This window comes from Alnus glutinosa, chromosome 9 (assembly GCF_958979055.1).
Source record: "Alnus glutinosa chromosome 9, dhAlnGlut1.1, whole genome shotgun sequence".
Taxonomy (NCBI): domain Eukaryota; kingdom Viridiplantae; phylum Streptophyta; class Magnoliopsida; order Fagales; family Betulaceae; genus Alnus; species Alnus glutinosa.
Genome location: NC_084894.1, coordinates 1,395,316 through 1,467,404, shown reverse-complemented (window position 1 = coordinate 1,467,404; position 72,089 = coordinate 1,395,316). Strand labels below are relative to the sequence as shown.

The window sequence follows — 72,089 nt, the reverse complement described above, 5'->3', positions numbered from 1 at the left end:
TATAAAATGAATATGAATTGAAATGAAGTAATCATTTTATAAGCAACATTAGAATCCCCACGTTGAGAGTAAGTGGATCCTTCATTTATAATATTTTCAAGCATTGAACAAGTAGCACTAAATAGCCTTACTAAGCTACAATAGATTGATAATGAGAACTCCAACAAGTTTCACCAGCTCGTTTTAAAGTGCCAATTTGGTTAGCTCATTTGCCAGTTTCAAATTCATCAATAGCTAACAAATGTGCAGTTTCTGCTGCTTAAGTAGCTTGTAGTTCATCATGACGCTTGCATGAAGCACCAACAACATTGATAGTGAAATTCAAATTTGAGAAGAACTCATGAACAGAAACTACCTCTCTAGATACAACAACTAATGCTAATTGTAATCGATAAGCGAAACAATGAACATAGTATGCAGATGGACAATCATTAAGAAATAATGCTTGTAATCTTTTCCATTCGCCACGCATATTACTAGCACCATCATACCCTTGTCCACGAATATTTTGAATATCAAGACGGTGTTGAGAAAGAACAGCAGATATTTCATTCTTTAAAGTCAATGCCGATGTATCTTTAACATGGACAATATTAAAGAAACGTTCTTACATAAAATAATCTTTGTCAACAAATCTTAAAACAATAGTCATTTGTTATTTCTTAGACTCATCTCGTGCTTCATCAACAATAATGCAAAATTTTGAATCACGAATTGCATTTCGTACCCTATTTGCCAAGACATGTAATATATCTTTTTGGATATGATGTGAAGTATATTTAGCATTTTGTGGAGCATTTTCTAAGACAACCTTAGCAACTTTCTCATTGTACATGGATATAAGTTCTATCAACTTAAGAAAATTGCCACTATTTTTTGAATTTGGACCCCCATCATGACCTCTAAGAGCACATCCTTGGGATGTTAAATATTAAATACAATCGATTGAAATCTTCAATCGAAATCGATTATTCAATTTTTGTTCCGAAGTTTGCTTATCAATCACATTTTCAATATGCTGAGATTGATTCATCAAAGTATCACAACACTTAACAACATTATTATAAGGTGAACATGGATCCTTTCCCATATGGACCAAAAAAAACACAATTTATACCATCATTAACCTTTTTCCAATTACGAAATCCTTCAATAGTAAATGCATTAGCTCCGGGTCGTCCCGTTGGCTTTTTATCGAAAAGATAGCAGGGTAAACAATAAACAGCATCTTTTGTAAGAGAGCAATCTAACCAATTAAATATCTTATACCAAGATGATTGAAATCTCCGACGATTTTTTCCAGTTCCCGAAAATGGAAGTCCAGAACTTTTAGAAGGAATGAATCTATATGGACCGTCTTTAAGATAAACATGTCTAATTTCATCCTGTTGATTAACTGGATATTCCATATTTGACGACGCAACCCTGGATCATGTTCTATAGTAGAACTGTCAACTGACTCAATTTGAGATTTAATTCTTCGCATCTTAGAAGGGCGTTGCTCAGGAGCTGAAGGTTGAGGATTAGATGTGGAAGAAGACATTTTAGAATTGGAATCTGCATCTTTTTTCTTAAAAAAATGCATCAATTCTTTTTGGCTTGCCCATGGTGTAATCTAAGATTTTTCGAAAACCTGAAAATTTATTCATCTATTAGTTTTAAGTGTTTCTAATTGCACTAAAAAAACTCATGACTTATGACACATATTCCAATGATATTATAATTAAATAATTACAATATTATGATCACTATTAATCTAACAAATCTTTAAGAATATCTTAATAAAAGGACCAATCAATAACAAATAACAAATAACATACGTACCTGAAAGTGTAAAAAATTTACTGAAACTTATTGACACTAGCAAAATCCCAAAGTATGCAGAAAACCTTCTAAAAGATGCCAATATTGTTCTTATCTGAATAAGAAAACAATTATAATAAAAAATAATAGTCAATAAATCTCATAAATGTTAAATAAATAATCAAAAATATTATTAGCATAATTTTTTTTTTTTTTTAAAATTCATGAATACACTACAAATTGACAATATTAAAATTATTCAAATAGTCTACTAGACTACTAGTCATGATTATTTAAATAAAATAAAATAAAAAATTTATATTTTTAATGGATTCATTTGTTTTTATTTTACAATCAAATAAGTTACCCTACACAAAAAATGGATCTCTTACATCAAATAACTTTTACTTGACCATTCTAGACTAGTAGACTCTCTCATCAGAGTCACATAGTACACTATACACATTGCACAAAGGTGAAAGGCCATTACTTTATACACGTGATTGTACTAAACACACTACACAAAGGTGAAAGGCCATTACTTTATACTGAATACACTTAGACCAGTACTTTTTCTTTTCTTTTCTTTTCTTTTTTTGAGAATTTGAAAAAAGACCATTCTATTAACTCTATCATATGGTCCAACCACTAAAAGATGAACCACGGGAAGATAGCAGCAGAGTCCCAGAGCCAGAGATCACACCATATTCATAAAAAAAAAAAAATAAAAAAAAAAAATAAAGAAAGAAAGAAAGAAGAAGAAGATAATAGACGGCTCACAACCGACAATCACTAGGGTTTGCGAACACCACCACCATCAACGATTCAATAGACAAAGAAGAAGAGCGGAAGAAGCCGAAGAGCAAACTTCTTGAAGCTGTTGTTGCTACCGCTTGGTAAGCATGGACTTAAAATTAAAGGTTTGTTTTATTGTTTCATTGTTTGCTTTAGAGTTTAGATCGGTGTAACCGCTGTACAAGGGGAGAAGAATACTATACATTTATACAGCTGTACCCTTTAGGCTGTTGCTAGGTAAAAAAGTGTGGTTGGGTCGTAACTTGTGTTGAATTTGTGAATTGTAAGATATTAGCCTAGATTTGAAGCCAAGTTAAATTTTTTTTAGAGGGCTTAGCTAGGTGATTAGGCTTAAAATACTCAAATATTTTTTTTTAAAAAAAAAATAAGATGGAGGGGCGGGCTCCCCTGCCCACCCCCCCTTAAATCTGCCCCTGGTAACTAGAACACAAAATGGCAATTTCTCCCTTTTCTTCCAAGTTTTTTTTTTGGAGTTTTGGCTTTCTTTGCTCTTGTATTTGCTATTGTTTAGTCTGCTTCGGTTGAGTTTTCGATCACTCATGTTTTTGGTAAATGTTTCTTCTCTCACACACACATATGCACATGTCATGGGATTTGGCATAGAAAGTGTTATTGCTCTCACAGATGTACGTGTTCCTAAGTGCAAGATAATGTAAAACGTACATCATTATTGAATATTTGAAATCTTGTTTATTTTTTACAAGAAATGTATAGTATTCTTGATTGTTCATACAGATTAATTAATTTTGTTGTTTTATATATAGGATGTTTAATTTGTGTTTGTAAACAATTTTCTAAATTTCCCTTTGCCATGTACAATGCTGATCAAATTTGGTAATTCTCATATATTTTCAGAAAGAGGAAAAAATTGAAAATAACCTGGACTAAATGCAATGATCCGTTAATGGTTTGTAATATACCCATATTAGAAAAATATGTCTTCATAAAAATGGTTGAAATCGCTAAAAGAATGACGTGAAATATTTACTCATTCATTGCATTGTCATTCTTTATCAGTCTTGCTTGTAAGTGTGAGTACATTGGATCGTGTATTTATTTCTTTTGCTATGAAATATTTCCATGGGCTTTTGCTAGCTATTTTGAAGAGTTTTTATGGAGATTTGTACAGTAAATCTCGGGAAAATTAAAACACATTCTTAAGTGCGGATAAAAGCTAAGAATAAAGCTAATCTTCACACTCATTTATCACACCGGTCATGTCAAGATTCTTCAAAGTTGAAAGAGCATTTTTCTCTAGCGCTTAATTGGGTCAGGAATCAAGATTCATCAATTATGATAGCAAGCAATGAGTCTCCAATATCTTTAACAATAGTATTGACAGTTCAACTATTGCAATACTTGCTATTTCTTTTTGAATGTCTAGTGTGGTCATTCAATGATTTTAAGAAGCATTTTCTAAGACTACCTTGTCAATTTTTATTATTATTATGTTTTGTAAGAATTTGTAACAATCTTGTTATTGATATGAAAATGTAGATGGGATTATGGAATGATTAAGATTGAAACATGATTGAATGAAGAACGATTGAATTAATGAAACTGAAAAGTAAACAAATTCAAGGATGTCTTAGCCTTCAAGGTTCAAGAACCAAACAAAATAAAGCCTAATGTTCTTACATGCTTTGGGCCTTTTATACATGCCCAGTTATACAAGTCTAATGACCAAAAGCCCACTGTTCAATGACCGAAAGCCCAAATAAAACTTAGCCTCCAAGATTATAAAACACAAGACTTATAATACAAAACGCAAGACTCCAAAACGCAAGGCTCCAAAACGCACTCCTTAAAACATAAAACGCAAACGCCTCCAGCTGTGTCGCATATCCTTCATCTAACAGTCTTCTACTACCACGTATTTAGCTCCTAACTCAATGTTATATTAGCCTACTGTTCTTACATGCATTGGACCTTTTATACATGCCTAGTTATACAGGTCTAATGACCAAAAGCCCACTGTTCAATGACCAAAAGCCCAAATGAAACTTAGCCTCCGATATTATAAAACATAGGACTTACAATACAAAACGCAAGACTCCAAAACACACTCCTTAAAATATAAAATGCAAATGCCTCCAGCTGTGTCGCATATCCTTCATCTAATAGCCTCCTGCTGTCACGTATCCAGCCTCTAATTCACTATTACATTATCCACCTCTTCAAAAGCACCTTGCGGGCAAGGTGCTAGCTAAAAAAAAAAAAGAAAAAAAAAATTGTAAGCCTCAAAACAAAAACGCATAGAACTAACGACGTAAATACATTTCTGTTCTTCCCTAAAAAAAGTTGCCTCTAGCTTTTTGCAAGACTTTTTCAACTGCATTCTCCCACTGTCATGTAGCAGTCTATCTCTATACATTGCAGTTTCTAGGTGCTTTTCTTCCTCCTCCTTGTTCACGTCCATTCTGCAGCTTCTACAAGAAGCTAGGATCTGGTGAACTAGAGCAAGGAAGGGAGGGCAAGGACCGAGAGGGAAATTCTGGAAATGTTGGACCACCTGTTCTTGCCCACTTCTTCGCCAACATCAACGCACCTCGGTGGCTCTGTTTCCTGACCGAGTTCTGCCCCGACAGTGACCGTGACATGCACCGCCAACGCCAGCCATCCAAGTGCTACAAGAGGAACGCACCTCTAAACATAGCTTTTGTGGATTTTCCGCATCAGCTTGTGGCTCTTCCTCTTCAAGGTCCGTGTCCTCTTCATTGGCCATTTGTTTCCAATGCCATTTGTGATTCAGGACCACAAAGTCCACCCCATTCTCATTCGAGTGCTAAGATAATAAGGAACTCACCGTGGAAATCGAGGCCTCCAATTTGTTCTCACTAGGTACTACACAGACGCTACATGAATGTGGTTCTTCCCATCCTAAATTCTCATCCTTTCACAGAATTTCCTTCCTTAAGTGAGCGTGTCTAAGCTCCAATTTCGAGTCTAGTCTTTCATCAAACAAGTTTGCTACATTTTGATAAAGCCCATAACACTCCTGAAATTGCTTCACTGCGAGAGATACTAAAATTCGTGCTGGAGGAATTTCGTCGAACAATTGGTAGGTATCTTCAACCAGGTCTGTTCTTTGAATTATTGTGTGTGTTGCTTCTTTGTCTTCCTTCTCTTCTCCCTTCCCGAATGCACCTCCCTTGTACTGCTTCCTTCTTGATACTCATTGTTGGTCAGTTAATGGCAGTTTCTTCGTCTTCCTTCTATTCTCCTTTCTCGAATGCATCTCTCTTACCGCTTCCTTCATGATATCTATTGTTGGGTTGGTTATTGACAGCCAATAACTCTTGAAACTACTTCATCATTTCTAATTAATTTTGTTCCATGACCGATTGCAAAACTGCTTGCAATTAAGTTCTAGTCATCAGTCTAGCCTGCAAGTGCGCCAAGCCTTCCTTCAATTCACGCAATTGCTATGATTTATCTGCCATTGTAGTTGACCTAAAATTTCAGAGGATCTAAGGCTCTGATATCACTTGTAACAGTTAATTAGGGGTTGGATATGTGGCAGCAAGAGGCTATCAAATGAAGGATATGCGATACAGCTGGAGGCATTTGCGTTTTATGTTTTAAGGAGTGCATTTTGGAGTCTTGCGTTTTGTATTATAAGTCATACGTTTCATAATCTTGGAGGCTAAGTTTCATTTGGGCTTTTGGTCATTAGACATGTATGACTGAACATGTATAAAAGGCTTAAAGCATGTGAGAACAGTAGGCTAATGTAACAGTGAATTATGGGTTGGGATACGTGGCAGCATGAGGCTATCAGATGAAGGATATGAGACACATATGGAGGCATTTGTGTTTTATGTTTTAAGGAGTGCATTTTGGAGTCTTGCGTTTTGTATTGTAAGTTCTGCATTTTATAATCTTGGAGGTTAAGTTTCATTTGGGCTTTTGGTCATTCAACAATGGGTTTTTGGTCATTAGACTTGTATAATTGGGCATGTAGAAAAAGCCTAAAGCATGTAAGAACAGTAGAATTAGGGGCTAGATGCATGGCCCTAGAAGGCTATCAGATGAATGATATGAGACACAACTGGAGGCGTTTGCGTTTTATGTTTTAAGGAGTGCGTTTTGGAGTCTTGGATTTTGTATTGGAAGTCCTGCGTTTTATAATCTTGGAGGCTAAGTTTCATTTGGACTTTTGGTCATTGAACAATGGGCTTGGTGTCATTAGAATTGTATAACTGGGCATGCATAAAAGGCCCAAAGCTTGTAAGAACAGTAGGCTAATGTAACAGTGAATTAGAGGTTGGATACATGGTAGTAGGAGGCTATCAGATGAAGGATATGCGACACAATTGGAGGCTAGGCATTTGAGTCTTATGCTTTAAAGAGTGCATTTTGGAGTCTTGCGTTTTGTATTATAAGTCCTGCGTTTTATAATTTTAGAGACTAAGTTTCACTTGGGCTTTTGGTCATTAGACCTGTATAACTAGGCATGTATAAAAGGCTCAATGCATGTAAGAACAGTAGGCTAATATAACAATGAATTAGGAGCTGAATAAGTGGTAACAAGAGGCTATCAGATGAAGGATATGCGACACAACTGGAGGCGTTTGCGTTTTATGTTATAAGGAGTGCGTTTTGGAGTCTTGCATTTTGTATTGTAATCTTGCATTTTATAATCTTGGAGGCGGTCATTGAACATTGAGCTTTTGTTCATTCGACCTGTATAACTAGGCATGTATAAAAGGCTCAAAGCATGTAAGAACAGTGGCTATGTAACATTGAATTAAGGGTTGGATATGTGGCAGCAGGAAGCTATCAGATGAAAGATATGCAACACAGCTGGTGGCTTTTGCATTTTATATTTTAAGAAGTACGTTTTGGAGTCTTGCGTTTTGTATTGTAAGTCTTGCGTTTTATAATCTTGGAGGCTAAGTTTCATTTGGGCTTTTAGTCATAGATCAATGAGCTTTTGGTAATTAGACATGTATAATTGGGTATGTATAAAAGGCCCAAAACATGTAAGAATAGTATACTAATGTAACAGTGAATTAGGGGCTGGATACGTGGCACCAGGAGGCTATGAGATGAAGGATATGCGATATAGTCAGAGGCGTTTACGCTTTATGTTTTAAGGAGTGCGTTTTGGAGTCTTGCATTTTGTATTATAAGTCATGCGTTTTATAATCTTGAATGTTAAGTTTCATTTGGACTTTTGGTCATTGAACAGTAAGTTTTTTGTCATTAGACCTGTATAATTGGGCATCTATAAAAGGCCCAAAGCATGTAAGAACAATAGACTTTGTTTTGTTTGGTTCTTGAACCTTGGAGGCCAAGACATCCTCGAATTTGTCTACTTTTCAGTTTCATTAATTCTATTGTTCTTCATTCATTCTTGTTTCAATCTTAATCATTCCATAATCCCATCTACAGGCTTTTGGTGCTTTGGAGAAGGGAGAGACGACCAAAGCAAAATGAGAAAAGTATATTATAGAATAAAATATTGAGGGATGGGTTACCTCTAATATATCATAAAAGAGTCGCTATTTTTCCCTTCCCAGTCCTATTATACTTTGATAAAGTTTTGGATGACTAAATCTATTAGATAAATAAATCTTTCTTTTAAATAAATTAATGGTCCTCGGCAAAGTCGGCACATGGCCTGGTTTATGGCAAGATATCCATGATGGATTCTTTTCGCAATTGGAACAAGGATAACATGCCTTGATGAACAAGACCACAAAGCTTAAGCAAATGATCTTAAAAACAAAAACACACACAAAACACAAAAAAAAAAAAAAAAAAAAAAAAAAAAAAAAAAAAAACACCATGGAAAGATGGTGATAAAACTTTTATTCGATGAGCGTATATATGGAATATATATATTAGTCAATAAACTCACATCAAAAGAGTGAGTGGTTGGTTTTGAAAGAAAATATAATGAATAGTGGAATTAAAAAAAATTAAAGAAAATAGATTTTACGTAGCTCGGTTTATGATCGCATATCCTTCATCTGATAGACTCATGCTGCCACGTATCCAGCCCCTAATTCACTATTACAGAATTGCAAGAAATTCAATAAATTTTCCTTGAACATTAAAGTGCATAGATTAATCATGACCACGCAATGCTAAAAAAAGGCAAATGCAATCAATTGATACATTCAAACGAGTTCTACATTTTATTTTCTGCTAATCTAATTGTATTTAAAAAAAAATGTTAGGATGCTTTATTTATGATTTAACAAAGGTTGACATTTTCGCTTTATTATTTGCACTATTGCGAACCCTTGCAATTCTCTGTAACTTCTCTCTCTTTTTATAATATATATATATATATAAATCATTTAGTAACAAACGAGTCTCCTCCTACTTCATTAAAAACCAACAAAACTTGGTTTACATTCTCAACCTTCTCTAACTGTTCCGAACTCACAACCCACTGAAATGCTTGATCAACTTGGTGATATCTTGGGAACACTTCTTTGAACCCTACTGCAGTGGCCAGTATCAAGTAGGTGTTGTTCCAACATGTAGGGACAACTAGAATCAGTTTCTTAGATGGCAAATGCAAACGTTTAGCTATTTCACTAAACTCTTTCAACCTTCCCTCTGAAGCAACCACATACTTTATTCCTTGCCTAACAGAATCAACAATGTCTCCAATTTCAACAAGCCCTGCTTGCACCAACAAATTTATCACATGCGCACAACATCGCATATGGAATAACCGACCCCCAACATCTAGCTCATTCCTCAACTCAAAATCATCTTTAATGATTCTAATGGCAGAATCATTTGCTCTTGCATTATCAACTGTTATTGTTAATACCTTATCCTCAATACCCCATTCTATGAAACACTTCCTAAGGGCATCAGCAATAACAACACCACTATGAGGAGGAGGTACATTAAAAAAGTTCAAAATTCTCTTTTGGAGGAACCAATCTGAATCTACATAATGGCAAGTAACAACCATATATGACACCCTCTGTTAAGATGTCCACATATCAGTTGTTATGTTTACCTTCTCAACCCCACCAAGCATTGCTTTAATCTTCTTATTCTTACTAAGGTATATAACTATGCAATCACCTTTCAAAGTTGCACGACTGATCTTTTTCCAATGGGGTGTGCATGTCTTCATAAACTTGTTAAAAAGTTCATGTTCCATCATGTTAAAGGGGTACTCGTGGAATAGCACCATGTGGGCAGCAAGTTCCCTAACCCTCTTCTCACTAAAAGAAAAATTTGTCAAACTAGCCCCCCCACCTAGCCCACCATAATCATGGGTCAGAACCTTTTGCTTCTTACTATTGGACTCCACATACTTCACACAAGCTACCAAATGCCTACCAAGTGTTGAGGTAGAACTAGATTTGGAAACAGCAAACAACCTTTTACACAAATTATACTGGGATTTTTTTACACCTAAAACTTCAACTTGAGAGAAGTCATCCCAAACTTTAGAAGTCTTTTGCCTCAGTTTCTTCTCAAATACACTAGTACCAGTACTAACATCACCAGGAGTAGGAACACTACCCACAGTGTGAGAATCAGTAGGACCAATAGTGCTTACAGTTGGGGGATCGAAATGAGGAGTATCTAAAGTTACTGGTTGGTCTGGTGCATTTCCACTGCCAGCAACTCCAAGGGTAATGGAATGCGTAGTTGTATCATTACCTAAGTCTACTTCATTGACTAATACAACTTCATTGACTTCCATAGGTCAACTTCTGTCCTCCATGTGCTGTTTTAAGTTGTAAACAACTATTAAACTTTTATTTTTATAACAAAACTAGGGCTGTTAACTACAGATTATGTCAGATTTGAGATTAGGGATTTAGGGTTTTAGAGTTTTAGGGATTATGGATTTATGATTTTAGAGTTTTAGGGATTAGGGATTTATGGTTTTAGAGTTTTAGGGATTAAGATTCAGAGATTAGGGATTTAGGGTTTCAGAGTTTTAGGGATTAAGTTTTAGAGATTTGTCTCTTATGCTTGTGATTTAGGGTACATTGTTTAAGATTATGAAATATGAGAGTAACAAAGAGTTCTATGGTTTAAGTATTTAGTGTTTTAAGGTTATAGGGTTTTAGAGTCTTTTAGGGATTTAGGGTTTTAGAGTTTCAGGGATTATAGATTTAGAGTTTTAGGGATAAGGGATTTAGGATTTTAACTTTTAAAGAGAAATGTTTTAGAGTCTTTTAGTGATTTAGGGTTTTAGAGTCTCAAACTATCAAACAACATGGCAGAATGGCAAGATATATACTCAAACAACATGCAGAATATATAAAGCAAAGCAAAGCATAATTTTTAAAGAAACTCAATTACTCAAACAACAAAACATATTATGTACTCAAACAAAGCAACGCATAATATATTATAGCATCTTAGCATAGATTACAAATTTCTAACAAAGCAAAGCATATATTTTTAAACAACATAGTTACTCAAACAAAGCATCGCATAATATATTATAGCATCCTAACATAGATTACAAATTTCTAACAAAGCAAAGCATATATTTTTAAACAACATAGTTACTCAAACAAAGCCTAGCATAATAGATTACAGACTTCTAACACGACTACAAGACACAACAATAATGTCAATAAACAAGCCAAAGCAAACAAAATTAAAACACTTTGTGCATATTATTTTTTGTTAACTAAAAAATTAACATGGCAAATTATGGATTACTCAAAGAACATGGTAGATTATGGATTACTCAGTTACCCAAACAAACCCTAAACCCTAATATATCACATATTTTTGAAAGACCTTTGAGTCGATATTGTTCTAATTGGTTTCACCGCTTCAGGTTTGAATCTGCAGTCAAGGAGGTTGATTTGGTGTCTCGGACTCTCTGTCACCACCTAGATTTGGACAAAAACCCATACATTAGATCTAAGTAAAACTGAAAAAATTAAAATAAAATAAAATAAAATAAACTTGTTCACTTCTTGAGATTTGAGAGTTGAGACCGAAGTTAGATACCTTTAGGGTATGTAGTATGCTCGTAGACTGTAGTTGTAGTCGGCTTTGGCAATCCAAACCCTTCACTCCTTCAGAGTTTAGAATATTTTCTCTCTCAACTCTAATGCGCCAAACCGTGAGCAATAGCGTGTAAGATCTATCATATGAGAAGATTAGAAAAAGAAAAAACATAAAAAATAAAATAAAATAAATCACTCAAACGCAAGTACTTGAGTAGCCCATCCAACAGATCATCTAGGTTTATGGATTCTGGCTGTGAGATGTGAGGCATAGTCGCCTTTGGATGGATCGGGATGGGATGGGATGACAGGTCGATCATTGCCTCCTTGTACCCTTTACTGGTTTGAAGTCGACAAGAGTGAAGAACAAGAAGGAAATGGAAGACGGGAACCGCATTTGTGCCATTGGATTATCTCCTTCATCGTTCATCAACGGCGGATGGAGAGAGTTGATGAACGGGTCGTTGAGAAAATTGAATGAGAGCATAATGAGCATTCAATTTTCTTCTGATCTCCCATTAATGCTTGCCAATTCAATCGAGTGACGGTAGGGTTTTTTCTTCATTTTCTACCGTTCGATTGTGGAATTGGTAAAACTAATTCTTTTGAACTGCTTAGATCTATCATTGGTGATGACGGTTGAAGAAAACATTTAATGGGTTGTCAGCAAAATGGTTTTCCGGAAGGACCGAAACCATGCGTAGGTTAAAAAATAAAAATAATCCCCTGCATTCGTGACAGTTCGGTATGGCTGAAACCAGTGGCATCTCTGCATCTTGACCGTTGATTAGGACTACCATTTTTATTAAACTTAAATCTGCTCATTTAAGTGTTGAGCTCATGTGGAAATGCAAACACCGGATTAATTCTACCTCAGTGGTGCGTTCTAGCAATCATCCATCTTTCAATCCAACGGCTAGAATTTCTTCCACTTTTAATCGGACGGCTAGGGGCGTTGCATTTTGAATTTTTGGGAAATGGTGCTGGCCGAATGGATTCCCCCCACACCCCCCAAATTTTTTTTCGGCTTCTACACTCTTCCTCAATTCCTCCTCTCTCTTTTTTCGTTTTTCTTTTTTCTTTTTTCTCTTCATTGAAAAAAAAAAAAAAAAAACCATATTCATTGTTTTCTACCAAATTCCCAATTTTAGCTTCTTTTTTTTTTTTTAAATAATACGGAAAAAAAAAATTTAAATAAAACAAGGATGATAAACTCAAAAAGGTGATGAAGATGATATATGAACTGAGTAAATAAGTGATTCTGTAATACTAAGTTAATTACATTATAAATTATAATGTTAAATAACTTAAATCCCAACATATTTGATTATTTATGAGTTATGAGTTATGATAATATTAAATTTGGGAATTGTGATTTTAAATAATCACATTGCTGATTATAATTTATAATACTATTATCCTAACAACGTAATTTGATAAATTTATCATTACATAAATCACATTGATACGTATATAGGTTATGTAACGTATCTAATGATAATATGTATATTGAACGGATCATATGCTTATAATTTTATAGTTGTATTCATATGAATATGACAATGATCAAATTAAATGCTATGATCTATATATGATATATCATATAATTAATAAATTATTATATCCAAATTATTGATTCGAATTTTCAAAAATTCGAGCCCCTAGATACGACCCTATTCCAAATTAAATTCCTCATAGCTCCTCTAGATCTGTCATGAATTTATTTTATGCTCAGAAAAAAAAAGTCAAGTTTAATGTATGATAAAATTGATAATATTTATTTATATATATATATATATATATATATATATATAAACTACCAATTGCACATTATATATATATATAAACTACCAATTGCACATTACTCTAAGAAATAGATAGAAATTATATTTGTTGTATATAGATTAATCTGAAGAAAGATCGATATTGCCTAATTCACTGGTATTTATTAAAATCTCAAATGGATCGGAAGATCAAAGATAATACATTTTTTCCCACTTAACCCACTAATAAATCGCATTATTTTTTTTTTTTTTTTTTTATAGATGCATTAAGAATTTCTTGACATAATCTTTTCTCTGATCAGACCAATATAAGCCCAACACAGTTTCAGCTTTAAAATCTTGTCATCAATGAGCGGCCCAATTAAGAGCCCACAAAGTCACCGATTGCGGCCCTACAAAAATCGCTGCCTTTGGTCTTCGGTTGTTGATCAATGATCTCATTGTCCCATCCTCGGAGATCGAGATCACGGAAAAGCCTACATCACGTACTGCACGTGAAGAAGCCTCCCAACTTTTCTTTGGATTTTGCAACTTTAAGCGCATTTAAATATAGGGAAAAATTATACTACTAGTTTTTATAATTGGCCTAAAAAAATAATAATGTATTAAAAAATTTAAATTTTAAATTTAAAAAAAAAAAATGAAAAATGGAGTTTGTGATTTTCGCCTACCACAAAGACTTTACAATTATTTTTTATATTACAGCGAGTGATTTGTAATTTAAATCAACCACAAAAACCAATAGTATAATTTTCCCAAAACCTAATTTCAATTCCTACTTTGTTTAAAAAAAAAACAAAAAACTAATAACTTCAATTCCGCCTTTTGTATATATTATATATGGTACTGCTATTATTAGAAGACAAACATTTCTTAGAATTTTTTTACAAACTAGATTATAAAAACGACATTCTTTTTTTAACTATTAAAAAAGCATGTGAAAAATATTTTCTATTAAAAAAACACGTGTTTTATCATATGTTAAAGGATACACGTTACTTTTAGAGGTTGTTTTGTAAGAAATTTATGTCCTTAATAGACCGTTATGTGACTAACATACAACAGATATAAATTTTTTACAAACTGATTTGTAAAAAACTCCTACAAACAAGCTTCTAAAAGTGATATATGTATTTTAAGCTATTAAAAAAGCACGAGAAGCATATACCATTAAAAAAAAAATGTGTTTCTCACATGTTAAGGACAAACGTCACTTTTAGTCTTTTAGGGGCTGTTTTGTAGGAAATTTGAATCTCCATACAGCTTGATGATATGACAGTAAAAATCAATAATTAGATCAACACTTGTAAAAAAAAAAAAAAAAATCACATTTGTATGGCAGTCATATATGAGTAATGTTATATATCACACTACTATCTCACTATATCGACGTGATATTTTCAATTCACCATTAAATTAGTATTTATTAAAAAAAAAATTGACATGAACATAACATAGTAAGATAATAATTGTTCATATTGATCCTCTGTATCAATTTTTTTGGTCAACCGAATACATCTCATAAAGTTTACCATTAAATTAAGTATTTGAGTCCATATTTTCATTTATATCAAATGTTACGCCAATCAAATATTACATATTAGATAATTCAAAAAACTTTTAGACTTTTACATAAAATAAAAAGATTTGGTTTACCTCTAAAGAAAAATCACTGAAAATTTCCTATAACAATAATAATAATAATAAATTTGAAAGGTGATTTTCAAACTTTAAGACTTTTAAAAATATGATAAATATTAAAAAATTATTTTTTAATATAGTAAAAAAACAATGACTGACTCCCATTATTGTGATATTTGAGAAAGAGTAATATAATAAGCTCATAAAATTCAAATAATTCAATAGCTTCATCTAAATTTTATAAGTTTTCTTTCTATTGATAGTAGTGATAATATCATAAATAATGAAGAAATTAGTATAATATAATAAGCTCATAAAATTCAAATAATTCAATAGCTTAAAGTAAATTACTCTTATATATATAAAAATATATATATAATGTGTGTATATGTGTTTCTCACACGTTCTCTCGACACCGCCCTTTCATTTTCCCTCTCCGCGAGCCCTAGGGTTCCCATCCCTCTCTCTCTCTCTCTCTCTGTAGATTCGTTTTTCTCGTAGAGTTTTCTCTCTGTTATTGTATCGGATTTCCGCGCACTTCCTCGCGGTTTCTTTCTGTTTGCGAGCTCTTTCTCATCGTGCGTGGTTCTGTGGGATCTTGGAGTTCGCAGAGCTGCAATGGAGTTTGGTGGCGGTCGTAAAAGAGGCAGGCCGGAAGCTTCTCTGAATGGCAATGGCGGCCACAAGAAATCCAAGCCAGGTTCGCCTTCACATTTCTCCCATACGTATATACAAACACACACAGACATTCTGTGTGCTGAAAGTTAGGGTTTTGATTGTTTCTGCTATTGATATTATTTTGCTTTGTTGTATTAGCGAAATATGTATGGTAAAGTTTGAAACTTCAGCTCCGTTGGTTGCTGAGGGAAAGAAAAAAAAAAGTATTAATAATGCGATTAATAGAGTTTTTACCACTTGAAACGGAAGAAAAACGAAAAAAAAAAAGAGAGAGGAAGAAGCTTGCTCAGAACTTGAACTGCTTCTATAGTTTCCTGCTTTCTGAAGCAATCAATTTTGGATTTTTCAGTAGTTTGTTTATAGTTATGAGGGTTCTTTAACGATTGTGGGTCTTTGTTGTTATATCATGTGTTTATGGCGTTAAAAGTAAAGTTGCATTGAATTTCTATTAGGAAGAATAACATGAATAGTGGTTGCAAAGGGTTTTATCATGGCGGGTTGTGTTTGTGAAGTCTGTTGATAATGATTTATGTCTCGTGTTTTAGGTTGTATAGGTAATTGCTGTTTGCTCTTTAGCTGTCAACTGGACGGTGTGTTCGCACATCTTATTGTTGCACATTGCTTCAAGTTGCTCTGTTTATGATGTTGATATTTTGTGCATTTATTAATAGCATTCAGTAATCTATTGATATTTTGTGCATTTATTAATCACATCTAGTAATATATGTATTATGAGTCGTGGTGTATACTTCTTTACTGGTTGTTCCTCAAAAACACTGTTTTTTAAGAGTTCTGTATTTCTGCATCTGACCTGCAGTTGGATAATTATCTGTTTATTATTCATATTCTGACGAACCAATCTCCAAAAGATTGATTGGATATTATGCTTACCATTGTTATGATGGCATCTTTTTTTATCCATGGGCAGATTTTTAACTTGCTCGGACTAGTTATTTTCTCTGAAAATTGTCTTTCAGAGGTTTGGTTTTGTTGTGCGAGCTAGAGACTATGAACTTTAAATTTGTTTCACTGGGGAAAATGTCAAAAAGAGAAGGAAAAGAAATGCTAACTCTTAAATTCTCTACAATTTAGTTCCTGGGAAAATGGAAATCCAACTTTGCTTAGTCAAGCTACTTTGCAAGATTTAGTTGTTAATTATTCTCCTGTTTTCTTGGCAATCAAAAGCTTGTAAAATATAAGGTTTGGTAACACGGAGGTCTTCCTAAATTGGATTTCTCTTCCACTCTGAATTTTTCAATGGGATTGGTAATTTGGTACTATATCTATTATTATCAGATAAAGTGCAATTTGTTTTCTTGTAAAGCAGCATCTTGTCCATATTCATAAAAAAGTGGTAACATGGTATCATATATTCTTTAAAATTCGAAAATTTAATAACTCACTGAAATTTTAACTGAGGGAAATGAATTAATGTTCTGCAACAGAAATGGAGTCCTTTCCAACTGGTATAGGAAGCAAATCGAAGCCATGCACAAAGTTTTTCAGGTTCTAATCTTAACCTATCTAAAATAAATAGTGTAAATGCAATTTCATATACTGCTAATTTGTATAGGTTATAAGAAACATCTTTTACACAATTTTTGCAAGTAAAATTGGTATTATTTGGACTAATAATTGGGCGGTTAAAGTTTTGATACAGGTTGTACTCTATGTTCTAATCATGTTAAAGAAAGACTTATGAACAGAAACAGTCGATTCACAAGCTTACAGTTCGATTTACTACTCGCTGAATTATATGTCCATCGAAAGCCTGGATGCATAACTCATCCAAAATATGTTGTTATATATAATTGTTTATACAACCTTTGCGAGCAAAGGCTATGTAATGTGGACCAGTGAATTGGAAACTAAAGCCATGGTGCAGGTTATCATATTTATTCAGATTATCGAAGAACAATAACTGAACTGATTTTTGTGATGCACTAATGGACATCTGATTTGCCATATTTCGGGTTGAATATACGACTCAAGAATTTATGTTGGTACACTAAACTTGTCTTGGGGGGGTAGATTTTTTTTTCCCCTAGACATATCTTTGTCTTGTACTGCTGTTCTAAGATCCAACCTGCATTTACAAAATGGTAAGGAGTCCAATAATGTCGCTTTGGTGACTCAAGTATTAGTGTTTTGGGTGGATGCTAATGCTATTACTTTAAGGGATGGTGTACCGATATTTACAATTGAAGTGGTCATAGCTGTAATGTTGCTCTAGTGACTTGATAAAAATAGTATGGCTCATGTAATAGCAGCTGTTTATATAATAAACAATTTACTGAAATGAGGCCATGCTCGATAGACAATTGTTTAATTTACATGATTTTTTAAGGCAGACCCATTTTATCCTCTCACCCCTTCCACCCAAAAAATAAGTCCATGCTTGATAGATAATTTTTTCGCGCAATTCTGTTGATTGAATTTTCTGATTTTATTAAGACTCTTTTTTTCCAAAAATTTGAATTTTTTGTAACAAAATATTCCCATTTCTTGTATATATGCTATATATGCATATATGTGTGCTTGTATATACATGTATCCACGTATAGATTTTGCAGAAGTCTACTACTTGTACTTATTTCTTAAGCAGGCTATTCTTAAAATGAGTCTATGTAAATTTTTATTGTTATACTTCTCTGCTGGGCTCAAATAAGTTCCCGTTATAATGTATATTCGGTAATACGCCAACCGCTTGGGCCTACACATGATATTTATTACATGTATTTGTAAAGCATGATTATTTATGTCTGCTTGGTGATTGACTGTAGGACTAGTCTTCAATAATATCTGAATTTTATTTGAACATTGACTGACCAAGTGATAGAGAGAGAGTGAGAGTGGGAAGAGAAAGCTAGTGGGAAGCCTTTTTTTGTTGAATTTTAACCTTTTTCTGTCAAATTGTTGAATAGATTAGGAAATTGCATTCATGTTTGAAATAACCCCTAGATGCTCTGTTAATATTAAAGTATGTGCATTATAAAATAAACAAATTGTTGGATGACATGCTTATGCTAATGGATTTGTTGTTTTCATCCCTAATTGGATTTAGAGTTGACTTATCTGAAGAATGCTGGGTTAGCTTGGGTTAGCTGCCTTTTTGGTGTTGACTTAGGTTCCATATGCTCGGTGTTTGCTTCCTGCACACAATATTATTGCATACATGATGCATGCATATTGAGATGCCAATTGCTATAAAAGATTATACTATTTCTAAATTTTATAAAATCAAATAGATAACTTTTACTATTCATTCTGTGTTAAGAGCCTATTTGTAATAATTTACTGTTATGTTGAAAAATTTTCCTTGTGAGTAATGAAATAAAACAAATACAATTGCACAATGTGCTGAACTTGTTATTAAGATTTTAATGGCATATTATCCCTCTCTTTTTATGTAAATGACACTGGAGTTATATATATCAACAACGAACGCATGGGCCTGGTGGGGAATGTAACAAGGCAGACACCTGCCTGCTTCCCTGTCCAGCGGAAAGACTGTTCAATGATTGCCATTCATTGATATCTAAAGTTGGGCTGTAGAAGATTGCCTTTAAACACGAGTCTATTCTGCATGCTTTTTTATTTGTTCATGTGCCAGATATCAGAGCTTTCGTATACAACTTAACTTAGCCTTAATCTAAATTAAATTGGGGTTGGCTCTGTTGATTGCTTTTTAACTAATTTTAGCTTTCTGATCAAAGTAGCCTTGTAGTGGCAGCACCTCTCATTGTCTATATATGTCATGCGTTTTTACACGTATAGTTTTCTTGCCTTTGCAGCACTTCTGGGTGTCCATTTGGTGAGGGATGTCATTTCTTGCACTACGTCCCTGGTGGTGTCAAAGTTGTGTCACAGATGATGAATCTTGGTGGCAACCAAGCTCATCCACAGCCTCCTAGAAATCCAGCTGGTCCACCATCGTTTCCAGACGGTTCATCTCCTCCAGCTGTCAAGACCCGTTTGTGCAACAAGTATAACACAGCTGAAGGCTGCAAGTTTGGTGATAAATGCCATTTTGCCCATGGTGAGTGGGAGCTTGGCAAGTCAACTGCCTCATCCTATGAAGATCCTCGTTCAATGGGACCAATGTCAGGCAGGATGGGTGGTCGGGTTGAGCCTCACCCACCAAGTAATCCTGCTGTGGCTAGCTTTGGAGCCTTTGCCACTACCAAGCTCAGTGTTGATGCTTCGCTTACTGGGGCCATCATTGGGAAGAATGGTGTGAATTCAAAGCAGATCTGTCGGGTGACAGGAGCCAAGCTTTCCATAAGAGAGCATGAGTCAGATCCCTCCAAGAGGAACATTGAGCTTGAGGGCACCATTGATCAGATCAATCAAGCCACCGCCATGGTGCAAGAGCTTATCGTAAACGTTCGCTCAACCTCTGGACCTCCCACGAGGAACCCTTCAATGACAGGCTCAGCTCCGGCAAGCAGCAACTTCAAGACTAAGCTTTGTGACAATTTTACTAAAGGTTCCTGCACCTTTGGGGAAAGGTGCCACTTTGCACATGGAGCTGAGCAATTGCGCAAGCCAGGGATATGATGCACGCCATCTTGCCATCTTAGACAACCTCTCTCATCTTGTTCTTTTCTGATCCTTATTAGGACCATCTCTTGTTATAGATTTTGGTTTTTGTTTTAAGATTGCACTTTTTTTTTTGTTTTTCTAGGTTATGATGTTTTTGTACTTCATTATGTTTGGCTTTTTTGCTTCTCACTTGGCCAAGCTGGATGGAATCATGGTTTGAATTTTTATTTTCTATTGACAACATCAAAATGTATAAGAGCCTTAAGCTCCAATTGCACCTGCATATGTTGTTCCCGTTGTTTTTTAAACCAAAGTAAGATGTCCTTGGATTAGAATATAACCACCTGTGACCAAAGCTGAAGGGCAATTACTTCAAGTGGGTTTGGCTCCGATGTTAGTTTAGTCCAACCGAGCGTTGTACAATTTAGAAAATATGGATGTCAACCATGTCACGTTTCTACTTAGATAATAACGTTTATAGGGACTTGGCACAAACCAAGCTTTTTGTGCCCTTTAATGAAAAGATGACATATCAGCATAGAGCATCAAACATAATAAATAAATAAACACTTTTTTTTTTTTTTTTTTTAAAGTAATTGTGAAAAACTCCCAAATTTTTTCCAGCCCTGTTTGCTTCGTTAGAACCCAAATTTTCAACTGAAATAAGCTATCCGGCCATAGCAAGAAAATCCCCCAAAATTATCATGAATTTGCTACACAACTCAAAACTTCTAACACCGTAATATCTTGAGAAAACCCACAAAATTTTGGACCCAAAATTACCAAAATCGGCTAAACAAGAAATAGCTTGAGAATTCTCCCATTATTAAAAATAGCTTAATAAACAAGAAGAAATAGTTTATTATGTTTGGTGCTCTACACCGATGTGCCATCGTCTTATTGGAGGGCATGAAGGACTTGGTTTGTACCAAATCCCTATAAAGGTTATTCTCCTTCTAAACAACATAAAGCCATTAACTGAAAAGCCACCTGAGTACTTTGATAAGTAATTTCATCCCAAATACAATTAGGGAAGGAAAATCTATGGTAATGTCCCATATACTTTTGTTAGATCTTAATTTTAAAGCCACCTACAAGCATTGAATTCGAGTAATTCTAAATGCTAAATAAGTATCCATCAAGTGTCCATCAAAAAAGGAAATAATTGTTAAAATTACCATTTGATCAAAATCACTATTTGATCAATCACATGACTAATAGTGATTTTAAAAGTCACTTTATTTTTTGATGCATACTTGATAGACACTTATATGACATTTAGAATTACTCATTAAATTTCTTAGAAACTCTTTCAATCTTTATCTTGACTGCTCGTGCCAGAGTTTTCAGCTGCCCCTCTAACTTTCTTTTTCTCCTCTTCCTTCCTATACTTGATCCCACAAGCATTGCAAAGGCTCTGAAAGGAAGAAGTAAAACTTAAATCAAGTTTGATCACCATAATTGAAACAAAAATAGAAGAGAAGATAATTCAATTCACTGTTTAAGTTTTTTTTGGATTAAGTGACAATTTAACATGCTATCAGAACAAAAATATTGAGTTCGAACATTATCTTTCTATGTAATTAAGAACATACCTTGGGGCCAAGGGGACCTTTGCGCCACATGGGGGTGTTATTAGTGCCGCAATTATAGTTGGTACACCTCTTACTGGGGTCATTGTAATTTGCTTCGCGTTGATGCCGTGAGGTTCTCTTACTTGAAGACGAGCCGCCATTGCCATTGCCACGGTCACCTCTCCTAGAAGAGGGGTTGAGCAGTGTGTACTCGTTCATTTGCGGCATCGGAGGCATATTGTAGTTGTAGGACTTGGTGTAGAGAGGACTTCCCGCCATAGAAGCACCAGCCTGCAGCTCTAGTCCTTTTGAATTCATGTAATGGCTTCTCATCTCTGGTGTCCATGGATTATGGGTAGTGTTGACTCTTCCACAAACCATTGCAAAGTGATTTATGGCCTAGTTAAGTGCAAAACAAAATGCCCAGTTTAATTACCATAAGAAAAAGTTAGGATTTGGATGATTTAGAATATGAGAGTTAAGTAAATATTTTAAGGCTGATTTCAAATTCTGACATTAAGGAACACGACCCTAATTAATAAGACCCAAAAAAAAAAAAAAAAAAAAACCTAGCGGCGTAGCAATTGCACAACTATTCAACTATAGAATTGTCAATTTTTTACACGACTAGCAAACTCAATACAAAATTAGCTGATTATGGTTGAGGGATTTGACCAGTTTAATTAAATGGGTTGGGTTAAGGTTGATCTATATAATCTTATAATCATACTTCAACACGACCTAAACCTAATAAACAATATTTAGGACTGATAATTTTTTACACGAACTGCAAACCCAACATGAATTTAATGGATTATGATTGAAGGGACAAAACTAACATGTTTGACCCATTTAATTAAAGGGACAAATTACGGTTGACCTATATAGTCTTCTATTCATGCCTCGACAAAACTTGAATCCGACACGTGAACAAGAATTGTCACCCTTAATTCAAGATTATTTGAGAAGTAATTCAAACCAATTAGGATAAGATTGGGAAGTAAAACCACAAAAGTGGAAAATTAACAGCTTTAATATATGGCTAAAAAAAATTAAAAGTAATTCAAGATTTTTTCTAAGTTTTTGTGTTTTTTCTTTTTTCTCCTTTCTTTGATGATGAGTGACACTCGTGTATTGGAATATTTGACATTATGTAGTTCTAATTTGTACTATGTACTTTAGATTTCTTTTGGCGATGTTTTGAACCCTATATATATATATATATATATATATATATATATATATATATATATATATATCATTTCCTCATAAAAGAAGAAGAGGAAATAATCTCTCGTGGATAAAGCTTGATTTGAGTCTTTTGACTATTTTATTTTATTTCATTTTTTTGGATAAGTAAGAATTTATTGAAGAAAATCAACAAGAATAAAAAGAACCCCTCAAAAATAAGATGGCCCAAAAGTCATAAAGGCCTATACAAGCAAGCCCCTACAAAGTAGCAAATATGGGCAAGTGAAACCAAAAGATTACATAAAAAAAAAAAAAGCCAAGGCCTAACTAAAAAGTGATTAAAGAAAGAATTTTGGACAAAAAGAGTTGACTTTGGATCTAACCTAAAAGATAATCATCAAGTACATTATTCGGTTTTAATTTTGATTAAAAAAAATAAAAAAAAAAGGTGAAAAGAGGGAATATGGATAACTATTAGAAAAGTACTAGTGTACTTTACGTACAACTAGCTTACACATTGACGTGGCAGTGTAACATGCCACTGTCATATCAACCCAAAAATATATATATATATATATATATATGAATAATGTTAGGGATCTTTTTATTCTTTTTTTTTTTTCTCATTAAATTTATATGGCTTTTAAAATCATCATTGAATCAAATGTAATAGTAATTCATCTCAAATCCAATAGTAATTTTAAAAGTAACGTCAATTTTAGGAGTACATATATAAAAGGATGGTCTCTAACATTACTATATATATTAGAGTTGGCAATTTTTTACACGACCCGCAAATTCGACAAGAATACGACACGAAATTATAAGGTTTGAGTTTAGGCTAATTGGGTTTAAGTCATAAACGGGGTGACCCTTTTATAACACGTTTATAAATGGGTCAATCAGTTTATGACCTGTCAACCCGTTTACGACACGTTTATGAACCTTATAAACATGTCGTGTTCGAATTTCATGTCTCAACCCGTTTAACTAATTGTGTCAGGTTCAGGTTAGCCTAAATAGGTTGGCGAGTCAACCTAAACTTGACACGATAACCCGTTTTGTCAACCCTACTATATATATATATATATATATATATATATGCACAAATGAAGCATTACATTGGTCGTTACTGAGGAGTGGTAAGATGGCCATCCCCAACCACTTCCATGGGAAGCCAACTATCCCTTGGGGGTAGGGAGTCATCGGTCACCCCAATCAAACCTCCAGGGGTGGTTGCGATGATGCGACCACCCCTGATAAGCAAGATCTCGTGGTTGCAACCACCTCGATCTCCAACATGGTTGCAACTACCAAATCCACCCTTGATGAGTGAGATTTGGGGGTCGCAACCACCCCGATCTTCAACATAGTGGTAACGACTATCAGATTCGATGGTTACGATCAACTCCGTGTGGTAGTTGGAGGTGGCACTGACCAAGAGAAGGTTTGTGCAAAGTTTTTTAACTGACCTGACACTGCCATATATATCGCATTGATGCGTTAGCATGTAAAGCCAATATGTAAGGCTAGTAGTACGTGTAGCATTACTCTAATTAATTATTATAGCAATAATGATAATAGCGAATGTAAGGTTGTTTCCAGATCTATTTTTCGTTGTTTCCTTGATCATTCAAAGCAACTCACTAATGTGTGATTGCCAAAATCGAAAGGTTAGTCAATATTCTCTAATAATATTAATTTCCTTACAGCGACGACAATGATAATAATCATTTTCATACCATAGTTTCGTATTCGAGGGGAGTGAAAAATTAACATAAATGATATAAAATATTTTAGAAAAAGAGAGTTGTTTCAAATTCATCTTTTTTACAAATTCGTCATTGAATTTGTTCCCACAGATTCAATGGTGGATTTGCACATTGATCTCTTGTACAAAGATGAACAAGAGATGGGCAAAAGATGGAAACCAAACATTTTTAAAAAAGAACAAACATATTTACAAATGTTTTTAAGCTAGAAATATGGATTAACACCACAATTTGGGTGATGATGATGCTGATGATTATAGAATGAAGAATATTGATGATTTTGTTGATCATGATAATTGAGGCAGTGAAGATGAAAATCTTAACAAAATTTAAGGCTTTTTCATAGAAATCAAATGAATGAGATCGTTTGATCCTATTGGGATATAAGTGATAGATAGCATATATTAAAGGCTATCTAATTGAGTGAGACGATCATATTGCTAAACATTAATTCTCAACTAAATTGCAAATATAATAATTTCTCTACTAATATTTCTTGACGGCGGGTTTGGTTAATTATAAACATGAAAAATAAATTTTTAGATGAAAAATATGTTCATGCATGTACGTATAGTTTTGAAAATTCCTTTTCACATGGAAAAACCATTTATCATGACATAACAAAACAAAGAACAATTAATCTTAGCAAATCCATGATCATCGCATAAACACTAAAAAGCAACCAACACATGCATGCGCGGCAAGCAAGTTCTATATATATAACTTAATTTGAAATAACAAACAGCTTATACAAGAAATAAATTAAAAAGGTATATATATATATATATAGAGAGAGAGAGAGAGAGAGATAGAGAAGCACCTGAGTAGTATAAGGGCTAATGAAGTTGGCGTGGGCATGTTGAAGGTTGATGGGACCAAAATGGGGCAGATTTTTGTCACTCTCGTCAGATAATCCAAGCCTGAGGGTGAGGTCCACCGGGCTTCCTGATGGATTGGGATGAACAGATCTGTTGGTTCCTGATGCCTGCTGATTGAATGATTGGGAAGCCATAGCTGATAGCTTGATCGATTGAGAAGCACAGGATCCGATCGAGTCTAGCTTTGGATGCAATAGATCACACCTGCTGTGACCATGCAAAATGAATAAAACAATCTCAGAAGAAGAATATTGTGATTTAAGAGAGAGAAGATCGGGATATGGCCATGCATGAAAGAATGAAACTGAAGTACTTGATGGAGAGACAATATGACCTGGAAGGCTGACACAAACTACAAACGGACAACACTTTGCATAAGGTAACAAACAAAAAACATCATTGAGATGGAGTACTGTGTGTGTGTGTGAGTGTGAGTGATTTTGAACGTATATGATATATCCCACTTGGGATTCCAATGAAGACAGAATAATAATACGGCCATCGATCTAGCCTGGTAGATTAAAGGATAGACTCATTTGAAAATTTCTGCTGAAAACGCCCGAGACAGACACGAACATGGAAGAAGAGAAAGTTATATATCTAAAGCCCATCAGGCTAGGGTTTCATGCAAACAGTACAGAAGAAGACGAAAAGCATGGATAATCAACTTCTTCCTCTCATTTCTTGTCTACACCAATATTGTGCTCTGTCTATATATATATATATCTTTCATGGTGCATGGATAAATGAGCGATGTCCTATGATGGAGGCTGTTCAATCTAGATCAACAACTACCGCATGCGGCGAATACACACCCACACGGACGCCAAAAACACACACACACAGAGAAAGAGAGAGAGAGAGAGAATTATAACAACAATGGTATCAACCTGCTAGTAATGGCAAGGGTATGAAGCGGGTGATGGTATGACTTGAATGAGAATGAGAGGCCATATTTATAGATGTTACAAATCTTTACATGGAAGGTCTCAAATAAAAAAAATAATAATAATTATTTGCAATTTTCTTCTAATAATTTTAATGTTATTTAACTTAAAAAAATTAAAAGATAAAAATAAAAGTAAAGAACTTATATCACGCTTGTTTGTTTATGTTTCGCTGTAACTTTTAGGCCGTCTTACTTTTGAAGAGTTACGGTGGATCCTTACGATCCTTTTTGTTCTTGTTGAGGTTTTTTTATTAAATTCTTTGCTTATAAAAAAAAAAAAAAAAAAAAAAAAGTGACAATTATTTAATATTGAAATCTTAAAGAAATTCAAACCTAAAAGGCTGGATTTACTTATTTTTGTTAATTTCTGTATATATACTTAGCACCAGATTAAGTTCGATAAAGTGGATCACAGCTAGCTTGATATATATAAAATTGAAAATATTTGACCAATAGCATCTAAAACCCAATTCGATCAGTTTTTCAAGGTCTGATCGAAATTATGCAGCTGAGATCATAAAACAAATCAAGCACGCGCACGCATGCACGCTCGCATATATATATATATATATATATATATAGACACACACAGTACTACAATATTGTGGTAGGTAGCTAGAAACCATAAAATCTCAATTAATCTAATGAAAATTTCGTCATTTTCATTCAAATTAATAACGCTCTAGTATTACATATATATCTAACATGTATTAGCTATGGCTCCACAGTAATTGATCCGGTATTTTCTCTCTTGTTTGGCAACTTTGTAATAGGGGTTTGTCCGTTTGTAATAATACTTTGGGCTGGAGCTTTATGCCGTAAAGACAATGCCAATTATGCCATCCATGCATATTGTAGTTTATATGGAAACTTGGAAAGTGTACGTGGCCGCCACAGATTAGCAGCTCAAGCTAATGTGAGCTTCAGCCATAATGTTTGAGCTTGCTTAGGCTGAACCTACGTACGTGATTATCCCTTCCCGTTAGCCTTTAATTTAATTAATTACATACATATTCTATAAATTAATACACCCATTTTCCTCACTTTAACTAATTACTAAGTTGCATTTCCATTAAATAAAATGGTGGTTATTAATTTAAGTATATATATATATATATATATATATATATATATATATATATATATATATGCGGTAAAATCAAAAGCATATCTTTTATTATTGTACACATGGGAAGCAATTATATATATATGGAGAAAAAGGAAATTAAATTAACTTCTAAGAAGTTTAATAAAAGTTTGAAACCTTTTCCGAGTAAACGCCATGACTTAATTAACAAGTTCATGATTAAACAAAACGAAGTAGAACTATATATGAATATTGGTGATTAGCACTTTATATATGTTGGCCCGTGTGATTAGTATATATAACGTTAATACTAATTACTAGTTGATCTGGTATTGTAGTACTTTAATTAGTTCTTCCTTTTGTGTTTTTTCTACTTTTGGTGATTAATTAGCACCGTTATGAATTTTGCTAGAAATTTGTTTTACTTTAATTTATTGCCTTCCTTTTCTTTTCTTTTTTCTTTTTCTTTTTTAATTTTTTATTCAACTTCGTTTAATTAGGTCCCTATATAGGACAGAAAAGTTGGTTTTCTTAGAACAAAAAATGTCTGAATATTTTTTTTTTTTTGTAAGTAAATAAAGTTTTATTGAAAAAAAAATGTCTGAATATTGTGAGAGCAAGAACAGGTCTAATTAATTTCGAAGATTATGCTTTCATCAGTATGCAACTTTTTAACCTAAAAATTTAAAATAAATGTCTTTTAGACCAATGTATGTATTTGTGATGCCTCTGATTTGGTAGGATTAGGAATAACCCCCTCCATATGATCTCTGGAGAATGCACACTTTCTCAATTAGGGCAAAATAGAGGCGTTGCTATTACCGTACCAAATGAATGTTGTTGAATTGATATTTTTAACATGAATTATTGGAAAACTAGGATTAAATAAGAAATGCATGCATAAGCATGGGAGGAAGTTATGAAATTAAGATGCTTCAAAAATCCGTAGAAAGATAGTTGAAAATCTGAAAACAAATAAGGTAAAGCAAAAAGGTCACGCGTTCTAAGTAGTAAAAATAAAAATGATTAAGGCATGTGTTATGATCTTAAGTATCTCACATAATTTAAGTAAAATCTTAATTATATGTATATAAGCTCTTAAACACTCTTCCCTTGCAAGCCGGTTTTCAATGGTGAGTTCTACTCAAGGTTTGCATTTTAAAAACCTTTCACACAAAATAATATTTAAAAATAAATAAATAAATAGTAGAATAGATAATCTATTGGAGAAAGTATAGAAAAAACAATAGTTAAAGTAGAGAGTTGTACTTTTTCAATAGCTACTTTAACTATTATTGCTAGAGATACTTTGACTAAAGTAGAGTTTATTAGAACACCTCTAACAATAATAGCCAAAGAAATTATTGAAAAAGAAGTAGGACTCTCTACTTTAACTTTGTTTTTTCTATACTCTCTCCAGCAAATTCTCTATTCTACTCTTTAATTTTTTTTAAATATTATTTGTGTGGAAAAGTGTGAAAGAAAGAGAGAGGGAGAGAGAGTATGTGAAAAAAAAAAAAAAAAAAAAAAAAAAAAAAAAAAAAAAACTATTTGCGGTGTAAATAGTGAATAGATAGAAAAGCTTATTCACCATTCACACTAGAATAAAAAATTATATTCTGCATATTCTGCTGGAGACGAAAAATGGCTTATAGTAGTCAAATTTGACTACTATAAACCATATGTCTATTCTGTTGGAGATGCTCTAAGAAGATATTTACTGGGTTGAGAAAAACCTTGTTCTTTATTTATTTTATTTTTCCTCTTGACCACTTCTAAATTCTGGTGAGCTTGGCGGATATATAAAAAAACTATAACATTTCATTTGGATTTTTTTTTTTTTTTTTTTTTTTGGACATGTCCACACAAGAGGGAGATGGGGGGATTCGAACTAATGACCTTCACTTCATGAGGCGTGGTCCACAACCGATTGAACTACCCCTTGGGGACAATATTGCATTTGGATTTCCCGTCGAAAACAAAAATCAAAATTCTCTCATGAAGAACTTCTGTACGTAAGTAAAAGCCGCTTGATAAAACTGGCATCTACAACAGCCAGGTCGATGCGTAAAATAAATTAGACTAATGCAATTGTTAAGATCGAGTGTCATGTCAATTAGCCCTCTTCCTCTTCATGGACCTCTTTGCATGAGATTTTGCATTCTTCTTTGACATATTTGTAGGCCGTCTCCGCCTTTTGCTTTGCTGTTGAGGCACTGGCTTCCCATTGTCATCGTCCCCAGCGGAGGGGTTATCACTCTCAGACTCATCTTCATCAGAACTGAGTACCAAGTCCTCAACAACGTCTTCATCCAAAGCAACCTCTTTGTGCTCTTCCATATTTCTATTCTTTTTCTTCTTTTTCATTTCTTTAGGCTTCTTAGCCCTGGAAATCAATAGCAGCATGATAAATAACAATTGAACCAAAGGAAAAAAAAAAAAAAGAAAAACGAGAGAGGGAGATGATGAACATACTTGGAATCACTTCCTGGTAACCAGGAGGAGGAGTTAAAGACGGCAGCACCTTCCTCATTCCCCGTATCATCCTCTTCATCACTTTCTGGTATCTTATTCCCGAAGACAGAAGCATGCTCACCGACAAGAACACTGAATCCACATGCACATTAGACAATTGCAGCCTAAGACATGGAAACATGAATAATACAAAGCCATTATCTAACGTGATGACAAACCTGGATTCCATCAACGAATCATATCTCTGCTGTGCTCTTTGGCGTAGAGTTAAGACATACTGTGACAGAGGGCTAGCCCCCAACCTTTTTTCATCCTGTCAATAAGTCATAAGGTATTTTAGTTTCTCTGAGATTTAAACTAACAGGGAAAAAAAAAACATTTAAGAAATCCAAGATGACAAACCACTCATATATTACAAGCATCATACACACGGCTCAATTCATGGAATTGCATTTTCTATCATGGAGTTAAGTGTTTAATAACATGTGCTACAATTGTAAAAAAAAACCCCGAGGTTGAGTTACTGAAAAGTTGACCAGCTCAAAAACAAATCTCAGAAGCCATATAACAATATCATAAAAGACTTGATAAGTAGATCATACAAGAAAACATTCCAACTTTGACTCTGACTGTTGACTCACAAGTAATCAGACAGCTTCCAAGTTCTTTCTACCACTTCAAGCCATATATTTGCCAAATCAATTTTAAAACTAATGAAGTAAAAAAGGTGACAATTTTCACTGAAATTAAACAATCCGATCAACTAAAGCATAGGATTTGCAACTCATCAAGATTCAGAGCAACTTTCAAATCCAGCACTCTGGCCATCCTTAAGAAAGGCTGAATGCAGAGTACAATCAATAGAATATGACTAAATTCAGCATAAAGAAAAGTCTTGAGAGATGTTTGCAAACCTCAAGAAAAGATGATGCGGCCGGATCATTCGGAAGAAAAGAAATTGACATACGCCTTTCATTCGTAAACTCGGAGCTAGCCTCAATCTGGGATGTGGAAGACCTGACACATTAGTTATGTGTACTACAAACTTTGCTACATGTAAGATGAATTCATCTCAATAGAAAACAGATAAATAAAAAGAGCATAATTTTTTTTACACCAATCCGCCCTTTAAAACACTAAAGATCATGTGGAACACATGCTGTTACCACTCTAATAAATATAAATTACGTAAGTGCATAACAAGCTTTGTTCATTAGAATACAAAACAGACAATAGAAAAGCGTAAATTTCCAGTATTTCACTTCAACATGCTGAAGGATCAGGTTGGACCACATCTGATCACCAATCTAATAGGTATACCTGACGTATAAGACGCCTCATTTCTTTCCGGAACCTGTCAACTTTGCTAGATTTGCAAAACCTACGCATTCGGTCAAGTGGGATAACAGACAACTCAAAGAATGCGACAGAATAGCTCCATTGAGCTAAATGTTCAGCTATCTCCTCAATCACAGAAAAAACACATGCCTCCTGAAATGCCCTTGTCTTCAGGGTTGGCTTGCTTACCTGGCATAGAAAATTATCCAAATCCATGTCAACAACAAAGCTGCATAATGTGACTTGTACGAGCATAAAATATTCATGCCGAAGTACCTTGAGTAAAGTACGCAAATCAACAGCTTTGCCAACACCTCCAGTGGGGGGTCTATTTAATTCTTTCATTTCCAGCATCTCCAAAAGGAACAAAGAAACAGGTATGAAAGTACCAGTGGAAGCGGCAATTCGGTTAAGCATTTTGGCACACCTCAATCTAAGGGGAAAATATCTAGCCGTTGGAACAAGCCGGGCTACCCCAGAAATTATTTGGGTCAGAGGATATGCAAGGGGCCTAAGGTCAGCTTCTGAGCTGTATGCACAGATAGCTCCAGTCCAAAGCTCAAGGCAGTTAATGAACTTCCACTCATACACCTTTCGGAATGCCTCCTATAGAACACAGTTAAAAATCAGAAGTGTAGTACTTGGCCATCACAATCAACATAGTCTCCAAGAAAGTATAATTATTATTCACCAAATGCAAAATGGTAAAGCATCCACATACTTTTAAGGCAATGGATGAAAATAATAAGATTGCAAATTTGCAGCCTAAACGTGAAAGCTCAGAATTATAACTCTACGGTGGCAAAAGTGCAAATTTTGAGTGACAGCTACCCTAAATGGACAAAAATTAACCTCCAGAATGGCACAAATTTTAGCATAATCATCCTAAGTTCAATAGGTAATGAGAGGCGCACAATAAAAGGCATCATTTAAATGTAACAACGTGTCAGGCCTATATATAAGAGGAGATTTAACAAGAGAACCCTTGCAATTAATTTTTCAAAAGTGACAAATAATAATACCTTTGTTTTTGTACTAAGTGCCTCCCGTAAAATCATTGACAATTGCCGAATAAAAACAAAGGCATGTTGATATGCAGTCGGAAGATCCACTCCCAGAAGTTCAATGACACAATTTCCAAGAAACTGGATATGCTGTAATTTCATTGCATTTATAAACTGGCAGTTCAATACGTAGGCTTTATATATCCCTTTAAAGCATTCATCTAAGCAATCAGATCCAAGCCGTATGCATAAATCTCTTAAAAATAGAAACGAGACAACAGGTAGGGCACCACCGCCTGTGCCCCAAAAGTGAAGTGCAACCTGAATAACGTTAAACATAAAAATTAGTTCCACTTGTACCAATTGATAGTAATATAAAAGAATAGTAAAAGACCTGGCAACTATTGTGGACCTGAACTACGACAAAATGCCATGATGCATGCCCTGAAAAATAAGAGAAACAGTTGCTGTGCTCCACGTAGGCACAATATACTCATACTACTAAAAAATTTATCCAACATGTGATTTTGCACATAAGAGCAATCTATGTAGTTCAAGTTCAGTACAAGGTCCACGACCACAAACTGCACTGCAAATGCATCATATTTGCAGTAGACCTTTTTTTCTGTAAGTGATTGCATTAGAGAAACAATTTACATTAACCACCTTAAACAGCATGTTATCCAGTGCAGGGTCCACAACCACAAAACTGTACAGTGATGCATCATATTTACAGTACCGACCTTAAATCACATGTGGTAGTATGGTAAAACATGAACCAGAAAGACCACATTCAATCCAACAAATGAAGAAGAGCTTGACACATACCTTAATGTACTTCCTTAAGAAGCTTGGGAAAGCAGCCAAAAATATGGAAGAATATTTGAGACGCCGTAAAGTAAATGATATCATTTCTGTATCAGTCATTTGGTTCAGAACATGTAGGGAATTTCCAAGATATGACTTCACCAAGTGATTGTAGTTCTTCCATTGTTTTGAGTTCATGAGATTAACTATGGTCTCTTTCTTTCCGCCAGAAGCAGGGAGCTTCAACAATTTCCGAAGTATTGCATCCATTTCACTTAACACAAACAACATTATTTTATTAAAGACACTACTTGACATAATACTGAACTTCGCTGAAGAATCATCCCCACCATCATCACCATAGTGGCATGCGGTCTTGAATGCTCTCATAAGCGAACGAACTGCACTTAAGTTCCCATTTTCTTGTATCGAGTTACACCAGGAATCGACCATTGCAGTTGTTATAACCTTTTTTGAGGGTTTCTCTTCTTTCTCTGCTATATCATGCCTGCCAGTTTCATTATCAACTTGTAAATCTGCATCTTCTACGTCGGTATCAACATCATCCTACAAAAGTGCAACAGGTAGCATAGAGCCCTTATTAAGAGAACCCATTGAAATCATTATGAATGTCAAGAGATTTTGCACACTCACGCCAATATCCCCATCATTAAATTGTAGAAGCTCCTTGTCATGCTCTTTCAAAAACTCGTAGAATTCTGGATCCTGCAAAAACGCACCTGTCAACAACTTCACCACTAAAGCTATAACAGTATCAACAGACAGATAAAAGTTTGCAAGGTAAAACATTATCAAGTATCAACCACCTTTATTTTTTAATTGAATGAATAAGAATTTTAAATATATCAAATCTGAAGATCATGCCTCTTCTAGTAATATTGTATTCAACCCACATTCATTCTATAATCAAGCAACTGAACTATAATGGACATAATGGTACCATGAAATGGAACCCCCACTTCATGAATTTTCCTGGACATATAGCAGACATGGCAAATATTGCTAATAGCACAAATTATATCAATCTAACGCAACCGACCAGTCTCTCATTGTTTAATATTCCACAAGAATGAATTTAGAACAACCCCCTATAATTATATCTGAAGCAAAGTGGTTGAAATTCTTTAGTGACAATTTCAAATTTATAATGCTATATACGCTCGACAAGACATATGCCACCTGTAAATTTAACGGCCACTAGTCCCATAGTCTTATGCAACCTGGGCGCTTTCACAAACATGAACTAGATTTCTTCACTAGTTTCAGTAATCCTGAGTAAGGTTTATAACGACCCACCCCCAACGACACAATATTGTCTATTTTTTGCTCCACCGAACCAAACTTCTCAATAGGTCACCCATCCTGGTACTACTCTCACAAAAGCCCGCTTAATTACGGAGTTCTGATAGGTTCATGTAGCACAGCCCCATAACGAATAGAATGCCCTAATCACAACCAGGTTCGAACGGGACATCAAATACACCATTATGGAATTAAGGTAGAATGCCCCGATCGCAACCATGTTCGAACAGGGCATCAAACATTACAATATGAGCCGAGACAGAATGCTCCGATCACAACCTCATCCAAACGCGACATTTTAGGAAATCCGCCAATTGCCATCCAAATTTCACCCCAAATTCAGCCTGATTAGCTTCCACATTTGATTTGATTTGATCCGCAACCACATATGGAAATTCCATTCGAATTCTCCACTTCCAAAATCGATTCTTCCAGTCATTTTAAGGTTAATTCAACTTTATTATTTTCCATACTAGATTTAAATCTTACCTTTTGTTGCAGTTTTTTCCTCTTTAGTGAATTACTTTCCTTTCATAAAATTGGGAAGTGGAAGTGGTCTCTCAATTTTTTGAGTTGTTGTACTCTCAAAAAGTAAGGAATGAAGGCGAGGATACAATTTGTTGGATCCCATCAAAAAGGAAGTCTTTTGAAGTGAAGTCTTACTATCAGGTATTGTTTACTTTTGTATGGTCCACTTTTCCTTGGAAGAGTATTTAAAAAGTTAAGGTTCCCCCGCGAGTGGCATTCTTTATGTGGACGGCAACTCTAGGAAAAATCTTAACCTTAGATAACTTACGTAAGAGGAATATTATTGTGATGGAGTGGTGTTGTATGTGTAAGACTTGTGGAACTTATTCTTTCATTGTGAGGTTGCAACAGAGATGTGGAGTGCGCTTCTTCAGCTTTTTGGTGTTTCGTGGGTTATGCCTCGAAGGGTGAGCGAGTCGTCAGAAAGTTGGAGGGGACTGTTGGGCAACCGCATGGCGTTGCACTTATGAAGGATGGCTCCATTGTTTTTGATGTGGTGTCTCTGACGAGATCAGAATGCACGCATTTGACGATTGTGAGAATGGTTTGCTCAATTTGAAGAATTTGGTGCTACAAACCCTATATAAATGGAGAGTGGCTTGGAATACTTTGTCCGTTTCTACTTTTTCTGAATTTGTAGCTTTATGTTCTTCTTTCTCTATGCGTTAGGGGTTCTCTTATATACATCATGTGTATTTGGGTTGCATTCCTCTGAGCTTTTGAATGAATATACATTATTTGTCAAAAAAATAAAAAGGAACCCAACATTTGCTATCAGTTTTTTTTAGTAATATTTCAATTTGAGAGTGTTTCTATCATCTTATGAACATGGATGATTGGAATTGAAGTTCAGCTGAATGGAGAACAAGCAACTAAGAGGAATTTAAGAACAACGAAAGTTTGACTCTCTATGATTAATGCAATGAAATCTTATGGTTTTAAAACCTTTTGAATGCCAGATCAATCGATCCATTTGCCAAGCATAGTCAAAAAAAATCTTCCCTCTTTGCCTTCAATTACATCCAAAAGCGACTTGTAGACTTTATTATGACCGTCTCTCATTGGTTGTCCGCAGATTCCATTATCACAAAGGGACCCAATCTACAATTTCTTTTTTTCTTTTTTCTTTTTTAAGAAAAGAAAAAAGATATGCTTTAATATGAAATGGATATATCCATACATCTTTGACTTATATTTATGAGATGATAAAGTATGGCAAAATGCACAAATGATCGGATCACATAGGAATGGGCATATTGGTTTATGTAAGAGAGCCAGCAGATTCTGTATTTTCAGCACGCTTCACAATCAAAATGTTAAGATACATTTTCAAAAAGAATAGAATATAAAAATAAAAAATAAAAAGAGAATCAATGTGGCAACTCACTATATTTATTAGATAATTACTAGATCTGTTTGAGACTCATAAATCCAATCATCTAATGCGCAAAAACTATTTTTGAATAAGTTTCACAATCCCCCAAAACCAAGCATGAAAATCTGAAATATCTATGCTTCAAAAATAAAAATCAAGATAACAAAAATATATCTTGAGCAAGAGTTTTTTTTTTTTTTTTTGATGATTAATTTGAGCAAGAGTAAAAGCCTCCAACCTTTTCCTTAAGTCTTTCTAGTTCCTTCATATGCTCTTTTGCTCGACTCTGAGATTTTGAGATCGTGCTGCTTCTGGTTTCTTCTTTCTCATCTTTATCATTCATTTCTTTGTTCAAACTCTTCACTGAGGCCACCAAAAAAAAAGCATCAAAAGAGGAGTAATCACCTTAAGTAGAACATTCAATAAGCATAAGCCTGAAAACTAGTCAACTAAATTAATGTGTAAACAAAAAACCTTTGCCTTTCGCACCCATGTTGAAAATGACCAAGGATTTTTTTTCTTTTCTTTTTCCTGCAAAGGAGAAAGAAATGACCAGAATTATATAAGACAGTAAAAGTTCCTGCTTTCTTCTAGGGACCATAGAAGCCAAGTTTTTCTCAGATTACATGCTGCTGCAACTTAGAGAATACACCTCACTCTATTTCAACTTGTTTAAGCCTTCTTTTTTTTTTGGATAAATTTTCAACTTGTTTACATTGTACCGTCTAAAAAATTCTCTCAATCACGCCAAAATGAATGGATGACATTTGTGGAAAAAAATTACTTGGGCATAAATGTACATATAACTCAACTCAACTAAGCCTCATTTTCCACTGGGTCAGCTCCACGAATACATTTTTAACTGACTGGGGTCAGCTGCAAATATCCTTTTTTTTTCTTTTTTGCCATTCTACCCTATCTAAGGCCATACTCTCCATTACTCTATGTCAAACACATCAACAAATAATCACACGCACAGAGAGAGAACAAAGACAGCAACTACGCAAATCCCAAATTAATACTCAAGACTATAAAATGCATTAGGCAAACAGAATCACATTTGATGAATTCCCAACAGATTGGATTCCACATCATGCACACACCAACATATATCATATCACAAATTACGCAAGATGCCACTTTCACATAATCCTGAGAAGTATGAGATAAATAAATATAAACAAGCAGAAACCATAAGTGCAACAAAACCAAAATCTTCAACAACTACGAAGAAACAGAAAACACACATTCTTTGTAGTCAATTAGCTTAAAATTCAGATATCGACTTCAAAAGTACACAAGCAATAAATTTCTAATCTTCTGCAAACATCATCCATCAAAAGCCCCATAATTCTATATCAATAATAAATCACAGAGGTAAAAGCACATATCGAAACTTCTACTTAATTATTAACACAAGCTTTTTCTTTCTTCTTCTTTTTTTTTCCTTGGATGCTGAGGAAATATATGAAATAAATTCTCGAGCTTTATAATTTCTAGTAGAGAAATGTTTATCTTTTTTCTTTTCTTTTCTTTTCTTTTTGGATGCTGAGGAAATATATGAAATAAATTCTCAAGCTTTATAATTTCTAGTGGAGAAATGTTATACACCACTTTTATCCCACTTTTATTCTATTTTGGTGATATTACACCGTCAAGCAGCTTTGTTTCAAAAAAAAAAAAAAAAAGATTCAAGGGCTAATTGGTAGTGCCACATTAGCAAAAAGAAATAAAAATATGATAAAAGTGCGGTGTATAGCATTACTCTTTCCAGTATATGGTTTAGAAATTTGTGAGACGAATATAAAGAGAGTTTTGAAATTCTAATTTCTTTCTTAACAAACCAATTTTCTTGAGAACCAAACAAAAAATTAGGGGTTTGCGAGGCAAGAATGAGAATTCAACATCAAGAAATAAAAATAAGAGAAAAATCAGGAGATTTGGATTTGAATTCGAACAAACCAGAAGTACAAGTACCTTTGAAACCACCACCAAAAACCCTAGGGTTTTCGTTTTAGGTCGACTTTTTTTAGCTGCTTTAGGACACATTTGGTGCTTAGAATGGCTATTCCGGCGGAAAACATTTTCTGGTGTTTGGCGCATACGGAAAATCACAAATATTTTTTATATTTTCATGCAATCATATTAACTTATAAAAATCAATTTTTATTCACAACATAAAAATATTAATGTAAAATAAGATATATATATATATATATATATATATATAAAAACTAAAAAATTATGTTTAACTAAGATAATACACATTGACTAACAATAATCATATATTTTCAAATTGAGAGAGCCATAAATATCATCCAACAATACACTTAAATTACCAACAAAAGTTCAATCATAAATATTACTATTCAAGTTCAACCACAAATATTGCAAAGTTTTGGCCAACGTACAACGGCCATCCAAGTTCAATCATATATGTTATTACAATCAACTTAATTAGTATCTTACTACATATCGATGATACGCAAATTCTAAGCTCCATGATTTTTGAAGAAGTTGTCCAACCAAAACTTTTTAAGCTTAGCATTCTTTGCCAAAAATGCTCTTGCAACATTCTCATCTCCCATCAAGGATTTTGTAGAACCCTATTGAATGAATAAATCTCAAAGGAAACCTCAAGAAGGCATGAAAACAGCAAGAGACAATGATGAAACCTCAAGAACCCTTTGACGGTATGTAAAATTACACTCTTCATTAGAACACCGCATTAGAACAGCAGCGCCTCTCACTGCTGTTCCTCCACCGCTACCACTCCAAGTCTATCCCAAACCAAACAAGTCCAGCTTTACTCTCTAGAAAGAGTGTGTGTATGTGTTTTGCGCAGAACCCATAAAAGGTCTTGTCTTGACATTTTGACAAACACTTTGAGTGCATATATTTATACACACACAAAAATAAAGCAGCACAAATTTACATAATACAAAATCTACATGAACTTCCCTAAATTCTCTAATAAGCAAATTCCTTAACAACATGAAACAAAAATTCATAAATACGAGGCAAACCAAAGCAAACTTCGCATTCCAAAAATCAAAGAACGCCATAGCCTAGGAACCTTATTCTCTGAAATCAGAACTACAAAAATCACACAAACTGACCCATCAAATCTCTAGCTATGTCCGTCACTGATCCTTGAAACTGAGGACACACCCATTTCAGAAATCTTGCTCAATCGAATCCAACAAAGAGAGAGAGAGAGAGAGAGAGAGAGAGAGAGAGAGAGAGAGAGAGAGAGAGAACCTGAGATGCTAGCACAGAGAGAGAGAGAGAGTGAGAGAGAGAGAGAGAAGGAGCTGTTCTGCGTTGAGCGTGAAGGAGAAGACAAGAGAGACTGGTCTTGTGCGTGAATGAGAAGACGATCGCTAGAGACTGGTCTGTGTGAAGGAGAAGACGAGAGAGTCGGTTTTGAGCACGGTTCCAGTGATTTACGAAAAAGCCATAATTTCCCGAAATTTACTGAGCAGTTTTTATCAAACGAAAATTATTTTCGGGTTAATTATTATTTTCCCCTTTACTAAACACCAAAAAAATACTAAAAATATTTTAGGCCAAAATAAATGAAACATTAATAGATAATCATATTCGTTAGTTTAATTGTAAAATTAGAATAGAACCATGCATGTGTATTTCACTGCTTGCTATATAGTGCAATACCCGGTGAATGAAATCATATTCTAATCAAATTTTTTAAAATATCCTTATAATACAATTCTAATTTACATTTTTATGAGATTTTTTCCTTTAATTCTTGTTAAACATAAAGAGTTATGTTATAATTATTTTTTCAATTCATGCCACAGGAGAATACCCAATGTAATCAAATTGAAGACAATTTTTTTCAAGCTCAACGAAAAAAAGGAGAAATTTTTTCAATTTCTCAGAGCAAAACCAGCTCTTCAAATCATCGAAGAGAAACAGAAAGGTAACAATAGATGTTACCTGCTCGTTGATCTCAACGCCGGCGAGTAAGATTAATAACGAGTTCGCTAAGCTTTCCTGGGTTGTCAACTAGAAGGGTGATTCAAAGAGATGGCAGTGCTCACTTCAAGGGTAAGCTTGGATCCGGCTTATGTATAGCTGAAGGATGGTTCTTGGTGACGTTCTAGGCTCGCGCACCAGGTGCGGCCAAGGGGAGAACTTGAGATGAATTTCCTTTTCTCTGTTACTCTGTTACTCTGTTTCTATCAGAGGTTGCATAGCAGCGTGCATGTTCTAAGAAAACCTACACGACGGGCGGAAACGGTGCCGTTGTGAGACAATCTATCGTCTTTTATTTTTTTCTCTTCCTTTTTTTTTTTCTTCCCGCCCGCACAGAACTTTTTCTTCAATAAAAACGGCGTCGTCTGGTTTTGTGATAGGGATAAGGAGTTTGATAGGTTTAATAGTTGAGTTACGATGGAATTCCAACTTATTAAAATTAGATTAGGATTATAGTATTTAATATTAGGATTAGAGCTTATTTGAATTTGAATATTCGAACTTTAAGTATTATCAATTTCAGGGACGAAGCCAGAAGTTCTTATGGTCAGGGACCAATGGCAAAAAAAAAAAATTTGTAGGGGCCAAGTAAGCTAGATTTTTATTTTTACTTTATATTTTTTAATTTCTTAAAATTTTTATTTTTTTCCACCTTATAAATTTTTTTTTTTTTAGGAAATTGGGGGGGGGCCATGCCCCTGCCAGCCCCCCTCTCTCCGTACCTGATCACTTTAGATATTATCTATTTGTATTTCTATTTAAAAACTATTTGATCGTTAATGAGAGTAGAAGAAAAGAATTAATATAGACTTTTGTCTTGTGGTTTGATTCCAGCCTTAATTGGATTCACTTGGGGTCTATCTCCAACCATTAATTAGAGTTCATTATCAATACAATTTCTCTTCCATTCCATTTTCTCGTTCCTTCGTTGTTCATTTATCTCATCAGAAATCACACGGTTTTGCTTAAAGAATAAAATTTGTTTCTTTGATAATTTTTTGTAATGAAGATATGTTGTTGCTAATATTTCATTGGCAACTATATATCATTTTCGTTGTAAAAAATTAAAAAGCAATTAGTGACGATTGACAATTATTGCTAAAACATAAAAGTAACTAAATTTTTTCCATCTTTAGCAAAGTGCAAAGTGTATGAAAGAGTTTAATGGGATTTCTTGGATGTAATGAAGGAGATTGGCTTTGCATAGAGGTGGGTAACATTAATCATGGTCTGCATCAGATCAGTAAATTATTAGGTACTTATTAATGACCAACCTCAAGAAAAAATTGGATTAGGATCCCCTCAAATTTCCTTTGACAATTTGAGATCTCAAATTGTGAAATCTCAACATTTCTTTAAATCTAATAGCTTATATTATACCAGCTGTCAACATAAAAATAAATGTTAAAGGAATTCAAAAAAAACTCATGAATATAGAGACAAAAATGTCATTCACCATAAAAATTTTAAAAACAGCCGGATCCCCGGCCAGAACGACCGACTAGCCGGGATATGGTCATTCTGACCGTTCCCCGGCCAGATTCCAGTCGGGATTTGGCCGTTTTCCGGGCAAAACGACTGGATTCCGGTCGGCTGGCCGAGATCTGGCCTTTCCTCAGCCAGAATAACCCGATTCTGACCGGCTGGCCGAGAGTTGGCCGTTCCTCGGCTAGAACAGCCGGATCCCGGCCTGTCCCTTCCCCGGTTGGCTAGCCAGGGAAGGAGTCGCCGTAGCAATCACCGTTAACATCGCAACAGGGAGTTTTAGAGAGGGCATTTTCGTTTCTATTTTCTTGAGTTTTTTTGAATTTATTTCACATTTATTTCACGTTGACAGCTGGCATAATATGGGCTGTTAGATTCAAAAAAAGAGCTAAGATTTAACAATTTGATATCTCAAATTGTCAAAGAAAACTTGAGGGAATCAATCCCAAAATATCACTTTGTCCAAAGGGCTCGGGCAAGGTGATCATTTGTCTCTATACCTATTTATTTTGTGTGCGAAAAGTTTGAGTTTACTCATTTAGAAGGCGTATGAAAGTAGATTGATCACAAGTGTTCCAATCATGAAAGGTGCACGTGGAACCAAACTGATTCATCTATTTTTATTATTTTTTCGGATGATAATTTATTGTCTTGTAAAGCAAATGTTTTGAAATGAAGCAAAATTCAGGAGTTGTTGGAATTGGAAGCATACGAAAAAGCGTTGGTACAAAAATTTAATATGGAGAACATGTCTATTTTATTCGGTTATTTATTTGGCAAGGGTACAGTCAAGTACAATTTGTGAAAAAAATTTGGGGTTGATGGTTGCTCTTGGAAAATCTAAAACTTGAACCTTTAAGAGCATAAATGAACTGATTTGGAGTCATAATAATGGGTGGAATGAGAAATTTTTGTCCCAAGCAAGAAAAAAAATTCTTCTCAAAACAATAATCCAAACTATTCTACCATATAATATGAGTGTGTTCCAGTTGCCAAAAACGTTTTGTAAAGAAATTAATTTGAAGATGCTCTGATTCTGCTGGAGACATAAGGTAATGAGTCAACAGTAGTTTGAAAGAACTGGGTTAGATTGGGGCGCTCCAATTCTATTAGTGGGCTGGGGTTCAAAGAATTAAAATGTTTTAATAAAAATCTCTTGGCAAAACAAGGGTGGTGGTTGTTCCAAAAGCTATAAACATTGTGGCACAGATTTTAAAGGAGTAATATTGCCCGTGTGATAATTTTTTGGAGTCTCAATTTGGACATAGGTCATCCGATCCACGAAGAATCATATAGAGTACAAAGTATCTTCTAAAGGTAGGGCTTGTGTGACGAGTGAGGGATAAGTCTAACATTAAGATTTGAGATGACAAATAGCTCCTAAATTTGTCTACTTTCGTGATGCGTGCAATCACTAGTTAGGAGACAGGACATGGATGCAAGAGTTAAAGAACTAATTGACAAAGACACTAGGCGGTGGAATGCACCCCTTGTAAATAAGATTTTTAATGAAGATGAGGTTAACATGATATGTACAATGACAATCGGCCCCAATAGACAAATTGATCAATTAATTTGGATAGATATGTCAACAGGGAAATTTTTAGTGAATAGTGCATTACTCAATGCTTAAGGTTCAAAATATCACAGGAAGATCCAATTTTGAATCTCTTCCGATGTCCAAGGTGTCCTTGAATATAATCGTGTTCTTGTAGAGAGACAAACATTTTTGTTGCGGTGGCGAAACCTAGAGAAGATTCTCCACTATGAGAAGAAATATTCCAAGGTGGCCGCGGAAATCGAGGCAGCCCGCAGGTGAGAATCACGTGGCGAACCCCAACAGCTTGTCTCCGGAATCTTTGACAAGTGTTTGGTGATTTTGCATTACAGAACAAAACCATGCATGCCGGTGTCAGTTTCGATCGTCGCTCAGAGCAATTTCTTTTTTCCGGTGCAGACTAACACATGAGACTTTAATTTCCATGCTCGTCCATGCCAAGTCCAAGATCACGACTTTTGATGAAATTTAATCACTCATTAATGCAATCAGTTTTCATATAATCACGACACAAGTGGATGAGTGATAAAACCGATTAATACTTATTCTTTTATTTTGGAACAAAATGATTATTTTATTGAAATATTTATTCTTTTATTTTGTAAGGACCTATTTATTGAAATAGCTTTTTATTTATTTGGTAGGAACTTATTATTTAAAATAGTTATTCCTTGAAAATAATTATTCAATCCCTTACGAAGAGAAATAGTTATTCCTCTTATTTTTAAGAGGAAAAGTTATTCCTGAGAAAATAAACAACCTTTCTAAGAATTTATTGGATTATCAATAAAGCTTGTTCTATTAACTGCTAATTAACACAAGAAGAAAAGAAAATTAAATATTGTTGAAATAAACTACAACCGTTGATCGTAAATGAATGATGGCAATTCATACAACGGAGACAAAAGCTTTTATAGATAGACACTGAAATCACTGAATGATGCAACTTTGATTAAATGAGTAGCGTCCAAAAAAAAAAAAAAAGGGAAAAGTACACATAACCCCCTCAAACTACCACCTCATTGTCAATGTCCCCCCTAAACTACCAATTGTGTCAATGTCCCCCCCTAAACTACAAAAAACTGTCAATGTCCCCCTAATGACAAAAATACCCTTCATAAAATTATTAAAATAAAATAAAAACTAAAAAAATATTTTTAAAAAAATATAAAATAAAAAAAATTATACCAAAAAAAAATTAAAACTGGTTTTTCTTTTTCTTTTTTTTCGTTTGTTTGTTTTTTTTTTTAAAAAAAAAAAAATTGTTTTTATAAGTTTCAGTTATTTTTTTGTTTGGTTTTTTTTTTTTTAAAAAAAAAAAAATCATTCTTTTTCATTTTTTTAATTTAATAAAAAACTGGTTTTTTCCTTTTTCTTTTTCATTTGTTTTTTTTAAAAAAAAAAATTGTTTTTATATTTTTCAGTTATTTTTTCGTTAATTATTTTTTTTATAAAAAAAAAAAAAAAAAAAAAACTTTCTTTTTCATATTTTATTAATTTTTTTAAAAAAAAAATTAATTTTTTAGTTTTTATTTTTAGTTTTAGTTTTTTTTTTTTGAATTTATAAAGACATTTTTGTCTTATTCAAAAAAATTTAGGGTTATTTTTGTCTTTTTGTTGGTCTTAGGAGGGATATTGACATTTTTTGGTAGTTTGAGGGGGGGTAATTGACACAATTGGTAGTTTGGGGGGTACATTGACAATTAGGTGGTAGTTTGAGGCGGATATGTGTACTTTTCAAAAAAAAAAAAAAAAAAAGGGGGTTAGTTTCGTCATTAAGACGCTATGTTTATCAGCCACAACGTGTTGCATATATAGAACCCGAGCTGCTCAAGCAAGATCAAACCCGTTCCTCAAAGCCACGCTTCTTTGATTAATCCCAATGCAAATTAAAGGACTCTTTCTTGCTTGCGTGTCCGTTTGATCAAATCCCACCTCCACAAAAATACATAGAGTTGTCTTCAAGGCTTGTGGGACCCGAATGAAGTGCTTTAAATAGAGGTCTCTCTTTGTGAAGGAGACCAGCCAACGCAGATTGCAGAGAACAAACACAGCCTCAGAAAGTGTGTGAGAGCTAGACAGATCGAGAAACAAGATAGAAAGTGCTTCTTCTGTAGAAGCACTTTCTGGGCAAGGGCTTCTGTATATCTCCAGGTACTTCTCTAGCTCTCTATCCCTCTCTGCATGTTACTGATGGATCTGTGGATGAAAGTGCTTGTTTTTTCTTTTTCTTTTCCTTTCTTTTATTTTATAAGCATTTTTTGTTTTTCTTTGTTTCTGGGTGCAAATGCAATATGTGTGTTAAGCTTTTCTAATTAATGGGGTTTATTTTATATATCCAAACAAAAAGATGACATTCAAATTAAATTTATGGCATTAATGTAGAGCTTAAACTTCTTGTTTTGTTTTCCTGATGGGCATGAGATTTTTCTTTAATTTTATTTATTATTATTGATGATGATTTTGTTGTTTTTTGTTTTTTTTAATTTCTTGGCCTTTTGTTTTTGGATGACGTGCTAAATTTCACAGCCATGCATTGCATGTTATCGTCTGGTTGAGTAAAAATAGTTGCCGCGGTAAAAGTAAATCGGCCGGTTGGTCCGTGTTTTGACCGTAAAGAATTGCTTTCGCATCTCTGCAAATTTGCCGTTACTTTTGACTTTTTCTCCGGAGACTGTGCAGTTCCATTTAATTATTTTATTTTTCTATCATTTTAATTTCTTTTCTTTTCTTTTTTAATTTAAATTATTTTTGTTTTTAAATTTTTTAGGCTGCTTTCAGTCGCTAAACTCAAAGTCAGCAGCCACAGTAATTTAATTGAAGTGGGATGGGATGAAAAATGATATTTGCACATACACATTTTGTATACATATTTTACATACATTCCAATGGGTGTTGTTGTATTCATGCATGAGGTACCCATTTTACATAATGGTGGCTGGAGCGGGGTTAAGCCCCTAATTAATAATTATATAATAAATATATACATTTTTCTTAAAAGGATAAAAAAATATTTTAAAAGACTTTAATAAGATAAAAAGTTAATAAAATACTATTTACTTTAGGCTTTCACTTAATAATTGTACAATAAATGTTATTTTCAAAACAAATTTAAAACTCTAATTAAGGCACTCAATCATGGTAAAAGTAATTACAAATTGAAAGCCTCAAAAAAATCACTAAATTCTTAAAAAGTCCCACTTATTTACTCTTTTTAAAAGCTCCATTTTTACATTCATAAAATTAGTCTCACGTGCAATTTTTTTTTTTTCAACGTTTATTTGAATTGAACGTTTAAAAAAATATGAAATGTCTTCGAAGTGTATAAATTCTCATTGTTTGCATTATGCATAATAGATAGAATTGCACATCCGATGAGTCTTTATTGTCCATCAATTTTTTTCGCATTATGTTCTACTACAAACCAATCATTATATAACTTATGTCAATTTTTCTCTTTATTTTTCTTTAAATCTTCTTATTTTATGTCTTTAAATCAAGTGATCATTAAGTAATTCTATATCTATCAAGTTATAAAATAAAATAAAAAAATTTTAAAATACATTTTACAAATAGAAAAAGGACTCTAATTGACATATTAAATAAAAAATATATATAATATAAATATTGAAATAAATTTAATTTAATTAATATTTAAATATAAAAAATAGAAAACAACCTTACTTAAACTTATTATCTTAAGCCTCAAAATTTTTTGAGCCAACCCTACATATGATGTGTATACAAAATAAATGGGTGCAAATAAGATATCTCAAATAGAAATAGGGGGATAAACAACAGCACACATGCTGTAAAAGAAAGTGAACGGCTCAGATTTAATTAAATAATTGAACGGTTCATATCTCTTCCAAAAATTTTGTCCACGTCTCTTCCCTCTATCACTGCTTCTCCTTCATTTTCTCCTCTGTAAAACCTCTCTCTTTTCCATCCATCATCAACAGAGCCGGTCGTTACAGTCAAGACCCAAGGAAACCCGGTGTGTACTGTCCCAAGGGCTGAACCTTTATTTCCTGCTAAGTTGAAACCACCACACCCTTCTTCACAGCACAAAATGACGCTATTGCTATTGGATTGGTTTCTAATGGCATATCATCAAATCCCATGGAGATGTTAATCACATCAACGCTGCAAAACTTCTTCAATAGTCTGGGCCTCAGTCCAAGACTTCTTCAAAAGCTTGAAGAGTCTCTCTCTCATAGACACAATTCTTTACCTCTTTAAAACAGTCTAATCCTCTGTTATTTCACTTCCTCTCTGCAATTTTCAGTCTTAACCCAAAATTTTGTGATTGTTAAAGTTGATGAAGGCATAAAGACTGGTTGATGAAGGCGAGAACATGGTCCAAGGCCGTTAGGGTCACAAAATTTCAAACTTTTTTTAACAAAATCCCATACCCATCTGGTGTTTATTTGCAAAATCTAATCTTTTTTTGCTTCATTTTCTTTGGGCTTTGCTGGTGAAAAAAATGGACGGAAGAAAGAGAGGTTTTACAGACGAAAAAATGAAGGAGAAGCAGTGATAGTGAAACAGAGTTCAGGCACCTTTAGTCAATCCTAGATTTTCTAAATAGGAACATGATATATATGTATAATTAATGACCCGTAATTATCTAATTAAGTTGGTGGCAGGTGAATCAGGTGATAAGTGTCGTACGTAGTGCATGTTTCTAAAGTTGAATCTGAACGTACGATTATTTATAGCTGCTACCAAACCATGCAATTAATGGTTAGCCGGTGCATAAGTGCATAACCTTACATTTCTTCATATAAATTGATAAGAAAAGACTGCATAACTGATATGCACCGATCAATCTTCAAATTGATTCCGATCCATGATGTGATATATTGATTATATAACTTGACCATTGGTTATAACTTATAAGTAATAAATCATACTGTCATAAAAAGTAGATATAAATGGATCAATTATCAATTTTCATATTAAATTTTACAGATCGATCTAATAAGTATATATATTTTTGCTGTGAATTTATGTCCTTTAATATATAGTGGCTCCGTTTGTTAAAAAAAAAATTGTTTCGTGTTTTCTCTTCTCAAATAAAAATATTAACAAACAATTAAAAAAAAAAATTTATTCCAAAAGACTTTTTTTTATTATTATTTACTTTTAAAAGGATGTTTTTTTTTTAATTAAATCAAAATTTGATTTTTTTTACTCAAAATTTTTATACGGCATAAAGTGTAAGAAAAAATCTGTTGAAATGATTTTTCTTTTTTAGTTTCCTTGTTAACATATCATCTTTAATATGTAACATTTTTCACGCTATTTTAATATAAAACACAGCTCGATTTCAAAGAAATTCAAAAATCTTTGAGATTCTCGAGGATCTGATCCCTTAGAAACAAGCTATAATGCTTTATGAGATGTGGTCTCAACGTTTCTATATATATCTACAAGATTGGCCTTACATGACGGTAAATACCGCAAGGAGTTCATGGGCTGTAACCCCTGGCCGGGGTTTGCAAGTATGGCAACGGTAGTTTGGTTAATGTATGAGATTTATTTTTATTTTTATATTTTGTATTTTAACCTCATGTGCTATTTTAGTTATTTTGGTGAGTCAATTTGATGAAAACACTAAAAAACCACTCCCAGCAGCATCACCATTTTAGCCAAAAAGTTTTGATGAGTGAAATTACTCACCAATTTTGATGAGTATTATTTACTCACCAACTCATTCACAAAATTTTGTTTCACATTTCTCTCTCACATGATCAGCACACTTTTTTCCTTTTTTCTCTCATTTTCTTCTCCTATCTCCCATCTCCCTCACACGATAATATCATTTTTTCAAGAATACGAAGGATTCTTTGTAAAAATATTAAATAAAGAAATAATAAAAAAATCTGAAAAATTATTATTTAAATGGAATAGTGAATATTGACTAGATAAAATGGTGAGGCTGCTGGGAGAATTTTAATAAAGTAGCTAACCAAAATAGAAAAGAATGATTTTTGGCTATTTTGGTGAGGCTACTAAAAATGCTCTATTAAAGACAAGGAAAATTAATGCGAATTTTGTATCCATTTGCTTGTGGTTGTTACTTACTTTTCCTTTGACAAAGAAATAAAACCCATAACATAAATTTTACGGTTAAAATTTAAAGTTGATGCGTCTAGTAGAAAATATAATTTTATATTATCAAATTTATTAAAATATGTGTCAATACTAACGTGTCACATTTGTATTGCCTTGTAGATAGTATGCTACTCATAAGCACAGTGCCATAGTACAAACCGATCACCATGTTGTGGTGTTCTGAAATTCTTGGACAAATTTGTTTGGCTCTTAATTAATATTAGAGTACTAGTAACAGTTTCCTTTAAACCTTTTTTTTTTTTTTTTTTTTTAATTTAAAGAATTAAACCACTTCCTACTCCCTTATTTAAATGCACTCTACAATAACTTTCATTGTCATTTTTTTTATATCATTTAAATATTATTTAAATTATATTCTAAGAGAAAGTAATAAGAAAGATAAATCATTTAAATATTGTTTCAAAGAAATATTAGAGCAATGAGAGAGGAAAGGTGAAGTTTTTATATTAAAATAATGTTAAAAGAACCACTTTTACTTCTCTAGATGTATGGTATAACCCTTTGTTTTCTTTGTGTTTCTTTAGTTTAGAGAACAATAAGTAAATCTGATTCAAGCGGTATTTTAGGAGTTTTTCCTGCATGTAAAGAAGAGAATTAGATTTAGAGAAACTACTTATTCAGTTAGCAGATATGCTGATCTTTCGTTTCAATTTTAGATTTTTCATCTATACTGCATGCATCTATGCATGAAGAAGTTGTAATATGTTATCTTCTAAAGAACTTACCCACATTTTCTTTCAGGATTGCACATATATAGCCCCTGTAAGTAGGACAATGGGAGCCGGAGGCCGAATGTCTGCTAGCAAGAAGCTTGAAGAGCAAAAAACACCCTTCCAGCGAGCACCACACACAAAACCCCCATTCACGCTTAGCCAACTCAAGAAAGCCATACCACCCCATTGCTTCAAACGCTCCCTCCTACGCTCCTTCTCATATGTTGTTTATGACCTCTCCTTAGCCTTCCTCTTCTACTACATCGCTACCTCTTGCTTCCATCTCCTCCCTCACCCCCTTTCCTACTTGGCGTGGCCGATCTATTGGGCTCTCCAAGGCTGCCTTCTCACCGGCGTTTGGGTCATCGCGCATGAGTGCGGTCACCATGCCTTCAGTGACTACCAATGGGTCGATGACATGGTTGGCCTAATCCTTCACTCTGTTCTTTTAGTTCCATACTTTTCATGGAAGATCAGCCACCGCCGCCACCACTCTAACACCGGGTCCCTTGACCGAGATGAGGTGTTTGTCCCCAAGCCAAAATCGAAAATGCCATGGTTTTCCAAGTACTTCAACAATCCACCAGGCAGGGTCCTCACTCTTTTGGTCACACTCACTCTAGGCTGGCCCTTGTACTTAGCGTTAAATGTTTCTGGCCGACCCTATGACCGTTTCGCATGCCACTATGATCCCCACGGCCCCATTTTTTCGGATCGCGAAAGGCTTCAAATATATCTCTCGGATGCCAGTGTCTTTGCTGCAGCTTATGTGCTTTACTGCGCGGCAACGGCAAAAGGGCTGGCATGGCTTGTATTGGTATATGGTGTGCCACTGCTCATAGTGAATGCCTTCCTTGTGTTGATCACATACTTGCAGCACACTCACCCTGCATTGCCGCACTACGACTCGTCGGAATGGGATTGGCTCAGGGGAGCGTTGGCGACCGCAGACAGAGATTACGGGGTGCTGAATAAGGTTTTCCACAATATCACAGACACCCATGTGGCTCACCATCTCTTCTCTACTATGCCACATTACCATGCAATGGAAGCCACCAAAGCAATCAAGCCAATATTGGGCGAGTACTACCAGTTTGATGGCACTCCTGTTTATAAGGCAGTGTGGAGGGAGGCTAAAGAGTGCCTTTATGTTGAGCCAGATGAGGGTGCCCCTAACAAAGGCGTTTTCTGGTACCAGAACAAGATGTGATACTGGCTGGACTGAGCCAAAGAAAATGTAGTTAGTAGGCTAGGCCAGTGTCTTTGGTCAGTTTGGTGTGTTAAGGAACAAATGAAGATCAAAATAAGGATCACATGCAATTGTGTGAGTGTCATTTAGCAAAGAAAAAAAGAACATGCAGTGTCAGTGCTGCTGGGTTTATGTAATGTGGTTTGTGTTCAGTGAAAGTTCTGTTTCGTAAACAATAGTGTTTGGTACCAGAGATTTCTCTGAAAACAATTATCAGATTATATTTTATATATATATATATATATATATATATATAGGTACAATTCGAAGCATATTGGCTATCATCTAATCATTAATAACATAATTTCTATGGATGCATAACTTCATTACAAGGATTAGAACTCGTGATTAATTAAGTGTGATTCCCAAATAAAAGTTTGGACACTTGAAATCATTGTAAGCTTGGAAGCATATGTAGTAGCTAGGCTAATTGTTGCGAAAGCTGTTATTATTAAGAAAACAGTTGAACTAAACACATTGCACGCAAATCAAAATGTTAAATTATCATTTATTATAAATAAGAAAAATTAAGGTTCGAATTCAGGAATACATGATAAATTATTATTTATAAGGTAATAAGAAATGATGAATTTAATTATTTAATGACTTCTGCATCTTAAAAATATTGCAAGAAGGTGACCGTGATCCATCATCATCAATATCACTCTTAATTTCTAGACCCTTATTTTTAGCTCCTCACAATATTCATATTCGTCCATCTTTCATGTTAGTTGGTGCCATTGAGTTGCTTGTAATGGTGGAAACAATGGCTGCGGGAGTTGAAGGATCTTTGAATCCCAATCTGTCAACAAAGTCAAAAAATGAGTTTTCTGAGTTAAATGGTCGGGAAATGTTCCTCATTGCTTCCCTTTTCCTTTTCTTTGCATGGAAACTCATGTGCCCTCCCAAGGCATTACCACTTCCAAATGATATATTACACATAAAGCATTTGTGGTTACCTCGAGTATCAGTTTGAGGTGCACGTGTGATTTTCTGTTCAGTAGGATTTTCTTGGATCTTTTCTGGCTTGGAATGATTTTGGCCATGATCTATATCAAGCCAGGATGAGTAAGACTCATGAAGAATTTGGGGTTCTTGTTTTGGGACTAACCAAGGCGAACTAAAAACTCCAGGCATAAGGGCTTCTCGATTTGTCGGTGATCTATTTGGTTGATATCTCATATGCATTGATCTATTTGGACAAACCTGATATGAGTTGAAGAAGCTATGAACATGGGTCTGCAGGTTTCTCATGGGGAAGTTGATACTCGCAAAGCCATTCAAATAAATGGTGCTCGATACATTTGGGAGCTCAAATTCTTTGCCAATAGGAATGGCTATAATATTGAACCATTCTTCAGTGTATTGTTGTGGATCATTAATGTCTACTTGCTTGTCCATAGAGGGAGAAACACTCTTCTGGTTCTAAAGGGAAACAAATGTAAACAACAGAAAGGGGGAGGGGGAGACTGTATGGGGATGATAACCACAACAATTCTAACAGTGACATACACACAGGAAATATATATATAAACAAGATTAAAAGACTGCCAATGGATTATGGAAATGTGGAAATTGTGCTGGCAATTAATGTCTTAATATGACTTTAGAGATCTTCTACCATACATAGAAGAAGGTTTAGCTGGCCTTGTTCAAATATGTATATTTGAATTCATTTTATTCACTTTTTGGAAATATAGGAATTTCTTTGGTGATTGTTTTGAAAAACAGAACATATTTATATGCATATCCATGTATTAGAACAAATTGTATGCCATTCCCACCATGGACGAATTTACAAGGGTCCTAGCCTCCCAAAAAGCCCTGAAATATATATATATTTTTAAATATTAATAATAATAAGGATATTTTGAGATTTTTTAATGATGACCCCGAGAACTTTCCAGCTTAGCCTATTCTAGTCCCCAAAGAAATTTCTCTCTCCCCAACCAAATATTTCCTCCTGGCCTCTAGCTTGGAATAGGAATGCCCTTATATCTGAGTGAATATTTTGTCGGAAAATGTTAGATTTATAACACCGATACAATAACTATACAACAATCCCTCACATGAGGGTGGGTCCCACATACTGGGGCCCACCCTCATGTGAGGAGTTGTTGTACAGTTGTTGTATTGGTGTTGTACAAGAATCAAATCCCTATTTTGTTTTGTTGCATCTACTAGTGTTGTATATGGTACCACATCAGTATATATCGTGTCAAGTCATTTAAAATTCTAAATCACATGGCAACATATATACCATTAAATTTATATAATCTAATATTGACCATAAAATTGAAATGGAAAGGATCCCGATCCCTCCCGTTTCCACCAAATTTCTAGTTCGTCCATGATCTCCACATATTTATTTTTTAGAGAAATTTTTGGTTTCATTCTTCTGCGCACTGGTGGATATCGTGTCCCGTCATTTAAAATTTTAAATGACATTGCAGCATATACACCATTAAATTTATGAAATCTAATATTGACCATAAAATGGAAATTGAGAGGATCCCAATCCCTCCCGTTTACACCAAATTGTTGGTTCGTCCATGATCCCCACATTTATTTTTTAGAGAAATATTTGGCTTCATTCTTCTACACCTCTTTTGTTTATATCCGTACAAGAAATTTTCTAAGTCTTGTTTTTTAAAAAAATTGTTTTACCTTTTATATTAGATGATGAAAGGAGGAGCATTAATTAATATGTTTATTAAAAATAACTGAATTAATGAGCATGTTAATGACATGTACACATGAACTGTGCAAAAATATTGTCCTAATAATTAACTTGGCAATTATTATGCGGTAACTAATTAATTATTCATAAGCATTGACATCTCATCATGAAGTGGCTTTTTAGTTGCAAGTAACTATTTAATATTCTTCTTATTATTGGATATCTCATTCGTATACACTCTTAATTTGTTTCGCGAGCTTGTGCATGTGTTATTATTGGATATCTCATTCAAAACAGTCAAACCTTTGATGATTTCATCATACACGTACGATTGAGTTACCAAAACTTCTGATTTCTGAATGCATATACTTCAATTCATCATAACTAAATTATTTATAGTTAAAGAATTATTTTTATCGCCTGTAAAACAATAATTAATTAAGAGATTCTATACAAAAAATACAGGATTATATATATATATATATATATATATATATATATAATTTCAAAATAATAATCAGAAGTTTATGATCAGTTTATTACATAAAATCTAGAAAATTATAACCGTATGAGAGTCGGACCTAGCTATAATAATTGTTCAACACAAACATATAATCTAGAGAACTAATGATACAAATTAAACTATCATTTTATCCCTCAAATTTAATATGATTTTTAAAATCACCCATTGAAGCTCTTGTTGAGGTTTAGTGCGTAGTATTTCATTTTCTGCTAGAATTAAATGCAGTAATGAAGTGAAGGCTTTTAATGCTCAATAAATTTCGCAAAAGCATTCAGAGTGTTAATTACGATTTCCATATTTGTAATTACTCCTTGCCATATAATCTAAAACGGGCAGATTCGCTCTTATCAAGAAGTAATGGCTTCTTATATACGTATGCTAGCTAGTCAAATCTCTACTTTAACGTAGAGTTACTCCCCGTGGCAAGGACCCAGTGAAATTTTATACCCTTAAAAGCTACTACTAAATACCTAGCTTATAAAAGGGAACCCATTTACCAAATGTGCCTCACAAAATTCTATCGCTTTGCACCTTTTGGACCCTCATTTCCTTCCAATTTATCCCTCTATATCTCCCATGCCCATGCATTTCAATGGTCCCAAGTCTAACCAAATTGGTTTAGGCTTTCAAAACGACCCCATCGATGTCCAATTGTTTTCACTCCATTCGAATTTTGGCAGCTCTACTTCGCTAAATGAGCTCATTTCCCCCAGGAGTCAGCCAATTACCTCAAGCCTAAGCCAACTTAATATAGGTCAAAGAGTGACTGAGGTGATCAGAAGAAGTGCTTATGTTACACCACGTAGGCTACAGGTTCATAGTTTCATCGACTATATCCCTGTGCAAAACCAAGCATATATTCCTGTAGCTGAGATTAGTGTCACTCAGATTGTGAGGACTGAAGAGGTTGTGAGAACTCACCTTCTCACAACCCAGATTCCAAATGATCATGAAATCCACATCCAAGGCCAACCCAGTTTCCAAAGCAAGAGGTTAACCATGCCCTATGATCAGAGGGAGCCTTTTCATGATCATCATCTTCAAAAGTACCCTAGACATGATCATCATCGTAGTCGTTATCAAAACCCTAGCCATATTCCTTGTCATTTTCAAAACCTGCACTCAAATGAGTCCAATAGCAACCCTTTGAAAGGTTTAATCCCAGTTAATACAAATAGTACTTCTGATGATCATGATCAAGATGAAACTGATCATCATGAGGAAGGCGATGGCCGCACCCATAGCCTGCCTTGCAAGAAATATGGTCCATACACGTGTCCAAAGTGCAAGGGAGTGTTCTGTACATCACAATCATTTGCAGCTCACATGGGGTCTCATTACAAGTATGAGAGCAGTGCTGCGAGGAGGAGAAGACAAGCAGCCAAGTACAAAAGGAAAAATCTTCGCCTCGTCCAGTTGGGGGGTGGACTTACGGTATTGCCTGTGTCTTTCAACACGCCAGGGAAAAGGAATGGTAGGAGGAGTACTGTGCATAAGAAAGCACACAAGCCTGTGAAGATTGAAGAGAAAGATGATGAGGTTGAGAGGAAAGAAGAGGCTACACCTACAGAACTAGCAGCCGAGGAGGGCTTGATTGATGTTGAGATAAAGGAGGAGCCTATGGAACTGAGGGCTTAATTAATTTAGCTATTAGAGTTGTTCTATCTAGTGAGTGGATCGAACTAATTATAACATGTACTAATGTTTTGAGCTCTAGAGAGTCCGTGGAAATTATAAACAAGCATAACCATGCCCTCAAATTAAAATTCAAAAAAGAAGAACTGAGATTAAGTATTAATTATAAGTTAATAACAATTTGACAGTTCCAATGCAAAATACCATAATTATGGTAAATAAGACGGAACAACCACACACCCTCAATGTGAGGTATGTCTACAGGCGGAGACGGTCACGAAAAAATTTACTATAAAAAATAGAATACAAAATAGTAAAGAGGAAACCACTCAAAGCTCCAGATATACCAAAATCTCACTCTCACACAAAGGAAAGTCTTTTCCAAATGAAGAAACAAAACAACAAATTTCTCTTTTGCCAAAAACAAACGGCGACTTTTTCTTTCACTATGCAGTTCTTTTTTCTTAAGTTTTGAGTAGTTTTTCTCTTTACTATTTTCTATTATATTTTTGGTTAATGAATTTCTTCGCGATCACCTCCTCCTATAAACATACCTCACATTGAAAGAACTGTGTAAGTTATGGTGTTCTTGTGTGTGATTATTTTTGTATTATTTACTGTAATTGTCATCTTTTGCACAACACACATTACACACACACACACACACACTTATATATTTATAGGGAAAATGTTAGATTTACAACACCAATATTGGGGTCCACCCTCGTGTGAGGGATTGTTGTACAGTTGTTGTGATGGTATAATATAAGAACACACACACACACACACACATATTAGGGTCCACCCTCGTGTGAGGGATTGTTGTACAGTTGTTGTAATGGTATAATATAAGAACACACACACACACACACACACACACATATATATATATATATATTTATATGAAAAATGTTAGATTTACAACACCAATATTGGGGTTCACCCTCGTGTGAGGGATTGTTGTGCAGTTGTTGTGATGGTATAATATAAGAATCAAATCCCTATTTATATATACCTTGAAAAATAAACAAGCTAGCTAGCTATTTTCCAAAACCTTCCCACATCTCTCAAGAGAAGGAGACCAGGATTATAACGACATTATTTAAGTATACTGTGATAATTTAAGACAAAAAGAGAAAATAACATCTTTCTATACAGCTTGCTGTTAACTACAATATGATGACTTGGATTCACTGGTGCCCTCTTGAACATTCCTAACCAAATAAAATTTACAAAGGCATCCAAATTTAAAAAGAAAAACAAATAATTCGACAAAATAACACTCCTTGTAATTAGTGTGCATATATTCTCACTTCTCGATCAGGAAAAATATCACTCTTAACCTATTGTCCTGATAACATCAATGATCCCTTCTCAAGGTGTGAGTGACTCTTTCCGCCAAAATTTTGTTGCTCCAACGCAAAATTGAGGAGATATTAAGAAAAGTTTGTAGAGGATGATATATAATGCTGAGACCATCACGCAAGGTCATTCAGAATGCTAGGAGCCTCAGGTTGCCGATACTTGCCCAAAAGAAAACCAATGGCTGATCATATGCTTCCTTTTAGATTACAGATCTCCCCCAGATACAATGGCATATAGTTGCTTTGCTGTCCATGTTACCCCAGCTAGGCTTCTTAGAGGAGCCGCAATCTCTTTTGCCATTGCCATTAAAAGAACTCTGCATTCTGCAACAGACAGGAAATGTCATCACTCCAGCAACAAAACAAAAGTTCTAGGCACTGACTAAAGCTGCTCTAAATTAAGTAAATAGGTCCAACCATGCTATATGTTCTTTTTCAGCTAGAAACCTGGGACCTTGCTATCCACAACCTTGTCATCGGCACAATTTTTATCCAGACGGTACAAACCACACAACCAATCCGGATTTGGGCACATGGAATCCTAAAGTGTGTCCATCTAATTTGGATTACGCACAGGTTAAATGCTCATGTCCTGTTGTAAGTGTTTGAATACAGATGGTTGAGGATAGAAACTCAGATATGAGATATGTGCATTATGCATGCAGTGACATGGATTTGAAAATATATATAAAATATGGAGGCACCCACCACAAACACCTGACAGGCATCATTGAAAAAATTATGACCAGCGAAGAAGTGTGAAAAAAAAGGCAACATCCAAATATATGGTAGAAAAAGAATGTGATGCTTGTAAAGTATAAAGCCATCATGCAATAAGATTATAAAGAAATTAGGACCTAAGGACAAACAATGTGACTGTAAAAGAATGGAAAAGGTGATCTGCAGTTTCTTTCCTAATAAGAGATTTTAAGTACTTCTAAAAAAATAAATAAGTAAACACATAAATAGATGTTAAGAAGCAACTTTGTGCTCATGGATATATACTAACTGCATTATGAGCAATTGTTTTTTAAGAGATTGGTGCAGACACTAGACACAGGTCACCGATCACATGTGTGCATGGACGCTGACGTCAGAGGACGGCCAAACCTATGACTTTGTGGCTGGGTGATTGTGGCTGCATTATGTTATTTTTGTGGGCCGTCAGCCCAAGTGTCAAGTTAGGGTTAGGGTTTATTTCCTAGTCTATTTAAACCTAATATTGTATTGTGGTTATTAGCTTTTGATTAAACAATGAATTGACGTCTTTTCTCTCCTTTGTCTTCTTCATCTTTGGATTCTTTCTCTTCCTTTCCAGCTTCTCTGTCGTCTTGATTTCACTGTTGTCCGGCATCACAGATTCTTTGCTAAAACAGACGTGAGTTCAAATATAAAAATATTTTGTGAGTATAGGTGACTAACCTGATATTTTGCTGAAATAGAGCAGAGACATTGAAGCAAGGATCTTGTACTCAATCTGCTCACCTTTCTCTAGGCTTTCTTTCAGCCCAAAGATGAGAGCTGAGAAGGCAGAGTGCTGGAACTCAACATCAGATTGTGAAGAGAGTGCACAGCTCAACCATGCCACAGTGGTTAGGCAGACCCTCACCATGTCCGAGTTTCCAGAGCGAAGACACTTAGAAACGGTGTCTAAGAAAGACTTTTTCCCATTACTAAGCAATGCCATTGACAAGTTCTTCAACCACTCTTCATTTGCCACCTCTTCATCATCCTATATTTTTTGTTCAGAAAATCAAGAAATACTTTCAGTGACCAAATACAAACTCTCATGTTAATTACCATCTAAATATGTACCACACAAGTTTAAGTCTTAATTTTACTATAAAAATTGACTTCTACTCAAATACTAACAGTAAAGTTTCCTTCAAGTTTCTAAACCAGATCCAGTTTAACAATAGACTGTCAACGCAATTTTGTACAGGTGGGGACATTTTTAAGACAATTACTATGCTGAAGTTACAATCCAAATTCATTTTTTTCATTATAAACACGAGTTTCTCTCCTTTTTGTTTCCCTATCCCTGGTAGTATTACAGAGTCGTTTATTGAGTTGAATAATTATCAAGAACAATCTAAAGGTTGATTTTGATACTCATTATAACATGCACTCATGGCAAGTTTGAGATGAGAAAATACGTAAACAACTTAGACCCTGCTTAACCATACCATACCCAGAGGTGAAGATTTATGGAAGTTCTGTCTGTAAAGTGAAAACAACTTACCCAAACAGTGTCATCAGCTAATGAATTATCATCTTCATTTTCAAGAAGATTCACTTCATAGATATCTTTAAATCCTGCTTGCTTTAGGATCCAACTCTCTGTCAATGACTTCCCAGAGAAAGAGAAACGTCTTCCCAAGATAAGAAGTGCTCTGCAACACTTTTCTCGAACCTTCTCATCCACTAAGCTGTCTTCAAGAGCCATCGTAATGGCATCAATTGCCTCCTCTCTATATATGCTGTATTTCTGAGGTTCTACCTGCAACCACATGGTTGTCTCAGCCAAAAAATCTTTGAAGCTCTCAGACATATCTACAAATTAGCAGAAGCATGATTTCCGGGTGATGGTTTTCTAATATTCAATTGTCAAAAGCACCCTTCAAATTTGTAGTTCAAGGACAAAATTTTTGATAACAGACCATGTTCTTATCATACTCTCTTCCAAATAAGCAACAATTAAACTCATTTTCTGAATGACATTATTCATTAGTTGCCCCTTGATGGATCCTGGCTACAATTTCCTTTAAACAATGTATAATCCACGAATACAGAGATACTGAAGTAGAAAATTTGTCTTCAACCATAACGAATTTTCTACAGTTACCTTTTCCATGCATTTTTGAAGTGTGGAAGGATGTCATTACAGACCTTCAACTATATATACATTAATCTTTAGAGAAATATTGTTCTCAAGTTTCATATTAACTAGGTCAAAGTTTTCAGGTTGGAATCCAAATAGTAGACAGGGAAATAAGCAAAAACAGAGAGAACCAAGATCATAGTTTAAAAACCTCTGTAAACTATAGGAGCGTACCAGAAGATCTAAGTGTAACAGAAGTACAGCAACCAGAGGTCTCTGCTCCTTTGGAGAACTATGGAGATACACAAGCAGAACATACATCGTATCTGCTATCCCCTCATTCTGCAAGCCACTTAAAAATAAAGTAACATCTTTCCACCTGCAATGACAAACAACGTGTAACTGGTGGAAGAAAAATAGATATAAAACTCACTGACTGCTTCAACAACCACTCCCAACATGACACTGCCAGTTCTACTGGAATATTTTCTGGTAGCTTTTTCTTTTTGGTAAGTATACTTTCTGGAAGCTTTTAAAATCAACAAGAAAAAGAAGTAAAGCTACCTGACATATTTAATATCGAGTATGAGATTGTATTTTATCCAAGGAAAACTTGTATTTTATACACTCTGACATATTTAATATTCGAGTATGAGATTAATAACCATGTGGTACAAAGAATTTTGTTAAAATAAAAAGTTCAAAGACGATGCCCCTTAATAGTTAAGCAGGAAGCTGCCTAAAGTTATTGAAATGCAATGGATTTTCACAAAGACAGAGCCCTATAGAAGAGGCCTAATAACAGCAGGTCAGTATATGCGATACTTGTATCAACTAATTGTTCAACTGCAATTTCTTTTCCCGAAAGAAAATTTTCAACTATTATCCAAAAGTTAAACATCCAGAAATCTTTTCTTTCTCTAAAAAGACAGATGTAATTTATACCAATCTAAAGAGAGACCACCAAAAAGGTCATATAGTGGTATGTTTATCCCTTCTCGAAAAACAGAGTTTCTGGGTCAATGGTTCCCTACCATGTCATCCATTTCTCCTTTTACTTCAACAAAAATTCTACAAATTGGTTGATACTTTTTTTTTTCTTTTTACGTTTTTTTTTTAAAAAAAAAAAAAGAAAAAGAAAAAAAGAAGTTAGGACCAGGTCAACTGATCAATTTTAGTTCTTTAGATCTAAATGGTCCTTACTTTTCCTTCTCAAATACATACTAAAAAATGTGTCCAGTCATTAGTCGAGGTTTAAATGGCCCCCTCCAAAAAAGTGTCCCTGCTAAATCCCCTTTGCTGTTTCTTACAGCCATTACAGGAGAAGATGATTCTCCAATGTGAATGGTGGCGTTGCAAATAAAACAAGAAGTGGACACTCAATTGCACACCACTGACAGACACACACACAAACAAAAAGATATGGAAAAAGAATACTAAAAAAGATATATCAGGGACTGATGATAGAGTCATTTAATTGCTTCCTCTGTGGTTTTCAAAGTGAAGATAACCAAAACATAGCAAGAAGATGAGGAAGCAACAAAAACGTATCTGGCAACATTGAGTACCAAAAACTAAAAGTCACCTTTTCAGGCAAATCAGTTCGACCAACAGCAGCACTGCATTTGTTCTCGACTTAACCTGTTTGCTCTGGAGTAGCTCGAGAAGACACTGTTTGCTGATATTTCTCGCTATCTGATTTCTGCAACTTGCATCTGCGTCAATACAACAGGATAAGAGTGCTGCCACATGAGCTTTCTCTTCTAGCTTTCCCACTTCAAACCTTTGAAGAAGAAAATGCAAGCCACCAAGAGATATGATATGCCTGGCATTTGTTCTTTTTTCCTCTTCGTTGAAAGCAGTGAGTAGCTGCTCTAATATGAAAACGACAGTTTCATCCAAGTGTTTGAGACCATGTCTGCCTGAGTTTTCCATTACTTGAGAGGCAAAAGCCAAGAGGTTCTTACAATGTCCAGATCTCCAATTGTCAATTACACGCTTCAAAACAAAATTGGTAAGTGGCACAGAAAGTGATTCCAAAGTTTTTCCTGTTACTGGACATTTTCTGTTACCCTGATCAAACCATGCCTTGATGGCCACCCGTTCAAATGTTTGCCCCGTCTCTATTGTTACTGGATCTTCAAACAACTTTCCAGTAAATGGACAAATAAAGCCTTGAGGAATGCTCGAGAAGAAAGAATGTTCATCAAAGTATTCATAACTTCCACGTAGCTCTGTGCCAAGAAAATGTAAAATTAGCAATGGATCGAAATGGTCTGCAAAAAAAAGAGTTTCAATCCTGAAACATTCCTTTTAACTCACCTTCAAGAGAGGACCTTATTTTGATTGGCTGCACTTAAAAGACAATAAGTTAAATAAGTACCTATCAGAAACTAGCAACTAAAATCAATAAAACAGTCGAGAATTGAGTACATTTGCAGGAGAACAGGAAGTCAATGCCTCACTGGAATTGAAACGAGAAGAAGATCTGAGATCAGTAGAAGCTTCAGTGTCTTGCAGTTCAAAAATAGATTTTTCTAGGCTTCTGAGTGTAAGCTCATCATTTGCTTTCCTATATGCTGCTGCATGAGGCATTTCACTATTCCCCGTAGTTTCTCGCCATATAGTAGAATCACAAAATTTACCATTAAGATTATTTTGAGGCAAAGCACTCACCACATACAACCTCCATTCTTTCTCAGCTGTCGACGAGGGTTCATTTTCCTACAAAAATGTTAAGATTATTGTGAGCATTCACTACTGTAGAGAAAGTGTCAAAAGTTTTTTGAAATTCCAAGGTTTAGAATCCCATGTTGAAAAGTAAAGAAATAAGGAGGTGAAATAGTTCCTTAGTACACATGATAAACCTGTATGACTAAGAAGAGAGTAATGAATTACAGATGAACCATTATGTATATAAGCATTACTATTAACGGTTTGGTGGCTTTGGTCCCAATAGGGTCCTTGGCATAAGGTAGTCCTCCCGTATGAAAAGTAGTGTCGTAGGTGTATGAATTGGTGAGAATTAGATGTGATGGGATTGTAGCAGATTTGTATTTGTGAGAGATTGTAAGTGTGTTTTTGTTTGTGAGGCACTGAGGTTCGACTAGAGTTAATTGTTTTGTAGTCCTTATCAATGATAGCAGATTTTGGTTGGCATTGCCCATAGATGTAGGCATGGAGATGGCCAAACTGCATTAGTTATTTTGTTTGGCAATTATTTTCAAGTCGCTACAAAGAAAGAAACATTATCACCAGTTAACCCTCATGTCTCTCATTAACACCTAGACACTATAGACATGGAAATGAGGATGCTGACACTTATCAATCATAGATTTAGATGCCAAATGAATTATTATGTACAATATTCGCACCAGAAAAGTGAAAGCTAAATAAATAAATAAAAATTGGCAATGGCCAAGCAACTCGCAACAGAAATCAACCTGCAAATGACCAAAATTAGCATAAAAATATTCTGAGGTGCAAACAAGATTCAAAGATATCTTTCACTAAAAAAAAAAATCCTGCAGTTTCTTTAGATTATATGTGGCATAATGTCAGGTTAGTATGCATAAAGCATCTAATAGTGCAAGAGTGAATGACAGGTCGCAATGCTGAATACTCGGAAGCTATTTAGAAGATGGTCACATTTTTAAGTAGGCAAAGAGTGACACTCTCCAAATGTTGTTTAATATGCTTAGTAAAGGATCCATTCATAATTTCATATTAGCTAAAACATTGAAGAAACAGGAAATCATACAAATAAAAACAATTAAAGATAGGAACAATAATGCAACAGAAAAAATAAAAAATATCACTTACAGGAAGAAATGCATCATCCAGCACACTCTCAGTCGAATCTTCATCAGTATCCTGATTTGTACATTCAACAGTTTCAGAAGCACCTGTTAAAGTTTGTTTAACAACAGCAGAACCACCAAAGCTTCTCATACGATTGTTAGAGTTCCCTGTCTCCCCATCATCTTCAGCTTCATCAACTCCTGATTTACTTGAACAGCCAAATACAGCATCATATAGCTTTTTACTGACCACAGGCTGAGATGAGAAAGGACCACTTGAATTAGATAGCTCTGAAGAATCACCAAGTGAACTTCCCTGCTGAGCTTCCCATACAGATACAGGTGGGATCTGGACGGAAGGCAGGGAAGGAGCTTCAACCCCTTCTGTGAGCCAATCCTTGTAGTAAGCTGAAAATTGATAAGTACCAGAATCCAGAATATCATTATACACTTCTTGAAGAAGCTTCAGTTTCCTTTGCCTGCTTGGTGTGTCTGCTAGAGAATCCGCTTCCTGGTTGTACCACTCCTTCAAATGTGAAAGATGCGGAAAAAAGAGATAGTCCCATAGTTCAGGCAACAATATTGTTCGTGCCTGAAAAGGTACAATACAAAATACTTGCAAAAGATGCTTTGCTGAAATCTTGTCTTTCTTCTGTAGCTTATATATCACGCTGAGGTAGAGATGAGCACAAGCTGACAACTTTGAATTAGGAATTCCAGATGCAAACCCATCCTTCAAATTATTTGAATATAACCCTGTAATTGCACTCAGCTGCACCAAAGCTTTTTTCAAATCCTTAGCACTTGAAGAGTCCTCAGCAGCTTTTTCTACTGTTTCTATTGCTTGTTCAAGGCTGGCCATGACTTTGCTCTCAGCACTTTGCCTTTCTTCAAGTTCAATAAAATCAATGGAAGAGAAGCAGTTGTGACGAAGTGTTGTCCGAAAATCCTCATCATTTAGAAAGCTTTTGATATATCCATTTAGGATGGAGACTATGGCTTGGACAGCGACTTCATCAAGAGCAGGTTCATAAACTACTTGTGCAAAATTATTTCGTCTTTTACTCTGATTATCTTCAAAGCTTTTGCTATTCAATGAACCTCTATTAGACGTGTCATTACTGGTCGTTGGCTTTTTCACACTCTTCCTGTTATTAGTACTAGAACTCATATGTCCAAGCAGCTGTTTTGCCAAATTATTGCCATGCTTCTTGTCCACTTTTCTATCCATCCCTGGCCTCTCTTTGTATACTTCCCTTTCCCTGGCTCCATTAGAATATTCATCCTTCCCTCTCTCTGAGCTATGAACTTTATTTGAATATGTATCCCCAAATCTCTCATCATCTTGCTTACAAACCTCCTCTATTTCATTTTGTGGCACATCTTTTGATAAGTTGAATCTTTTACCTTCCTTAAGATAGTTTAAAAGTCTTTCCCTATTTTCTTTCTTCAATCTTTCATCTTTTTTCTCAGTTCCAACCAGATTTTCCCCTGATCTCCTACCCCTTATATAATCACCTGTTGGTAATTCACCTTTCGAACTGTATCGAGCTACATCAGACCTTGTCCTCTCCGTCTTGTTTCTATGACCTGGTGCAGAATCATTCTTGTGTTTATCTTGGAAAGTGCAGAACGACATACCTGTAGCATCTGCTTTTACGCATGATCTTGCCCTACTCAATGATCTTCTTCCTTTAAACCCTTCCTCCGAAAGAAGTTCCTCCAAGGATGATGCCATTTCTGCTGATATTAGGGCCTCCTCTAACCTGGATCCAGTAGCAAAGAAGAAAGAGTATTACAGTGATATATATATCCGGACAGAGCCAATCTATGCTACCAAAAGTAAGGAAGGAGAACATTATCTGGAAACTACTCATTTAACATTAAACTACAAGCAAATTTGTTGCAGTGAAGGTCTAATCCATCAAATCTTAAATTTTCTTTGAAGTTGCCATATACCCTATCTAAAAGCTCATTCATGTTATCTAACCCAAAGTTCACACAAAGTTTATTCTGAGTCCTGCACCTTGGAAATGCATTCAAAATAAATAAATAATTACACTAGATCAAGAAAATTAGGGAAAGCAACGTTGAAGTTATCCACTGCATAAATTCCAATTACCCACCTTTAAGAGTTCCATATTACAATTGGAAACAGAATAATATGAACATACTCAGAAACTCACATAATTCAGAGATTGAAGCTATTGAACTCACTAAATAAAATATTTATCCATATTCTCTAATGCAAACAAACTTTCAGTCAATTAGAACAAACTGAACCAGAGAAAGGAGGCCAGAGAAAAAGAAAAGAGCTATAGAGAAACTAAAACCTACTTTGTTATTCCTACCCTTTGACATAGAAAACCACATATATACAACACACTACACTCCATTCCAAAAATGTCACTTATTGTACCTTTTTCCCAAGGACCTCAGAGTCCACGAAACTTCAGGCAAATCCCAATTCTTCAGAAGCTAAAGACATTTTGTCGAATATCTCGCCTACCCAACGAAGTTTCCATCACTGAAATCTCATCAGCTCAACCTGGGTTTTCCAAGCTTTGGACTTGAAAAACTATCGTCCTTCGACGATGGTTCTTAGAGAAGATACGAGGAATATGAAGGGATCTTGGGATAAAAAAACAAGGGAATGCTGGAGATGCTGCCTGGGGAAAAGACATGACGAGAGGTATATAATTGGAGGAGTGCGAAGAAAGGAAAAGACAAGAACAGGTGGAGAAAACGAGTGATGGTGATGGAGATGGAGAAATGTGGAAATGGCCAAATGGGCAGCAAGGCAGGTAGTGCTACAATGGAGGGAGACAAATGAAAGTTGACAAACGAAACTGTGATTGCAAGATGGAGTTTTCCTGTCAGTTTTAAGACTGTTTCATTGGCGGTTTCCAGTTGTTTTTGCATGCGTGCGTGTGAGTCAGTCTCTGTGTGAATGCATTATTTTGCAGTTCTTTTTGTTGGTTCCAAAAGACTTTTGACTGTTTCAACTCCCGACCCTCCGGTGGTTTGTCGTGACAGGGGGCATCTTGAGAAAGCCCTTCAAGTTACCAATTCAGTATGGGAAGAGTCAGCAGTCTTTTACAGGCATGATATCTGATCACTGCTTGGGCAGATGATTTAGGTACAACTCATCCTTCCTTGAAAATCCGCTTGCAACCCATTTGATCACATACTCAACCAGTTGCATCCGATCTCATCCTTGATGCGGTGGCCGACTCTAATATCAAATGATATAAACCTTTAAGTATAACCTACTTTTAAAAATCCACTTGAGAAAACGAAACTGGAATGAAAATAACTTATAATTTAGGGCTCTTGTCAGCCTGTGTCTTAGTATTGGGTCTTGTTAGTAACATAATAACATGGTTCAAGAAGCATATGAGACTATGGAGATTGGAGCCTGACTGCCTGAGTGAGTTTATATCGACTTTCTTGGGTTGTTGTAAAATTCATGTGGCTGGAGAGTTACAAAAACACTCCTTACACACTCCTTACGTAGTCACCCTCTCATATTGGGTGGAATTTGCATCACATTGGCCCCACTCCATAAAAGAAGATGTGTGTGTAATGAGTGTATAAAGAGTTTTTTTTATCTTTTCCCAAATTGTTATTATCTATGTTCCTCTCTTTTTTTTTTTGTTGAGGAATGTAAAAGGAGCTCCTCCTCCATTCGATCAGGGGCTACTTACCCGAGTAAGAGGCTCGTCCGAGGGGCTCCCTTGTTCTGACGGGTCGGATTCGGAATCGTAGTGTAAAGTTACAATTTTAAGGGTTAAGAGTTTAATCAAATCAGATGGCTGAATACATAAATCTCTTTTTTGTTCTTCTGGGATTGTGCTGAAATATGAGGGATGGAGTACATGGTAGCAGATGTTACAGTGACATTAGTACACAAGGAAACCACATATAAATTATTGGCTCTATTTGCCAATCTGAGATGAGACTTGGCCTATTAATTGCCAACATAGTTATAAGGGTGTCACGTCCCAGAATGAGTTTGCCTTGGATCAAACGAAAGAGCCAGATTTGTGTTAGAATTGACACGCTTGATCTTATTTGATACTGAAGCCGCATCTAAAACCTGCCAATACCAATTGTGCAAAAGCCAAGTACCAACTGTTGGTGCTTTTTAATATCAAAATAATATGTTTGATTGAATGGTTTATTAATAATAAAATAATTTGATTAATTGTTTATTATGGGAGTTTCATGGATCAACGAGGAGTTAATTTGCTAAAAGTAATACAATATACCACATTCACATTTTATTAATTGGGTTGATGTGGATTGCCATATCATCCCTCGATGAGTCATTGTTAAGAAAAAATTTAGGGAAAAATCATATTCAGTCCCTAAATTTTCATTTTCATTTGATTTAGTTCTTAAGTTTTCAATTTAAAAAATAAGGTCATTAGGTTTTTTTTCAATTTAAAAATTTATTGTCAAAGTTAACGATTTTTTTATTTGTCACATGTGTTTCATTTGACATTCTAGGATTGATGTTAGCACCCAATACAATGTCAATGCCCATGTCAACATCAAAATTAACGGTTTTCCATCTAATGTTACAAATCTAGAAAATTAGGATGACAAAGAAAATGGTTTTTGTTTATTTTTCTATTGATGACTTAGCGCTTAACGATGTGGCATTGACATTAGGTTTTGATATCGACGTTGATGTGTCGATTGAGACACACATGAAATATTACAAATTAAAAACTATTGATTTTGAGGAAGAAAAAAAAAAGTGACAGATGAGCCTATTAATTCAATAGAATGACAGTGAAATGAGAGTGTAGTATATAATATTTCCCTTCACAAAAATCTTAAAGAGATGGAGATTTTGTTTTGATTTATAATTGATTGAGTAATTAATTTCGTGTGTCGTCCAACCTATATGCATGAATAATAAAATTATGGAAAGTTGATTAATTGTTTGTGCGTTAATATGATATGAATCTATTTACCATTTTTAATTAAGACATTGAACTACTAAATGGACTACTTATTTGGGCCATTAACTCTTGAAAAAAAAAAACTGAAGATTTGGCGTATTAATATCACATGGAAAACAATGCATTTATATTTAATCATATACGTAAAAAAATGACAGCATTCATGATAAAAATTAAAAAATTAAAAAAAAAAATCAACTTTTCCCTGTGAAACGCTCCATCTCGGTGTATGAGATTTTATTATTTTATTTGATTACTTTCATATATTAGTTTAGTTATTAAGTTATTATAGTATATTATCTCTCTCATTTTCTCTCTTTAGGAACCCCCCATTTGGTCACATGGTCCAATAATCCAACACAACTTCTTTACCAAGACACTTTTTCAGGCATTCAAAAATTACCTTCACTTGAAATCTCCAAAAATCAAATAACAAAAACTTAATCAAAATTTTATCACCCAACCGAAATCGCACCGTAAAAATAAAATCCAAAACTTCACCCCTAATTTGGCCCTTAAAATTTAACAAAACACTAATTCGGCTATTAAAATAAGCACAACACAATTTTCACTCTCGTTTTCTTTCTTTAAAAAACCCCAACATTTGGGATCATATATATGGTCCAATAATTCAACACAACTTCTCTTCCAAGATACTCTTTCGTCCATTCAAAAATCACCCCCACTTGAAATCTCCCAAAAATCAAATTACAAAAACTTGCTCAAAACTTTATCACCCTTCAATAATCACCCAACCGAAAATCACACAACAAAAATAAACTCCAAAAATCCGCCCCTTCAAAAAAATAAAAACCCAACTTCTTGACAAAGCACTCTCAGAGGATTAGAGCACGTGGCTACGAACCACGGTGTCAGGGGTTCGAATCTCTCCTTGCCCACAACTGGCCAAAAAATGAATGGTCTTTCTTCCTAGGAGTAAGAAAATCATGATTGCGATAGCAGACCCAAAACTATAGAACTTGGGTATGAGTCTTTTGTCGAAATGTAATGGCTTTACTTTTTCTTTTTATTTATTGTTAATTTAATAATTGATTAAAAAAAATTAAATATAGTATTTACACCCGAATAAGCATATTTCTTTGTTTTAATAAATAAGCACAACACAATTTTCTCAAAAACAAAACCCACATTCGGCCATAGCTACCCATCAAAATCAAACCACAAGAAGCCAACTCCAATCTTTGTCCCCCATTCAGCCATCCGCCCAAAACACACAACGAAATTCAAGCTCAAACTTCCACCCCGGCCCATTCACTATACAAAATAAAAATCTACAGTCACTAGCTCAAGCCATATTTTAGCCAAACCCCACAGCAATCTACCAAATTTTCTGGCCAAAGCAAAATGCTCAGTGCGCCCAGGGGAAAAAAATTAAAAAAAAATTAAAAAAAATTAATTATTGTAAATTTCACCAACATCAACTAATTATTACACCCACAAAAAAGAAATACCAACTAATAAGATTTTGATTGTGTTCCTTTTTTTCCTTTCCCGAAGAGAAAAGACTGCGGAGATGATTACCATTATTCTAACTGCTAATCCTTCTCTTTGTTTGACATTTTGATTGTTTTCTTTTTCTTTGTCCGACATTTGTTTGCTTTCGTGGTGGATATTCGGCATTGCCTAGTCATGCAATGGCCACAACGTTGTACAAATGATTCCTCTTTTTTCCTTTTTTTTTTTCTTTTGAGACTTTAAGGTCGTGTGTTGGCACGTAAAATAGCCTTTTGAAATTAAATGGTTATTTTACAGGTATAGTTATTTTCTTTTGTTTGATTGCATATTAGGCCTTATAAATTTGGAATAACCCTTTAAAATAAGAGTAATGCTATAAATCACAATTTTTATTTCATCATTATTTCGTCTTGTTGAGTAGTAGTGTCAATTAGTTTGTGAATTAGCCATCGTAAAAAAATAAAATTATATCAAATAGTTAATTTGCATTGCTACATTAACACATTGGGATAGCATTGAGATAAAAGTGTAATTTATAGCATTACTCTAAATTCTAAAGAGTTATAGTCTTATTTTACTTATTTCGTTTTCATTAAAATGACGTGTTCGGTTGACAACATTTTTTAGATGGTACTTTTTATTTTTTAGTTGTAACGTGACATAAATCTTAAAGTAATTTTAAGTGTTTTTATGTTTAGAGTTGTTTCTTAATCCCTTTGCATTTTTCTAAAAAGCAAATAGCTGTTGAAAAAGAACACCAAGTTGGTTTCTCTCAAATCTTCTCAACTATCAAGTTCACTTGAATAATTGCTTTTTCCCTTTCTCAAATCTTCATATAATTGCCCGAGTCTGTCTCTTAAGGCTTTCTATTTTTATTTTTTCTCTTTCTCACTCGACCTATTTTCCAGCTATTACTATTTTTTAACCGATGAGCATTGAATATGCAAGCCTCTTAACTCGTATATATTAGGCATTTAGTTTAGTTATGATATGATGTTTTGCATTGTTTATATGTTAACAACATTATTAGGATCTAAAGGAAAAACACAAGTACTTATTTTGTTTTTTTTTTGAACGTAAAAGCCTTCTTCATTGCCGGAACAAACGCCCGGAGAACAACAAATGGTTACAAGAACATTAC

At 34.6% G+C, this 72,089-nt stretch overlaps 5 protein-coding genes across 8 annotated transcripts; 2 read left to right on the top strand and 3 right to left on the bottom strand.

Moving 5' to 3' along the window:
* The first annotated feature begins 15,409 nt into the window (after window positions 1-15,409).
* Window positions 15,410-20,513, top strand: LOC133878115 (zinc finger CCCH domain-containing protein 14-like). Its single transcript, XM_062316614.1, has 3 exons — window positions 15,410-15,707; window positions 17,131-17,191; window positions 19,480-20,513. The coding sequence occupies exons 1-3, from the start codon at window positions 15,626-15,628 to the stop codon at window positions 20,243-20,245; spliced, it is 909 nt and encodes a 302-aa protein (XP_062172598.1). The 5' UTR covers window positions 15,410-15,625; the 3' UTR covers window positions 20,246-20,513.
* Window positions 20,514-21,542: 1,029 nt separating this feature from the next.
* Window positions 21,543-22,185, bottom strand: LOC133877640 (GATA transcription factor 29-like). The gene is made up of 2 exons (XM_062316028.1): window positions 21,826-22,185; window positions 21,543-21,647 (listed from the first exon to the last, which is right to left on the bottom strand). The coding sequence occupies exons 1-2, from the start codon at window positions 22,183-22,185 to the stop codon at window positions 21,543-21,545; spliced, it is 465 nt and encodes a 154-aa protein (XP_062172012.1).
* Window positions 22,186-29,611: 7,426 nt separating this feature from the next.
* Window positions 29,612-40,756, bottom strand: LOC133878099 (nucleolar complex-associated protein 2). 3 transcript variants are annotated; one of them, XM_062316599.1, is made up of 13 exons: window positions 40,492-40,756; window positions 39,793-39,926; window positions 37,006-37,062; window positions 36,770-36,894; window positions 33,960-34,031; window positions 33,327-33,872; window positions 32,517-32,819; window positions 31,771-32,100; window positions 31,477-31,683; window positions 31,071-31,157; window positions 30,375-30,469; window positions 30,157-30,288; window positions 29,612-30,067 (listed from the first exon to the last, which is right to left on the bottom strand). In XM_062316599.1, the coding sequence occupies exons 3-13, from the start codon at window positions 37,022-37,024 to the stop codon at window positions 29,794-29,796; spliced, it is 2,190 nt and encodes a 729-aa protein (XP_062172583.1). In that variant the 5' UTR covers window positions 37,025-37,062; window positions 39,793-39,926; window positions 40,492-40,756; the 3' UTR covers window positions 29,612-29,793. The 3 variants fall into 3 exon arrangements, with proteins under 3 accessions (XP_062172583.1, XP_062172581.1, XP_062172580.1); XM_062316597.1 differs by lacking the exon at window positions 39,793-39,926; XM_062316596.1 differs by lacking the exons at window positions 39,793-39,926; window positions 40,492-40,756 and adding an exon at window positions 39,651-39,722.
* A 4,698-nt stretch (window positions 40,757-45,454) lies between these two features.
* Window positions 45,455-51,864, top strand: LOC133877137 (delta(12)-acyl-lipid-desaturase-like). Its single transcript, XM_062315385.1, has 2 exons — window positions 45,455-45,727; window positions 50,456-51,864. Exon 2 carries the CDS (start codon window positions 50,489-50,491, stop codon window positions 51,635-51,637), a length of 1,149 nt encoding a protein of 382 aa, XP_062171369.1. The 5' UTR covers window positions 45,455-45,727; window positions 50,456-50,488; the 3' UTR covers window positions 51,638-51,864.
* Window positions 51,865-57,649: 5,785 nt separating this feature from the next.
* Window positions 57,650-67,682, bottom strand: LOC133877580 (putative E3 ubiquitin-protein ligase LIN). 2 transcript variants are annotated; one of them, XM_062315942.1, is made up of 9 exons: window positions 66,919-67,682; window positions 64,522-66,265; window positions 63,376-63,423; window positions 63,022-63,049; window positions 62,285-62,933; window positions 60,934-61,078; window positions 60,121-60,378; window positions 59,301-59,610; window positions 57,650-58,202 (listed from the first exon to the last, which is right to left on the bottom strand). In XM_062315942.1, exons 2-9 carry the CDS (start codon window positions 66,235-66,237, stop codon window positions 58,084-58,086), a joined length of 3,273 nt encoding a protein of 1,090 aa, XP_062171926.1. In that variant the 5' UTR covers window positions 66,238-66,265; window positions 66,919-67,682; the 3' UTR covers window positions 57,650-58,083. The 2 variants fall into 2 exon arrangements, with proteins under 2 accessions (XP_062171926.1, XP_062171924.1); XM_062315940.1 differs by having other exon boundaries at window positions 63,133-63,423; window positions 66,919-67,681.
* Between the last annotated feature and the right edge of the window lie 4,407 nt (window positions 67,683-72,089).

Excerpts from the sequence above, each read along its gene's own strand:
- LOC133878115 (XM_062316614.1), top strand. The coding sequence starts at position 15,626 with ATGGAGTTTGGTGGCGGTCGTAAAAGAGGCAGGCCGGAAGCTTCTCTG. Across the intron at positions 15,708-17,130 it reads CCACAAGAAATCCAAGCCAG|AAATGGAGTCCTTTCCAACT; the intron begins GTTCGCCTTCAC and ends GTTCTGCAACAG. Across the intron at positions 17,192-19,479 it reads CCATGCACAAAGTTTTTCAG|CACTTCTGGGTGTCCATTTG; the intron begins GTTCTAATCTTA and ends TTGCCTTTGCAG.
- LOC133877640 (XM_062316028.1), bottom strand. The coding sequence starts at position 22,185 with ATGGTTTGTGGAAGAGTCAACACTACCCATAATCCATGGACACCAGAG. Across the intron at positions 21,648-21,825 it reads AAGGTCCCCTTGGCCCCAAG|AGCCTTTGCAATGCTTGTGG; the intron begins GTATGTTCTTAA and ends TCTTCCTTTCAG.
- LOC133878099 (XM_062316596.1), bottom strand. Across the intron at positions 36,895-37,005 it reads CATGGGTGCGAAAGGCAAAG|TGAAGAGTTTGAACAAAGAA; the intron begins GTTTTTTGTTTA and ends TGGTGGCCTCAG. Across the intron at positions 30,068-30,156 it reads TTACCAGGAAGTGATTCCAA|GGCTAAGAAGCCTAAAGAAA; the intron begins GTATGTTCATCA and ends ATTGATTTCCAG.
- LOC133877137 (XM_062315385.1), top strand. The coding sequence starts at position 50,489 with ATGGGAGCCGGAGGCCGAATGTCTGCTAGCAAGAAGCTTGAAGAGCAA.
- LOC133877580 (XM_062315940.1), bottom strand. The coding sequence starts at position 66,237 with ATGGCATCATCCTTGGAGGAACTTCTTTCGGAGGAAGGGTTTAAAGGA. Across the intron at positions 62,934-63,021 it reads AATAAGGTCCTCTCTTGAAG|AGCTACGTGGAAGTTATGAA; the intron begins GTGAGTTAAAAG and ends TTCTTGGCACAG. Across the intron at positions 58,203-59,300 it reads CTATTTCAGCAAAATATCAG|AATGCAGAGTTCTTTTAATG; the intron begins GTTAGTCACCTA and ends TGTCTGTTGCAG.